We start from the raw sequence: 72,089 nt of genomic DNA, 5'->3' as shown, positions 1-72,089 counted from the left end.
ATTCTTTACTGAAGAAAATGTCACCGAAATACTTCTTACTACCACTCTCTTGAAAAGTTTAACATACTTTACCATCACTCTGAGCTTGTCCACAAAATCGTGCAGCATCACATATAAAAAAAGGGCAAAAATACACAAAACATTAAAGTAAGAAAAAAATTGAGAAAGTAAATTATAATGCAAGTATTTTAGTTGAGCATGAAGAGGGCTAAACTGATATAACTATATAAAGGAAGGAGTGAGGCTCTCCAAATCTCAATGTCAGTGTTTTTACACCTTGACCTACAAATGCTGTCATCTCTGGAGGAACAATATCTTCATTGTGCTGAAGCATGTCTTGGAGTATGGCTAGAATCAATGGATGTTAGTTGGTTGTGAACAAAACACTTGACATTTGCAAAATGTGTCCTGTGGGTGAAAAGCAACAACTCCTTATTTTATGTATCTTACATGAGCGTAAGATATGTTTGGGGTTTCTTATCTAAGAGGTATTTTCATATTTCTGCAACTAAACTTCAGCAGTGAGAAATTCACAAATGGGGATAAGAGACCTGCAATTATAATTTACAGTGACATTATAGAAACTTTCCCATAAGACATAGGTAACTGAGAAAAAAGAAAGTTTTTTTTAAAAAAATGAATCTTCAAATTGAGTTTATTACATTCAATACATTGTTGTTCAAGATTTCCGTAGCCATTAAACTTGTTTTCTGGAAATTTGATAATGCAAAGGTGTTCATCTTTACATTTTAAAATAGAAACACTTCTAACCAAACAAAGATATTGTTTATTTAAATTTGAGGAAAACTGAGGTATTGTCTTTTTCAATACTTCAGCATATTTTCTGAGATTATTCCAATAGAAATCCCCAAAAGGGAATAATCATTTATTTGTTTAATGATATGAGAAACAGAAACTCTGAAGACCAGTGCGCCTATGTACATGTATTGGCTCATTGATTGCCTTGCAAGGCTTATCTTCAACTTCTCCATTAGCCACAAGCACAACAGATAAAATAATTTCTATTGTCAAGGATATTTTTTCTGTCAGTGATCTGTATCACAGCTGCTATATGAAATATGAATGTTACCCCTCATACTCTCTACAATTTAATTAATTTCTTAGTGGTATATTAATTAGGCAACAAAAGTAGCCTAGAACTCTGATATTTATAAATGAGATCAGAAATCGGTACAGCTTCCCTAACTCAGCAAAACAAAGTCATGTATGAGGATGTTGCCTGTTTGTTATAAGAAACATCTATTGTTTATCAGGACTGCAAAAGGTAGCTCAGCAAATGACCAGCACTTGCAAAGTAGGCGTGCAAGGAACATTGGCTTCTGTTTCCTCTAATGACCAGCTCACATACTATGCATTAGTGGATCTGCAAACTGTTGCTAAATGAGGATAGCCACAGACGTGTTGAGAAGGAAGAGTCTAGTGACTTCAGCACCGTCATCCCTGGGAAAGAACAAAATTCAAAAGGAGAGAAATATTCCATGAAATACAAATTCAACCCAGTCCAAGCCCCTCTGATGAGCAGAAAGACTAAAAGCTTTCACTGTCATTATCAGGGGCAATTCTTTCAAACAAATCAGTCCAGTTTTATTTTTAGAAGAGAGGCACAAAAAACAACAGGCTGAAAGAGGATTGCCATGGCCATACACCATCTGGCAACACCTACTGCATCAGGAAGAGAGCTGCTGCAAGTAGGATCTTGAAAATCAGAATACAGCTCAGAAAGGGACTTGAACTTGCCTTGGGCAGGGAGCAATGGTGAAAGTGAGGTGTGTTAATGTGGTCGCATAAAGCCAAAAAACTTTCTAGGATTAAAGTTCTTCAATACATGGAATAGACTGTTGTCACAAATTGCCAACAGTATGGGGCTCTGTAAAGGGCGAATGCTTACATATGCTTCTTGCTTACATAGCTGGATTAATACAGAGTCTGCAGTGATATAGCAAGACAGCTCCTCTCTTTGCTCAAGACAGTCACCCCTTCAGGAAAAAATAAAAAATAAAAATAAAAAAACCTTCCTTCATGGAAGGGCTCATTTGGTACATTTATTCAGGAGCTGTTTCCTTGAATTTGGCTACCAGGGCTTAATGTGAGTGTCCCAATTCTTTTCTTTACTGAAGAATCTCATAGCACAAAGCAAATGTGGCTTTGTGTCTGATGTTGCAATGGTTCTTTTTAGTGTTGCATGGTAGACCAACTATAAAGCTAACAGAGAAAGATTTTAAGAGTTGTTTTCATTGCTTTAAAAAGGCTGTAAATATACATGAAGTGCTTAGACAATGGCTTCTTAAGGTCTAAGGGAAATAAGAAAGGTTACCCTCAAGTCAGAGTTTCCTCTCATCAAAGACTCTTACATGCTCCCAGTGTGTCCTGCTAAAACAACAAACAGCCCAGGGAGAAGTGGCTGAAGAGGTACCTGTTGTTCAGCTATTATCACAGAGCTGCAGAATGGCTTATGTTGGAAGGGACCAGTGACAGAGCTTGCAGGACCTGGAAAGCAAAGCTAGTCAAACAGGAAAGCGCAATAATCACAGCTGCAAGATGAAACAGGAATAATTAGGAAATCATTCTGGTGTAGAATGATTTCCTAATTACTCCTGCTGGTTTTGTCAGATTCCCTGGAGTGCTGGAAGTCTCAAGACTGCAAAAAAAGTGAAGGAAAAGGTAGTAGTGCTCTTTCTGTTGGTGTATGTACAGTTGATGCACAGGTTGTTGCCACCTGTTTTCAGCTAACAAGAAACTACTTCAGGGCTCTACTTGCCTTTAAAAGAAGCCAATGAGAATATCTGAGAACGATACATGAAGCCAAATTTTGATATCTGGGAACTACCTGAATTAGCAGAATTAGCAGAACTAGAACTAGTGATGTTAAGTGCTTTAAATGTACTAATAACGCATCAGCACTTCAGTCAGGACTTTGTTTGGCTAAGTGATATATTTTTTCAAAAAATAACAGATAAGTCAGTCCCTGTGCCCAAAATCTTGCCATTTAAGAAAAAGCATAGGTTACCATAAGGGCAAAACCATGTGGAAGAATTAGAATCCTCTATTCTCTTAGGATTTTTTGAGAATAGCAAGAAATAATGGATAAAATTAGTCAAAGTAATTTATTTGGATTTTCAAAAACCTTTGGTCAATTTCTCTAGAGAACATTAGGCTCAGCAGTCTTGCAAGAAGAGGTAAAATAGCAGAAACGAGTGATTTACTTTAATCACTGAAAAAAAACAACGCTTGGGAGCTGCAAGATTTCCATACTCAGACAGAAATATAGAGACTTTTTTTTTTTTTTTTTTTTTTTTTTACTAGGGGAGGAGCAGTAAAATAGCAAAGTTTGCCAATTATTTGGGTAAGTTTAGATGAAAGGCAACACATTAAAGCAATTCAAAGGAATCCAACAAAGCCAGGTGAATGGGAGGGATACTGGCTCATTGGCAGGTACCAATATCAGAATATAGAGTTTGAGCTATTCAGACACATTCCTGATCTCTCTTCTACAAACACCACACAAAAAGAACCATGGTTTGGGTGAAGGAAGGTTAAGGGATCTTTTTTTTTTCTTAAAAAAGCTGAATATTGAGACAGAAAAGAAGAATCAACAGAAAAAAATCTTAACAGAATTAGAATTATCACTTAAACTGAGCTGCCTCACAAACCTAACCACATCTCAGAGTTTTGCTTTCAAAACATTTATAAATGCGGGGTAGTGGTCAGAACCCTTACAAAAGGAGAAGTTCATACGCAAAATTCAGGTCTGAATCTAGGAGACCTACATGGCTAATTCTCAGCACCGAGTCACACTTGCCCTTGGTATTAAAAAGCGCCTTTTTACCCTGCCAGGGGGGGTTATATCTGCATTTCCTTCAGGGATGACAAACCACTGTTGTTTTCACTGTGGTGGAAAGCTGCTCTCAGTGGGTTATCCAGGTGTCTTTTTTGTTCATCTTGCTTGCTTGTCCATTTAACTGAGGTGTCATGCTACACACTATACATTAATGGTCAATATTTTAAAACATAATTGCAGCTATTACCTGCCTTTAAATATATCATGATAACCTTTCCACTGAAGACTCTTAATGAATAATTTGTCACATCTTCAATACTCTTGGATCTATCCCAGGGATGCATCTGTTACTAATCATATCCTTTCAAGGTTAGTGAAAGAGCAATATAAAAAGTGTCTTTTCTGCAGTGAGGGGTCAGTAATTTATCTGCACTGACCGTTGAAGGGTGTAGCCTGAGCTCATAGCAGCACAAAATCGATGGCTGCATTAGGGGGAGCACAAAAATGATCACAGTCGTGTTTACAACTGGATTGATACTACACTTTGTTAAATAAAATACATTGCACCAATTACCTTAAGTTAGCAAAGCTGAGACTGATAGACAGTATCCAAACACATAACACATACAGCACTATTAAGCCACAGCCTCCTAATATTTCTGAACAATCAAATTCCAGTACTTATCAAGGTTCAGATCTTTGTACTTTTCCATCAAAGTAGCCAGCCTTTGGCAGATGGAGATGTTTCTACATCAGATACTCGAAAAAAATGTGTTTGCCATTCCTCTGCTGCCATCTGCCCTCAAAAATGTATATGTGCAGCAAGATTTGTCCTACCTTTAGAAAGTTTGAAAGGCATTAAGATTAAGCCAAAGACTAAAACCAATAAACAAAAGGTCCTACCAACAGCTAGCTGTTTTCGCTCCCATTTTCTTAGTCATTTCTGAAAAAAAGATATAATAATAATGAACTAGAAAATAAAAGGATTACTTGGATCATTACACATTACACAAGCAAACTCCCTAAATAAAAAATTATGGCAGACATTTAACTTGTATAATGGTATCTTTTTAAAAGCAGACACAGCATGTTTGATTCGGTGGGTATGCAGAGAAATTTTCATCTGATGAGTGTTGGCAGTAACAAACAGGAGATAAAAGGTATGTTAATTTTCTCCATTAATTCATTGCCTTCTTCAGTTTGTAGCCTGTTTGGGTTGTGCTGAGGCTCCATGAGAAGCATTTATAAAAAATCCCGTCTCTTTTTATTTTTTTTTTCAAAAGAAGCATATTGAGTTGGATCCTCTCTTGCAACGTATTTCTTTCTGTGTTTTCTACCAGGAACAAAAACTCTAGAAACTCACCACCTGCCCCCAGCATGGAAGCATGCTCTGCTCAAGCATGGAACATCTTCATTTCTGTACAGCTCTGCATCCCTACGCTGCAGCTGATGGTGGGGAAGGAAAGGCAACCGTTACTCTGATACAATGGTCCTGACCAGGTCTTTAGTATACCTCACTCATTCTCATTTAAGGCATAACATCTTCCTCTTCCCTCCCCCGACACCCCCCAGCAAAAAAAAAGGAGGGTGCAGGGATGAAAAGGAGGTATCTTTTCTTCCTATTTCTGCTTTCAGATTTTTTCAAAGTATCAATATACTTTTTCAGTGAGATGTGACCTTTGGCTTTTCGTTTGTCCAAGTAGCAGCCATCTGATGGGGGCAAATAAACTGTTACGGTCTTGAGATAACTCTGAGATGTGCTCCGCTCTACTCCTTTCATAGATAACCACAAAGAGGCAAGAGCAAGGTTTGCCGCTTACCCTGTCTAAGAAGCTCTTTTCTTCAACTGGAAAGACAGCACTAAGATCTTAAAATCAGACATTGCTGATTTACGTTTTCCGGTGGCAGGTTGCACTTTGTGTGATGGGGTTGGTTTATGTTCAGTTATCAGTTTTAATCCTCTCCTTATCATGAGACTTTTTGGAGCCATGTTCTAAGCCAAGATCAATGATAGAAATAAAATCAATAAAAATTCCAAAGCATTGAAAACCCAATATACGGTTAATCTTAACAGATAACTTTGTTTAGGAACAGAAAGCATCCAAGCCTTTTGAAGGGCTGTGGCACTGCCTGATGTAAAGCACAAGGTGCCACATCTGTCTTTAACATCACAAAAAAACCAGACCAAATGTTTTCTTTGGGATAGTTTTTCTTCTTTCTTGCATTCAGTTGCACTGAAATTGAAAAGGAATAATTAACAATATGTGTTTAATGCCACTTTCCCAAAGCACACAAAACCCTGAAGCAGGAAGAAGGTGTTGAGGGAAGTCAGGACTAAAGCCAAAAACCAAACATTTTTATTGCACATTTTTAACATTCCTCCTTGGTATAATTCAGTGTCAGTTTTATTTAAGTATTTGTGGCCTACACTCTTTCCATTTCTTAAATGGAGGAGTCCATCCATTGCAGATAACAAGCCTTCCAGAAAGCCTTGAACATACTTGAGATGTGCGTACTCTGCAGGACACCCAGGACATGCGGGACTGAAGAGGTCCATGCAGCTCCTCCTCCCCAGGCAGGATACCCACAGGCAGCGCGGGCTGTACGCCGAGCATTTGGAGGGAGGACAAACAAATGCTTACAGATGCTCCTTCCCCCAGACAGAGCAGACCCAGCTACTGTTGAGGCAGGTTAGAAGTGAACGTACTTCCTATACCAATGACAACATTTCTTTGCCCTTTGTGTGAGTGCAAGGTGCTGTTCACCAGTGTCTCTTACTCCATACTGTTTCCTCAGTCTGACCAAGAAAACACCTTACAATTTTAGAAGACAAACAGATCCTACTAGTCAATGTCCAGTGGAAAAAACACTAGTCTACAGATGACCTCATCGGTTTATTTCTTTAATGTTTATTTCCTTTTTTCCATATTCCACAGAATAAGAAACACACAATATTGTTATATTGGATTAACTGAGACATCAGAAAGCAAATGTACCTTTTTTCTGGTTATATCTCTCCTCAATGAGCTCCTAACATTGCAGCATGTTGCCAAAGAAATAAGAAAGAAGATTAGATATAATTCAGTTCAAAGCTACTCTGATAAAAATCCAACAAAGGAATCTAACTTATTTCAGATATTCTGTCACTCCTTATCCACCTATTACTGCCAAGAGCTACATTGCCAACAGATTGATGGAAGATTTAAAAAAAAAAAAAAAAAAAAAAAACAACCACCTTCTGATCCAGAAAATCCATGTCAGTGTGTTTGCACCATCTGTCATGCAGATTCAGAGATGCCCAACTGAAGACGGGCTGCTGTTGATCCATCTGTAAAACATAACCTAGACCAATTGCATAACTTATGGTAAATTTGGAAGGCTGTTCAACAGAAGATATCTGAAACACAGCTTAGCATTTTCCACATCCCATCCAGTGTTTGCCTTTTTCTCCATTTTTTCAGAGATCCTCCACACAAATGATTTGTGACATGCTCCCACTCAGTGCATCCTAGTGTCTTGCTTACCCTTGATGGAGAAATGGGTGAAATAACTAACTGGACTGGTTTGTTTCAACTAGTCTTTCGTATTTTCCTCCTGCAATTTATTTTCCACAGAAATTTGTTTTGACTTCCTTCTGATTAGGCAATTTTGTCTAATGTAATTTTACTTTATCTCGGTGGTGGGAGTGGGGAAGGAAACAGGAAGAAAAATTTAAAATCTTCGGTGTTTAGGCTTATTAGAGAGACTTTTCAAACACCCCACTAATGAATTGCTTGAGATCACATAAGTTAAAAAAGCAATTACATGTAATGATAAATTACTTCTTCAGATGTGTTGCAGGTGTCACATCTGATGCATAGTAGAGATGTACAGTATGTGTCAGCTGTTTCACTTATATTTGGATTACTTTCAGACAAAGCAATCAGAAATATCTTTGCTTTCCTTGCTCTCCTCTCTACAGTGCTAGTTAAGGGATATAATATGTGAACATTTCCATTACTAGCAAGAATACATTGATTAAACAACAAAAAAAACCCCAAACCCTTACATTTTTAGATGTCATTAAGTCACACATTTTCACAGACATCCACAAGCCTCAAGGGATTCCATTAGGAGGAAACACGAGGGGCTCAAGTAGTAATCTAAGAACAAATTAAACTAAAAATACAAGCTGTGATCCTATTAGAAGGCTGCTCCATCAGCTGACTGACCTTACTGACTAATAACAACTTCCTTTTTTTTCTTTTTTTTTCTTTTTTCTTTTTTTTTAATCAGAATAACATACCAGATGGGGAACCCAACCAATATTCATCATCATGTGCAAACCCAGAAATGGCGTATCTATAATATGAAAAGATAACGTACCATATGTGCTCCAAAAATTAACCAAAATAAAATGCAGCTAATTCACTTCATTTTCATTTAACTGGTCTCATCCTCTGAGCTTTAATTTGCAGGCACTGAAGGTGAAACTCAAACTGCTAATCTTAATCATTGTTATGTACAAAGATTTATGATTATACAAGTTTTCACAGAAACAAAGATGATAATTTACAAAAATATAATGAACATAGCATTAAGTATTATGCATAGGGAAATATTTCAGTTAGAACAAGGAACTGGATAGCTGAAGTCCTTGCTTCTGCCATTCATAATCTATTTGAAATGGGGTTTGGGGACAAGTACAAACACATCTTTTGAAGATCTGACAGGTGTTTAATCCTGTAGCAAAGTTGTGGTTTGCAAAGGTGTAGATACCGGAGTGAAAGTAATTAATAGGGAAGTAGCCATGACTACAGTTAGAGTGAAATTTACAGCAACGGGAGGTATTAGGTTTCTGAAGACTGTTATTGTAAAGTACGGGAGTGCAACCAGAGCTGAGCTGGGGGAATGAAGGCATGCTGGCACCCCCGCTTGCCCGAGCACCACCATAATTGACAATTTAAGGTAGGAGACCTTGGTTTTGCACTGAGACTTGTTCACATGCTCTCATCTTCCTACTCTGGCCCAGCAGAAGAGCAATGGTGATTAAACATCCCAGCCGTTCGCTAGTGAACAGATTTCCCCTATGGTAGTTGCTTTAGATCACACACTGAACCCACAACTGCCTCGGAGACAGAGTGGGTTTGTTAGAGGAACTTAATGGGAGAAACCTGGCCCTCCTCTACTTGCCAGCTATTTCATAAAGGATTTCAATCATGCCTGCATGTTAGCAGGCTTCTTGGGGATTATATAAAGAGGCTATCAAGCTGACCATCTCAGACAGGCAGGGCGAGGGACTAACTGTTCTCCAATTCCAATGAGCTGTGGTTAATGCAGCATCTGCCTTGTCTGTCTTCTGCCTGCCCATGTATTAACGCACAGCTTTCTGCCATTTCGTGAGTCTCTCAAGCATATAATAAATAGAGTTCCAACTCGCTGGAACCTCCTGCAGCAGCTGATATTATAAGTTGTTTTTCTGTGACTGCTCATTTGGAAGTTCCTGGTTTTGGCAGGACAGCAGAAATAACTATGGTTGAAAACACACACTTGGAAAGTCAGTGGCGTTCAAACAAGCTCCCACTAAAGCTGATAGCAAAGCAAACTGGCTCAGGAGCGGTGTGGCATGAGCTGCACATGCATGAGTGCCTGCACACTCCTGGGGCAGGGAGGGATGCTGGGAAAGAAGCTCCAGCCTGGGTAAAAAGGATGGAGGATATACAAGCATGCAAAGGTTGAGGGTTATTTTTCTAGTGTTCTGTAATTTTCTGCCACTTGATAAAGTAAGACAACAAGGGAAAGCTCTTTTCTCCTCTCTTCACTGTAATCAGAGGTTGGCTTTCATTTGTCTCACGTGAAGTCATAAAGCTTATGGTGGTAATTTTTCCTTGAAATAAGAAAGTTTGTGCTGTTCTTTATCTGTAATCTTGAAAGAAACTGCTCTCGTCTGAGCCAGGTGGAAGCTGTAAATGACACCTTTCTGACAGCCAGGCCATTTCTAAAGCTACTCCCACAAGTTTCTTGCTCCATTATCCAAAAAAGACTGATCTTATTCCGCATCTTCTGCTTGGCAGACAGACTAATGCATCTCATGGCTTTATTTAGCCATGTATTTCAATGAGACCTATAGGAAGGTGACTGTTTTAGTGAACTCTTATCCACAGTTTATTGTGGTTGAAATTGGCCATTGGATTCAAAAAATATAGGGGGAGGAGGAGGAGGGTGAGGCAGAAGGTCTGGCAGACACACAGAACATTCTCCCATCAGCTGTTTTGCTTAGGGCAACCAAAGCTACAAAACCAAGAAACATATCCACTGTTACGGGGGGGGGGGGGGGGGGGGGGGAAGTGCTAGCCTGTTTTTTTTAAAACTCATTTAAAATTAGAGTACAGACATCACAATGTATGGATGTGAGATGAAACCTACAGTGTCTACCAAGTGCAAAATCAGACAAAAGTGCAAATGTGTCAGCTCCTGGATAAGAACGGGTAGTGTCACCACCTCCTCCCTGACTCTATCTTTTAAGATAAAAAGAGCAAGCCTCACCAAGTTCTTGTGGGGAAACAACATGCATGGACCCTATGCCCCATGGCCAGTTCAGGGGTTTCTTCCCAGTGCACTGGTGTCTGCTGTGAGGCTGCTTCAGACTCCTGCTGCTAATTCTATGGAAAGCTCAGTCCTAGCAATCAGGACCCTAAAACCATCTCCTGCCACTCCTGACTTTTTAGTATCAAATCCTATATGGGCTTCAGAGCCCAGAGTTCCAGCTAAAAAGGCTGCCCCATCCAATAAGCTGTCACCATGTAGCTTAGAGGGAAAAGAGATGGATATCTTCTCATATTGCTCCCAAAGCTATTAAATACAGGGAAGATCAGTTTAGCACATATCCATTTTGGAAAGTCGTCACGGACCTGCTTGTGGGGTTATTACTCTCTGTAAAACTAACTCCTGCAATCACTGCTGGTGCTGCTTCTCTTCCTCTATAGTAAGTTAAACAAATCTGCTCTCTAGGCAGTTAAACAAATACAAATGGCAATACTATTCCCCCCACACTATAATCTACCATGTTGTTTCCAGCAGCCTATGAGAGTTAAAGTAAAAATCCATAAGAGTAAATTCAGCGCAAATAAACCAAAGCTAAAAATCCATAAAAGTAAGTGTGACACCCAGAAGCCAAATGCAGTTGGCAGGCAGGAGCAGCCCTACTCTGTCATCTTAACAACCCAAGTCATTCACTCCAAATCCCTGCTCTGACAGGTAATCGCCTCTTTCACTTGCTCCTCCTCTCCTCCAGAAACAGCTACCAAGCAAAGCAGCAGAGAGTTGCTGGCAATCTTCAACATTTTTCATAATGCAATTAATGGAAATGTTCCTTCTGCAGAGTAATGCTGTCAAAAATATACTGTTCTGATTTAAAATGACATATAGGACTATGTGTTTATTCAAGTGTTTCCTGCTGACTTTACCTCTGGCTCAGTACTGGGTGACTGAGGTACAGTTTCCAGAGCCATTTATTTGGCGACCTAGCACCCACAATAAACTTGTGCATGGGAAGAGCTGCCGCTTCCCTGAGGAGTGAGCAAACCTCCCTGTGGCTGTGGATTCTTGCCTGTGACCATATCAAAATTCACCTGGGATCCAACGTTAGCATTTGACAAATATCCTCATATCAACAATCTTTGCATTGCAAATACAATATACATATAGGCATATCAAAGATCAAAGCTTCTAAAGCAGCTGTATGAATTTGAGAGCTGCTGTATTTCCTTACTTCAGGCCTTCTACAGAGGGCTTCTTGTTAAAGAATATGGTTGGGGGCTTCTTGTGCACAGTTTAAAGGAAGGTGAACATCACTGAAGCCATTGCACAGTCTGTTATCTCCTCCCCAACCAGCACTATCATCACCTAAAAGCTTTTCAAGCTGAAATAAAAGTGGCTTGGAAGGAGTTGTGAGATTGCTGTGAAAAGGCAGCTTGAAAATAGATTCTAGCTGAAAGGAAAATCTGTCCTGGGAAACTTTCATCTACTGATCTCAAACAAATCCAGAGGGTTTGCTTTCAATGCCTGCTGAGATCTTAAAGGCATTGTAGTTGTTAATGATCCCTGTATCACATGAGCACACTGACATTGCAAAATGAGCCTGGACCAGTCTCTGACTACCATCTTTTCAACAGGAAAAAAGATGACAGGTGGGGTCAGTTCATCACTACAAATAAACCCCAGTTGCAGCTACCCAAGTGGCAAGGTGTCTTTTAATACCCTTCCCTCCTCCTCCCACCAGTCCCACAGCACAGCCAAATTTTCTGGACTTCCCAGCCCAGAATTCTTATTTACTACCCCAAAACTCCACCAAGTCCAATGTTCTTCCCTAATCTTTCCACCTTGGAGCTCCTTTTTGGGAGCTGCATTTCTTCCTTCTCACTCATTCACTCAGTACTTCATTTGTTCTTTCAGTATTGTTCTTCCCATCCTGGTCCGCTTTTCCCTTGGCTCATGTCCCTTCCCACCCAAGTCAACTACATCATCCTCCAAGCTTCATCTTAAAAGCTCATTTGCTTGCTGCAATCTCAACCGCCCTAAATCAGGTGCTGCTCCATAATGTCCCCAGTGCTGCTGCTGGCCACCAGCTGCCATCACCACTGGCCAATGCAGGGATCAGACCTGCGCTGTGTCAGCTGCCTGGATCTCTTCTTAAAAGCTTCAGGTGTGTCTGGAAGGCTGAAAAAGAGGTGCCATCTGCATTTTTAAAAGCTTGCAATAGCACTGATATGAGCTGCACTGACAGCAGGAGCTTTTTGGGGTGCTCATGTCAGGGCAAAAGCCACCAAACTCTGGAATAGCACAGAAGTTTGAGAAAACTACTTACTTCTCAAGAAATTTATTTCCCAATCCCTTCAAAATTATCTTGTTTCATGTGTATTTGGCACCTCCTTTTCCTCTGCAGAAGGTGCAAAGGGTGTCAGGGGAGATAAAAGAAAAGAAACTGTTTGTTCTAACTTCAGCCCTTTAAGTGTCACTTACTGCATGGAATATAATTGAAAAAGGACTGTGCCAGAAACGTAGGCATGTGATTCACTGCTCGGCTGCAGGTTTACATGTCATTGCTGCCATGCGTACAGTGCTCTTCTGCTGCTTCAGGTCATTTTGCACACTGATTCATGCTGTGAGATTTTTTAGCGCTCTCTTTACAAACAAGGCTCTGGGAAATACGAATGCAAAACAAGTGGCATTCAGGGCTTGCTACTCATATATATTTTGCTAGGGAAAAAAAAATTGTGCGTGGCTTAATTACTATTCAAGCACACAAAAAAAATCTGCTTACCCACACAGGTGATTGTTTTATATCATTAGTAGTTGATCTGTGGAAATACATTGATATTTTGGTTTCCTATACAAATCCACATGGAAAAGTTAATGATTCTCTATTGGTCCAAAAGGGATGTTTTGCATTTTTCCACTCTGTGGAAAGGCTGCAATAAAACTCAATCACAATCTGGTTTGGGCTGAACAAAACCTTTTATTCCCACCATTTTTAAACTTGTGACGGCCTGTGAGAATAAACCCAACAGCATTATAGTTTCTGTTCAATACATATGAAATCGATAACACAACTATATAGCTTCACCAGGCACAATACCATCAGCTTTACAACAGACATGCCAAGTTCAGCCTCCAAATAAGCTGAGATTCATTAGTTAGCCCCACACTCAATGTAAGGTCATATCCAGAAATTACAGAATGAAGAGAAAAATCCCTTGAGAAAGGGTCAAGCATAACAACTGTAGCAGCTGTTGCCTGGGCAGAAAGCTGCAGGCATGCAGGCATATGAACGAGAAAAAAAAAAAAAAAAGTTATAAAGAGCAGTATAGGGCTGGCACAGGTGGTTTGGGAGGACTAATGTGTCCAGCAGAAATTTATCCAGCACGATGTCAGTAGCAATATGCAGCCTTCCATTAGGCAGGGTCTCTGGTGTGATCAGCGTTCCTGTCTAGAAAGGCTTAACTAGGAAAGCTATTTAGAAAATGTTTTCCATTTAACTCCCCAAATTCTTAACTTTTTAACATGAAAAGGAGAAGGTGTATCTTAACTAAAGTCAAAATTTCTTGCAGGAAAAAGATTGTTCCCATAGGACATACCTGTTAATTAAAAAACATTTTTCCCTCTGAGAAAAACCAACTGATTGGACCTTAAATTTCTTATCAGCCTTTAAAGATCTCTGCCTGTCAAGTAGCTGCTGTGAGATGCCTGCAAAAGGAGAGGGATGGGAATTTGAAACTAGATAGAAGGGAAGAATTGATAGCAGGAATTATTGTATTGTCCCTTTTCTTCCCCTCATCAGTTTGCTTTCCTTGCATGTACATGTAAACCGAACTCTGATGAAAGGGCCTCACAAGTCTTTGGATAGCGAGTGAAGATCATAGCGGCCCACAAGCTTTTTAATGAGCTCAGGAGGTCAAAACTCGCTGTGCCAGCACCTCATTGCCCATCTGTCCCTGACGGCAATGGGCAGAAGATCAGTATTGGTGCGTGGGGAGCAGCAGGGCCCCAAGTCGCAGGAGCCCTGGTTGTGCAGCGCGGCCAGCCAAGGCGCTGGGTCCGCTCCCAAAGCCACCATGACCCTCTGTGGCCTGTGAGGTCTTCAGTGGAGCAGGAGGAACCATCATGCAGGCTTTTCTCCCTTTTATTTATCTTTTTTTTCTTTATTGTTTGTTTTAGTTTATAAAGAAAACATATCTTTCTGTAGTGATTTTAAAGTATTTATAATAACCTCACAAAGTTGGGGACCACATTTCATTTAGCTTTGAGATATAAAAAAAGGTTGTTTACTCTTTTTCATTTGAATCAAATATGCACTGTTTCTATAGCAACTCCAACACTTCATAGCCCTAACTGTTGCACAGGCAGAAAGTGTTTAACCCTTTGAAGTGTAGGGATCTGAAGCCTTCAGAATCAATACCAAAATAATTACCCTTCTTCATACTGTCAGACTACATCTGACAAAGGATGGTGCAGGCTTTTTGTTTTATTTTGTGAAAAATATCCTGCCCAAGTATGTGGCTTATTAACTCATGTGAACAAGAGAAGCAAGGAGTCATTACTACACTTGAATTTATGACCAAGGTGATGCCTCAGTGGAAAAAAGTGTTTCAGCATTGAGAGCTTGCAGTGCTAAACCCCCAAATCTAAGAATTTAACTTAAAATGTGTGGAATCCTTAACAATAGGTACAGAGCCGATCAGGACAACTTTATTTTTAGAATAACTTGATATAACAGAAATCCCAGGTTGGAAGCTGCAATACATGGCAGTCCTGACCTCACACTTCATTCATCGCTCTGCCAAGCATTCATATTCTGGTAACATCTTCACAAAACAACTTTCTTTTCTTATTTCTCCTACCTCTAACCACACAGCCCCTTTTTTTCAAAGCTGGACCTCAAACAGCTCATGGCACGTTACACTTCCCTCTAGTTAAACCTCTTATATCCCCAGCTGGGTAATACAAGTGTAGATAGCATTGAAAAAGATACCTAAATGTTCTTAGCTTTTAGGGTGGTTGTGTTCTGGATTTAAATGGTGTGACTAAACAAATGACTCAAATATGCAATATCATAACATATCTGGTGATGAAAAATTCAAGGACAATCAATCTGAGACTTATGATGCTGTCTTCACCGCCAGAATTACCTGCTAGAAATCAGCCTCATTACTATCCTTGATTTAAAACTGAGGGTCTGATGAGGTGGGAAATTTATAATGTTTCTGTATTTATTGCTTTATGACTTCAAGAGCAAGGGCTCCCATCTTTTCAGACTTCATTACATTGAATGAATTGTGTAATGCTTTTATGAAGCATCACTAGAAAAATAATGTTTTAGTAAGAAGAACACAAAGCGGAAATACAATGAAGAAAATAATTTTAAAATAACAAAAGCAATTAATAAGTTAAACCATGCTATTTTTAAATATAGTAGCAAAAGTGAGTCATGAAGAACCCTTTTCTTTTTGAGCTAAGATAAACGTGTGTGTGGATAGACTTGCAAATATTTTTTCCCATAAGAGGTGTGTTTTGCAGGATACTTTTTACAAATTAGATTTTTTTAAAATCTATATGATTTAATAGATTGATAGATGATTTAATAGAATAGATGCTGTCCACGTCTATTGTATCCAAATCTAGAACTCAGAAGAGCTGATGTTACCAACAATCTAATTCAATGCATGACTACAATGTCAGACACCAGAAAAGAAAATGTCAGTTAAAGCTTATGTGGATTACAAACATTGTGTCTGCATTTTCTGCTGTGTTCATAATACAGCTAGCATTGCAAGTTGCAGACCTACGTAGCTGGCATTTAGGTAGGTCCTTAGCAGTACAAACTCCTCATCATCTTCAGCACAGATTTACCAGGGACTGTTGTCACAGGCTAAAGCCCATGTTATATTGTCAACCCTGTTGATGATGCTGTCCTCTTGACAATAAAATCCTGTTGACCAGTCCCCAGGATTTGTTGGTTTAAAGCTAAACTGCATTTGGTCCATCCGGGATGCCCCAATTATCTGTTCGTCCATGTTGCTGCCTTCACCCATCAACAGATAATTTCAGGAGACTGGTCAAATCACAACCTGAATACGAAGAACAGGACAATGTATTTTCCTTGAAGAAAACAACACTGTGACTAAAGAGTGTTAATTTTGCTTTAGCCTCTCCCATCTTTTACTCCCTGCTTGCAGCTTCTAGGGTAAGCTGTTGTGTGTGAGAAAAAGATTCAGAAACCAGAAAGGAAACTGTCCTTCTATACTGCCTTATAACAGGTTATGAAAGGACTAAAGCAGATTATGGATCTTTTCTATGAGGTTTGCAGAGGTTTCCATGAGACTATTTTTTTTCTATATGTCTACCAGAAGCCATAATAAAGTTTTTCCTTGTATGAGACAAACCATATGCTATTCCTAAATAATTTCAGACAAATTTCAGTGACACACTACTAAGGAAAATATCTTTCTCAAAGCAGGATAGTTTCAAACACTGGTTTGGTGAAATTATTTGCCTTCTTCAAAATCACTGTAAAAACTTCATTGCTGGGTCCAAGGAAGAAAAAAATCTGACAGTATGCACAATGGGAGCTTTGTAGTCTATCCTTTCAGCTAAATTGCTCCATTTCTTGCTCTTCAAGCTCCAAATTGGACAACTTGCAGTGTATATATTCTATATGGCAGCTGTGTGTTTTTAAATACCTTATATTTCAGATCTAAAGGAATAAAAAGGATGAGAACTGACATGCAATATTACCAAAAGGAAAAGAAAACCCTCCATGTCATAACAGCTTGAATACCTATACACCATGAATATACCAGCAGAGCATACTTTAGCTGATTAATTGGTGGACAAATCTCTCACTGGGAATCACAGCGCCAGTTGCCAGATTTGCCTGAGACTTTGTTTTCTAGCGTTCAGGCTGAGAAAGTGTTGAAACATATAAATTACTCTTAGCAGTCCTAGCAGAAGGACTCAGCACATCAGTGACTGACCCTGCAGATTGTGATGCCAAGTTCGTGGCCAGGCACTGCCACAAATGTGAGGATTCAATCAAAGTGCAGAACAGAATGATTCTGGAGTTTGATTGCAGCAGGCAGGGGTCATGATGAGAAACAGTGGTTGTTCACCCAGGAGAAATTTGAGAAGAGCATCCTGTCCATGCAATGTACCTGAAGCCATTGTATTAGCATTCACAGGAAAAGCTTGCAAGGAAAAGGGAAGAAAATGAAAGTAAAATGAATGCATAAATGGCTGCAAGGCCCACCAATGTATGCATTTTTATGGAGTAAAGATGAAGCTACATGTGGATGTGCATATGCAGAGGTATTTGTGAAGCATTCTTCACTTTCGTTGCCAGTAAAAAATCAGTGCAAGACAAATAAAGTGTCAGAGCTATAAATAAAGAGGATATTACTACAAGGGATCCTTAAAAAAAAAAAAAAAAAAAAAAAAAAAAGAGCAACACCCATACAGGCAATAAAGTCACAAATTTAACACAGCTGACAAGGTAAAATTGGTTGCTTCACTCAAAATATTCTTTAACATTGTGATCCATAAGGATGATAACAGAAATATAAAATGAAGCTGGCAAGTTGTAGTCATATTAAAGACAAAGTGGCTTAATAGGGAGACTGTCCTTAAATGTTTTTCTGGAGTGGAAGTTTGACTGAATCAAAGTATATGCAAAACAATAGACATGGTGGTTCTCTAATGTGATTCTTTTAAGGTAGACTTGATTGTAAGATTTATTTCCATAAATTTCAAAGTATAGATGGTCCTGAACAATAAACAAAGGTTTTACGTTCTACCTGTGAGTCCATAAGAAAATGACATTACATCTTTTAAAAGTTGATTTTAAGAGTCAAGCCATACCAAATTTTAGCGAGGAGGGTTTTTTTTTAAAAAAAGGTAGACAATTCAAATGAGCATTACTGCACTACAGCAACCTTTTCATTGAAACCAGACTTACTGAGCTTAACTGCCTATACACTAATTAAAGCATCTGTCATCCTGTTAGTCCTATTCAGCTTTACACTGGAAGCGTTGAATGGGGTTCACAAAGCTAAGGCAGTGATAAGTGTTAATAGTATTTTATTAGTTCTCAGGTGTAATGAAGATATTTCTTTGGCTGCAGCCAAGAGCCTCCGGGGAGAAAAAGAAATTATTAAGAATGGTGGAAACACAACATCATAGCATTGCTGCTTCACCATTTATGTTCTGAAGTGTGACCATAAAGCTTTTGACTACTCCTCATGCAATGGAAGGATGTCGACACATTCATCTAGAAGCTGCCTTTATGCATTGTGTTATCTAGAGTGGTGTACTTTGAGGGAGATGCAAGCAGCTCAGTGAATTATTGGAAGGCCACGTAAAAGAATGGGCAATGAAGTTGATTCAATGACTGGCACTGGGGAAAAAAATGTCAGGATCACTTGGGGCAAGAATAGCATTTATGGAATGCTGTTTTCTGTAAATAAAGAGCCTTCAAAAAGAGGTGATGGTGACTTACCAGTTCTATATGAATGGCTCTGCCACTGTCAATGGAAAGGCGGCTGCCGGTGGAAACCTTCGTAACAAGGATACTCAAAGGCAGGACAGAGAAACTCAGAAGTGCAGAGCTTGGAAACATTCCTTCTACCACCTGTGAGTTTGTACTTTCAGCAGATCTGCAATGAGACAATCGCCTCTGCCCTGCGCAGGATCTGAGCTGCTGGAGGAGCCAAATGCCAGAGGACGTCACTCCCTGCTCAGCTGCTGACCTGCTGCCATCTGCGGAGAGGTTGCTTCATTTTCTCCTTCTCTACTCCTCCTCTCTGTACAATGGGACAACAAGATTCAGTCTCTATGATCTGCTGACAACAGCATTATATAAACACTAGACATTGACTATTAATTAGGGAACTATGAAGAAGAGTTACTTTTTAAAAAAAAAATGCTATCTCTTAGCAACTCAGCTTCTCCAGCTCCAAGAACTAGAATATGACAATGTCATATCATTTTCCACAATACATTTGAAATTTGGCTTAATTAAAGCTTATGCTCTAGCTGGGTTACCAAATCAGTAACGGGCAGTTACAGTGATAAATAATTTCTGTCCATCTATGTAACTGGGTTAAAAGTCCTGCATTAATATTTCAGTAGTGCTGTGTATGAGACACAATTGGGCTCAGGCAATTGTTACCAGGTTCTGAGCACTTTCACTGCCAGGCCATTAGTGTAGTCCAGATCAGCTCCCCGGTGACTGCAAGTGAGCTGCCTGGAAGGACAGCCATGCAGAGACCAGAGCTTTATGCTGTAGAGAGATTCAAGACTGGATGCATCTGAAGAAACAACTCTTAAACGCTGCAAACCCAAACTCCTTTCAGGGCCTAATGGCATTCCTGGGATCCCCCTGGTTTTTCACTCTTCACAGTTGCCATGTTACAATAACTTCTTGCTTGCAAACATACACAAAGACGTATGTACACGATACACATGGAGCTGCCGCATATTCTGCAAAATCCATCAGAAGCAGTGCTCCAATATAGTTACCCAACCACAACACAGCTCAGTGCCTTCAAAATAAAATAGCTCAGTTCAGCTGCATGAAGACCACCCTCAGGTCCCACTGCCATCATTTTTACATAAGGTGTCCATCGAGTTGCAATAGGTGGGCTTTGAAGAGGAATGAGCCAAGGCGGCTGGCAAAAATGTTCTCTGAAACTCCCCAAAATTGGACTGTCAATAGAATCCTCATCTTGGTGATATAAACAGGGGTAACTTCAAAGCCAGCACATTTCTACCCATTCACACCAGCAAAGTTGGGTACAGTTCAGTGATGCTCAGCTTCAGCGGATCCCTGAGCCTGCCACGCTCCAGTCACACAGTTTGTTTGCTGACACGAGCCATGAATCAGAGGACTTTGCCTACCCCAGCAGTGTTACCAGCAGTTTGATGAAACCAAAAAGCCCACCATGAGCCCTCCGAGCATGCACCTGTGGTGCACAGCGATGGTCTACACCCACCCATGCTCTACCAGCCTTCAGTGCCACGGTGCACCACAGTGATTCACGTGAGATCCACGGCTGCTAGCACAGGCTCAGTACAGGCTCAATGTATACGCAGGTATATGTTAGAAGTCTGGTGCAGCGTAAAACCCACAGCTTTGTAACATGGCCAGAAACAGACCATGGCTCTCCCAAGCCCCAGCTGAGCACTTTACCTATCTAGTCACTATCCCACCACGTCATGGGAATAAAAACCCGGCATTCATCTCCAGATAAATATATGATTTTATTCCCATAAAAGAAAATGAGGCAAAGGAATAACCACAGTTCTGTTGCCTATAGCATATGAAATACATTTTTAAATCCTCCCAGTTCATGGTAAAGGCTCATCATCTTTTTACATGGTAGAAGATATAGTTTTTGAAACCTTAAAATATTTAATTTGCATCTTTTTAAATTCAAGGCAAAGTTTGGATTGCAAGGTGCAATGAGGAAGGGGAATATTTTTGTTCTGGTAAACGCTAGTGTAGCCTGTTTCTAATGAGTAGCAATCAAGAGACACTGCAGGGACACAGAACATAAAATAAAATAGCGAGAGAAACCAATATGCTGCTATTCCTGGCAGTTCTAAAAATTAATTCAAAACTGCATCCATTACAGGAGTAATGGAAAAGTAGAGCTCCATGTCTGTAAATATTAGGACCGTGGCTGATAGCTTCATTTCCTCCCCTACCTCAATTAAATATGGCAGCTTACAGCTAAATTACACAATGTGGCCACAGTTTGTAAACAAAACAATCGATGTTACAAATGTTTGTGCCTAATAGATATACTGCTGTATCAAAATTATGCCTTATGCAATAGCTGTACACTTCCAAATAGGTATATCTCTTATTAAGCATTTGATTATTAATTTCTCCATTCCCTGTGCAAAATGATACAACAGAAAGAAGCCTTCTACTGTAACATCTTTTGCAAATGACACCCAAATTCTTAATAAAGTAGCTCTCAATCTGTTTCAGATCTAATTATCCCAGACAGTTGTATGTTGTCAGCCTGACCCAGATGCTTAAAATGCATTAATGTTTATGCTTTAAACTGGAAAAAACAATCATTGAGTATGATAATCCAAGAATCAGCCTGTGCCCCATTGCACCTCGGTGGATTTGACTGCCTGATCTTTTCTCATCCTTGTGTAACCCCAGCATCCCTGGTTCATTTAATTCCTTAAGCTTTAATTAAAAAACAGCAAAGAAAGCCAGGAAGACAAAGCAGCTGAAAATTCCTTTATAGCTAGCAGAACCGCTAATATCACTTTGAGAAGAGACAACAAACACCACGTTCGAATACAAAGGTGGCCCACTGAAACTTAATCTCTCTTCTGTTGTATCCTTCTGAGGAATTCTCTACAGAGCTGGTCTTTTATTTATGTCCTTGTGTCAGGGGAAGAGGAAGCCCTAAAACTTGTGCAGGAGTTTGTGCATCACAGTCACTACTTTTTTATCTGGTTTCCTCCTCCTGTCTTCAAATGGTGAGACTGGAGCCTGCTTAACTTATGCCAGGAGAATAACAACAGGATATTATTAAGGATGCACATTTTTTAAAACACAAATTCCTCACCTCAGTGGGGGGCTACAGGGAGACTTTGCCTTAAACCAGGAGTCGCTAGTTTGGTTTGATGCTGCAAGAGGTGGAAATGGAAGAACAATATCAGAACCGAGTTTCACTGGCCGAGTGTGGTCGGTGCCAGGAGAGCCCAGCTGGCTATCACCATATGGGTGAACAAAAAGTAATGTGGCTTCTGACCCAGTCTCAAAATGCTCTCCCACCACAGGGGTAAACAGGGGAGTCCCCAGGGGCCCAGACTGTCTCAAGAATAAGTTTTCCTGCCACCACATCAGCTTTCCAAAGTGATGTAGACTTGATGCACACATAAGCTCTGTCAGCACCAGAGACCACGTGTAGGTCACTATGTTGTCTGGAGCACACAGGATCAGCCAACATACACCACCAGCAAACCCACTGATACAGACTAAGACACGGCAGTCTGGACAATCTAGGCTGCTGAGGGCCTCAGTGCAGTGGGCTGCTTTGTCAGCCACCTCCTGACTTGCTGTGGCGACCACGAGCTATCACCAACACAAGCTGGCCACAGAGCTACAATGCTGAAAGGGAGGTTTTCATGAGAAAGAACCAACTCTCCTGTCCCTCGGCAGCTTATTGTGCTCATACTTCCCTGCCTGGACAAAGCCTTCAGCACCTGGTGGGACCAAAGCACAGCACTGGCTCTTTCAGTAACTGTCAGACTAAGGAATCTCACATGCCCATCACAAAACATCTGCCTATTCAGTGCCAGCAACCCTGCCTGGTAGAAAGAGGAGCGTCAGCACTCAACACTGTACGCTCCAGCTCATGCACAGCTTTAGCTACAGCTCCAGGAGCTGGAGGAGAAGCTTTGCTCATGTTCTGAGTGGTTTTCATTGTTTCAGATGAAGCTGTGGTCTCTGAAGGTGGCCAAGGAATGCTTTTCCCCATTTCAGGATTCTTTGGATTATTTTAGATTTTGTCTTTTCACCTAATCAGACAAATTTTTTATCATCTATAAAGTCATTTCCCGACTAACTTTAGGCCAAGGGAAAGGTTTTGTCTGAGTATGAACCTCCTTTCCTTTATTTTTTGCACATGTACTACAATTAGCTTGCATTTCAGAATGAAGTCATAAGTAAATCAATAAAATCTACAGGAATCTTTTCAGGTGTTTTCAGGTAATCCTGAAATAGAAATGAAAAAATCTATTAAGATGCTCAACAAAAACAGACTTTCTCACAAAATTTTTATTTTAACAAACTGGCATATTTAGATAATGGATAATAAAAATAATCCTAACCAAGTTCGGTAATTTTTATAAAACAGTATTTAACATTACTCAGTGTGATTCTGCATTTCCAAAAGAAAGCTGTACTTGCTAAATCCTTTTGGCAGCCACAATCTCCTTACCCACTAGGACTGTTAGAACCAGTCCTGTCTAATACATATATTTTGCACAATTGCGTTAAAGGCCACTGAAGCCAGAAACAAACAGGTGCAGCCATTACTGAACAGCGAATGATATTTTATGTCGCAATAACAGCCAAACAGAGCAGAAGGGCCCAATGTTTTAAACCATCTAATGCAAGCAAAATTATGGAGCACATCAGTGAGACCCCGCTTGGAGCACTGCATCCAGCACTAGGGTCTCCAGTACAAGGAAGACACGGACTTTTTAGAGCAGGACCAGAGGAGGGCCATGAAAATGATCCAGGGGCTGGAGCACCTCTCTTATGGAGAGGGGCTGAGGAACTTGGGGTTGTTCAGCCGGGAGAAGAAAAGTCTGCAGGGAGATCTTATTGCAGCCTTTCAATATATAAAAAGAGCTTATAAGAAAAACAAAGACAGACTTTTTAATAAGCCCTGTAGTGCCAGAATAAGGGGCAACAGTTTTAAATGGAAAGAGGTTAGGTTTAAATTAGATATAAGGAAGAAATTGTTTCCAAATAGGGTGGTGAGACACTGGAGCAGGTTGCCCAGAGAAGCTGTGGATGCCCCATCCCTGGAAGTGTCAAAGCTCAGTTTGGACAGGACTTGGAGCCACCTGATCTAGTTGGTTGTTTAGGAAGCTGATCTAGGAAGATGTCCCTTCCCATGGCACAGGAGTGGATGGGATATCTTTGAAGGTTCCTTTCAAGCCAAAACAGTCCTTGAGTCTGTGATTCTGACCTTTGACCTTCATTCAATGTAAATGTTAGTCTTTCCCAAGAATTGGCGACTATGCCTTAAATTCTCTATTTTCTGACTGGATTTTAGCTGTAATGTGCTGACATTGACGTAAAGTATACTTTTGCATTTCATTTTTATATAGTTGACTTCTTTAGTTCAGTAGTTTTATGGCTTTCAATTTGACTTTTTAAATACGAGTTTATAGCGTTTCACCTTTCTCTCAAATGGATAAGCCTGTAAGAACTTTGCTGTTTGATTAAGTTATCATGCATGAAGAACCAGAAAAATTTAAGACAATTGTTCATTTAAATGGCTGTTAATTACATCCTCCTGACATAGTTATTGTACTATAAGCACACTTTGGATAAAACTGCTGTATTATCTAATTGAACTCAAAAATATTTCTGACATTTTAATGAACACACCAATTAGTTTTATTTTACAAGACTTTCAAATGAACCACAGAGGATTAGAAAATGACATTCAAGGACTGCATATAATTAAATTGCGTATCACAGAAGGGGGGAAACTTAGTATCATGTTGTAAAAAAAAAAAGTAGGGACACATTTGCATTCAAGATGTGTTAGAGTAAATAAGGTCTTTGTAAAACCGAAGTCATTCTTTTTTTACCACCAAGGTTCACAGCAGTCAATGGAATGACAGCATCATTGTCACCAGCCACAGACTGTAAGCCTGGGGATTCCAGAGCAGTTACACTATTCCTTGTTAAAGAACCCATTTTGATTTCGCTTTTATGGAAATTTTGCATATTTATTTGTAGAAGTCAAGTGGAACTTCACAGAGCTGGTGGAGCTACACTGCAACGAACTAAATGTGAGAAGATAAATAGTTGTCTGGACTTCAAAACAATCACAGTACATATGAGGTTTTCTATGTGAGAGATCAACCAGGTAGGAACACAACTGCAGGCATTTAATTCAGCTAAATTAAACTTACAGATTTCACAGTTATCCAGTCATCTGGATGCGTTTGAATAAGACACTGAAGCAGAGGGCCAGATCACATGTATTTTCCAAGGAAATAAAGGGTTCGATGTCATTGACCTCTCTACAGCAGTAAAGTCATGTCAGAGGAAGTAGATGGTCAGAGCAGCCCATTTTTCCATGATCAATATCTCTGTAAAACAATCCTAAGAGTGAAGAAAGTATAAATAAAATAGGCACACTGAGGTCTATGTACACACTTTAGTATGCAACAAATTGTGCACTCGTTAAGCTTTGGACTCTTTAGTCATCGGTTCTTCAAACTCTTTAAGCTTTCTGATAAGCTTCCCATCTCTCTAGGTACTTTCCGTGCTCCAGACACTAACGGCAAATGCAGCATCCCAGCTGCACTGAGTGTCGCGGTTTAACCCCGGCCGACAGCTACGCCCCACACAAGCTGCTGGCTCACTCCCCCCAGGTGGGATGGGGGAGAGAATCAGAAGGGTAAAAGTGAGAAAACTCGTGGGTTGAGAGTTTAATATGTAAAGGAAAAGCCACACATGTGAGCAAATCAAAACAAGGAATTCATTCACCGCTTCCCATCAGCAGGCAGGTGTTCAGCCACCTCTGGGAAAGCAGGGCTCCATCACAGCTAATGGCTACTTGGAAAGACAAATGCCATCACTCTGAACATCCCCCCTTCCTCCTTCTTACCCAGCTTTATGTGCTGAGCGTGATGCCATGTGGTAGGGGATATCCCGTGGGGCAGCTGGGGGCGGCTGTCCCGGCTGTGTCCCCTCCCAGCTCCTTGTGTGCCCCCAGCCTCCTCGCTGGTGGGGTGGGGTGAGGGGCAGAGAAGACCTTGGCACTCCGTGAGCCCTGCTCAGCAATAACGAAAACATCCCTGTGGTATCAACACTTGTTTTCAGCACAGAACCAAAACACAGGCTCGTACTAGCTACCATGAAGAAAGTTAACTCTACCCCAGCCAAAACCAGCATAGTAAGACAGAGACAGAAAAAAAATCATTGCTTTCCTGGTCACAGAAGCCATCCTTTGAATTTATAACAGATCAGCATTTGCTTCCTTTATACGAGGAAAACCTGGTGTGCTAATATTGAAATCCCTCACTGTATTGGTCTTGCTTTCACCTTGATGGGTAGTGACAAAATAAGCATAGTAAAGTGAAAAAGGGGAGGGAGGAAAAAGGAAATATCAGTAAACTTAGAATAACATTCAGTTATAAAAGTGGATACAAAATGCTAATAATTCAGTGCTCAATAGCATCCATCTGAATTTCATTATACTCTAAGTAGAATTTGGTATTTGTTAAAAAGGATGAATGTGCTTAAAAGATACGTTGCTCACAACCATCTCACGAAAAAAAAGATGAATAAAATTAACGAGCTGGTCTCTGTATCAAAACAAAGATGAAAAGGAAAAGAGGAAAAGCAAAACTCAAGGATGAATATTTCAAACCACTCTGGAGGGGGTTGCTGCTTAGACAAATAAAGCCGCAGGATCTCGGTTTTTCTATGTAAATCAACTTACGTCAATGGAGTTACTCAATATGTACCACGATGTATGAGCAAGTTTGGACAACACTACATCCTGGCTGATGAGATGTAGAGAGAGAGAGTGGTAACCCTTGCTAAAGGATAGGAAACCAAATGAAATATTAAAAGAAAACACTGTTCCTAGGAGAATGTGAATCAGAGAACAGGCTTTTGCTCTATTTTTTTCTGTCAACACAGATGATATAAAACTGTTTCCAGCAGCTTTTGTTTTATTATATTATAGCAAAAGATGTGAAGGGGGTTAAAGGAACTATTGAAACTTATTATCTCTTTGGAAATTGTGGGATTAGAAAACTGAAAACTCAAACAGGAAAATATCGCTAACTTAAAAATACCTCTCTTTACTAAGACACAGATTTTCCAACTTTTTTCCAGTGAAAAACAGAAAGTTTTATTCTGGGAGATATTGTTTGCTTGCTTTGGACAGTGCATCTTCATTTCCATCCTCCAAAATGCAGAAGAAAGAGGGGAAAGCCATTGTTATAGTTTTAGTTAAATGTATCTGGATAGTTAGTAATGCCTCCGCAGTTTTTCAGGTTCTAGGACGGTGTCATACCCCTAGAAAAACCTTAAAATTCTCACACTCATCTGTCTTAACAAGAATTTAGACATTAATAGAAATTTCTTATTGAAGCAGTAGAGAGAATTCCGCATAAGCCAGATAAGTAAAATAAATCAATAGCTGAGTAATCTCAGAGAAACACAACTGATCCAATTTGTCCTGAAATTAGGTATCTGCTATCATCTTCAATTTGCCAGATCCCATACAAACATAAAATAAAAAAGTCCCTAAAGCAATTTCACATCCTAATCTTGATAATTTTGTAACACTAGAACTATTGAGTATTGTAGCATTGTTCCCAATCTCCTCCAAGGAGTGAAGAACTAGATCCTCTATTTTAAGTTACCTGTATTTACTTTCCTAAGTCATTTGTTCGTTCCCTATATGTAGAGGCAACTGTGCAAATTTAAAGCCTGATATTTACTCATTATCAATCCAAACAGTGATCAGGGCAGAAAAAATAATAGTATAAGACCCCTTAATGAGTCAGGCACTCTCACTAAATGTATCTTAACATCAAAGATTGCGAAAAAATATTTATCAACATCTAAACCAATTCAGAACCTACTTAATAGGTATGGCTGAAGCATGGAAAACTGCATATAACATTCAAGATTCAGTAAATCAAATAAAAGGTTTTCACATCGGAAAGCTGTAGCTGCAGCCAGAAACAACAGTATTCCCAAAAGTGTTTCCTAGAATGTGTATTTTCATATTGCTTAAAAGCAGTTCTTTAAAAGACTCATTCCTCGTGCAGGATGGAGAGATCAATAGAGATTTTAAAGATAATTTGGAATTCACTGTACAGAACAAAGAGGCACTAAAGTTAGATAACGTCTTACCTGTGTCAGCATATGTATATTCCGCTTTATTTAGCTGTGCTTTGGCATATTTTGTCACTATGTATGCAACGCAAGGTTGGTTGACTAAAACGTAATGTCCCAAATATAGTTCTTCTTATTTCTCATGCCTATTTTAACATCTTCAGTGAAGACACACTGCTTCTCCACAGCAGAACATTCAGTCCGTTACCAACATACCTAAACAATATATATTCACTACATATAGTGTGAAGTCTAAAAAATAGTAAAATTTCTAATCCCTTGTTATTCACCGACTAAAACATGCTTATAGCTTCAAAGAAAAAGCTGTCTACAATTATATTAGTTATCTTCTAACTTTATATTTGCATTGCCGGAGATCTATGAATGTGATCTCTCCACTGTCAGTGTCATTCTCTTTACACCAAAGACAGTCTCTAAGAGCAATTCCACCCCACAAGGCTGAAGACTGCTGTCTCCATCTTTAACCGGAGAGGAAAACCATGGAAGTGCTTGTGCCATTTCACTGCTGTGGACCCCTCCCCTGCGTCTGTGGCTACCTGGGCTTGGTACTTGGCAGACCTCCCTTCCCAGGTGCAGACCCTGATGGCTCATCAGAGCTCCTCTGGTCATGCACAACCAGAGCGAGAGTAAAGCTGAGGTTTCGATAGAGCTCAAATGAATGTGGAGGATCCCAGTGAAACCGGACATTCCAAAAACATCCAGGAAAATATTTAAAGTGCTTCAGCTCATGTCTGCAAGCAAAGAGGCAGGAACGATAGCTGGAAGGGAGCCATATCTCTGATAACTGCTGATTCAAGAGCACTTCGTGTGTTTAACAGCACATGCTGGGAAGGCTGACTACACTCCTCACAGTAATAAATCTGAGACTGACAGATTTTCATCAGGTTCTGTAGGGAAACAAGGCCAATTGCAAATTGCCAGAGGCTGCACAAGTATCCTGGGAAAGTGTCACTAAATGCTGTTTCTATTCTTACCTCCTTCCCCAATCACCTGCTGTTGGCACCAGTTGGAGGCAGGACACTGGGTTAATTGGATGGCTGGTTTGATTGAAGTCAGCTGTTCTTGTGAGATGATCATGTCGTGCCTTGTACCCCGATTAGTGTGTGAACTCATTGGCTGACTTGCTCAGGTTTTGATGGAGGGGTGTCAAGATGAAGTTTCCAGCCGTGTTTCATTCAGAATTAAAATAGGGATTCTGAGAGTAAGGAGGGTTGTACGATCAAAAGCCAACCAGCCTCACACAGGGCACTGGCACACACCAAGCAGACGTTTGCACAATGCTGTCAGGCTGCCACGAACAGTCGAAGGCCCTCAGCCATCACCAGCATCCTGCTCTGCGTTTTGCCGATGCCAGAGGTCAGAACTCACCAAGTCAAAATTGCCACTTGATGCCTGCACCCGACCTCCTGCCCGGGGAGCCGGGGCACCCCTGCCCCGAGCACCTTCCCTCCTTCTTGCAGGCTGGAGGGGACATGGTTGTGGATGCAAACTGCTGCCCCTGCAGCCATCACCGTCAGCAAGAGTAAAAGCAGTAGATCTGATTCATGCCTCCTCCAGGCACTCTGCCATGGGCCTGGTTTTCATCTTGCATGGCAACAGCCCAATGTTTTTGGGAAAGTGAGGAGAAGCTGGGGTGAGGAGAGGCAGTAGGAACACCACAGAGGAGAAGGCATCTATCTCATGCAGGGGCAGTGTAGGGAGGGAGATTCTGATAAAGCGACTCTGGAGAGATGGGGATTAGTAAGGTTGGGGAATGGACATCAACCATTTTCCTTCACCATAAGTGGACCTTGGACACCCCAAGCCTCACCACTTCCACTCCAGACTTTCCGTCCCAGCATTTCCCCAAGCACCATTGGCCTGTCCCAGCCCCTTTCCTCTGCTCTGATGTGACAGGACCAAAGTGATACCCCCTTCCCCAAGACCTTCTCTCCTTCTCTGCTGTGCTGCAAAAATAAATTTCAACTATACTGCCAAGCAGCCTTAAACTGCTGCTGCTAACAAGGCACAAACACATCAGAAAGAAGACTTGTCTTCTGCTGCTCATAAAGCCAAATATTTAGCAGACAGCAGGAACATAAGATGAACAACAGACAGCAGGAACACAAGCCATGAAAAACTTTTGGATTTATTCAGTCCTCCTGGGTCAGTCTTGGAATTGTGAAGGGTTATGTACATGTGAAGGTACCCAACTCCAAATGCAACATAAAATCCAGAGGCAGACTGCTGTAAAACTTCAATAAGGAAATGAAAATTTGACATAAAAGTAAGGCACTGAATGCACACTACTGAGTACCAAGATAGAAAATACTCTAGCAGCTCCGGTGCTAAGAAAGGTTCAAAATACCCAAAAGACAATTTATGTACTCAGGCTGTCCTGGAGGGGGGTTCTAAGAGATGCAGTATCACCTGTGTGGGAGTAATTTCCCATTCCACTCCTATCCTGTGAGACAGTAAGGTACCTGACTAGCTGCTGGATGAACCTGAGTTGTGGAAGACAGCACTCATAGTGGTGAACAGAAAAGCTGGGTTTAAATAAACGATGACCAGTATCTCTGTGCTAATCCACAAAAGAAAATAATTTAGTTTTAATTTCAGGCAAAGACAATGATGGATATTAGTACCTGCACTGAGCCCACGAATGATGGGTAAAAATACAAAAATACATATAAAGAGCCACAGATGTATACCTGTCAAATACTCAAATGACTAATAGAGGAAGAATCACAAAAAGAAATTAAGCATGCAGTAGACAGTGGCATGGGGTGGGAGGATGTCTAATTCTTGTCAAACAATCACAAAAGAGAATTAAGAGCCAAAAAACTGGAGCAGGGGACTGTGATTCAATTGCAAAGGCAGTGAAGACAGCGGTTTTTGAATACAGCCTCAGAGTTTAAGAATTTGAAGTTACTGGGTTATTAAAATGCCTTAAACAGCAGGTAAACTAGCAATTCCTTCCTTTACAGGCACCTGGTGTTCCTCACACAATAACACTCTGTTTTGACATCCCCGTTCCTTGGCACAGGCTGTCTGTCAAGAGGAGGAGCTGACAACAGAGGGATCCTGGTGTGTCTTTCACAGCTGTTGCTGTATCGACCTTAAAAAAAAAAAAAAAAAGGCAAGCGATAGATAAGCTTTATCTTCATGGAAGTGGCGCCTTTGCTGTGGCATCTATGCGGGCTGTGGTTAGCACCACCCTCCAGCTCTGCTCTGAGGAGGCGGCTGTCATTCCAAGGCACACATAGCCCCAGCTAGGTAGCTCTGAGAAACATCCACACCTGCTCCATGAGTATCCTGGGCCTAAAATGGAAAAGCTGTCAGGGCTGTATCTTTTCACAGGGGTCAAAGAGGAGGACAGGACTTTAAGCCCTTTATCTGTGTGTGCGTGCCTTGCAGAGGATGAAACCGAGGAGTAGTGCATGGAGCAGGGACCACCTATCCTAACTGCTTCCCCACACCAAAAGAGTATTTTAAATACTAGCATGCAGAGATGCACCAATTTTTCACCTCCTCCAACAAAGTGGTATGTCAAGAGACCTGGGCTTTACAAGAATGGTCTGATAGTCTCCAGCAAGTTGAACCTGCTTGTTCAGACCCTCCCTAGGATCAGGTCCTTCAAGTCAGATGCTCACATCACTACCTGAGCACTTAAAGCACAGCAAAGAGATTGTCCTGTCTGTGAGTGTCTCTGTGAGTCCTTCCCAGCTCTTCAAAAGCAAAATTATCTCTCAGGAATAAACTCATTAAGCCATGTGAAATAAATCGGCATAGTAGTCTTTTGCAAAAAACATTATTTACTTGTTTGGTTGTTTATTTAAAATCAATTTGTGGAAAGTGATAGGTTTCTCTAGAAACCTCTGAGCTGGATGAAACTGGATTCTCTATGAAAAGACTGTTCCATCTGAAGATGTTAATCTTACCTTTATTGTAAAGACACATAAAGGCATCTTCAGATACTATCATATCTTACCTTTTCTAAGCATCTACCTGTGCTTTGAAATGATCACCATACTTCAAAAGAAAAAACACCCCAAAAGTCCAACATCTAGATGCAGTTATTTTCCTTTATAGAGAAGCCTTTCACAAATGGCTTCAGGTGTACATGTCAGCTTACTCTGTGACAGCAAGTCGGGCAAAATAACCTACCCTTAACGTCAGTATAGTTACGTAAGTAACGTAAGTTTTCTTTTCTTCCTTCGTGCTGACAAATGCTATTATAAAATTAACAGAAGTTTTAGCAAGGGTATTTTTCAAACAGACCTCTATTTAATTCTATTAGTCCATTACAAAAGCATGGTCAGACTGAACCGGTAAGGAATTCTGCACAGAATTGCTAACTCTCCTCTGGCACAGAAGTACCTACCTTGATAAGATAGTTCAGAAGAATTTTTGTCTGGAGACACAAACTAATAATTGCTGTAGTTAGTGGCAATACACTTTTTAAGATTTATTCTTCAAGAGGCACCTTTCAATTTAACAAATGTACTACTACGTGAGAAGTATGTTATGATGCTTGAACCTCGTCAGCATGTTCTGATCCCTGCAATGGCTGAAGGGCTGTGCAAATTGTATGATTCGAAGCCTTGAAGTATGTTATTCTTCCTTTTGTTACTCAGTTGGATTCGAGTGCTAAGAAACCCCACAGCCCTAAGAAATCTGTCTGGTGAAGTGTCTGCCTTACCTTCGAATGGAGTGTTTAGGGAGGAAAAATAGAAGACGCAGTAACCCGAAAAGTTAGCTGAAAAAGTCTTTTCCAGAAAGGTTTTGTAATTTCTGCTCCAACAGTAGGATCCGGAGAGAGGTGGGGAGGGCCACCAGGAGTATTTTGTTAAAAACTGGAGCCTAGAAGTGTCAATAGATCCCCTTTTACTATTTACTTAGATTACACTACTTGTTCCTGAAAGTCAATGATTCCCTTTTCAGTTCCTCACATCTAAGTTACACTCCAAACAAGTGGTTCCTTCTTCCCTTTTCACTCATCTCTTCAGCCTCTGTTCTATCCATATTACTTCAGTTGAAAACATTCATTTTCATTTATTTTTTTTTGTGCAGGATAAGCATTTTGTGTTTAATGGTGATGGGGCACCCCCTGATAAAGCCTGTAGAGTGAAAAACCACAATGCCTAAAACAAGGTTCTGCACTCTGAACTGCTTTTTAGTCACTCATCACCTAGAAATCTGGAACTGCAGAAGTGTGGGACGTGTGATGAAGATAGATCAATGAATTTTTAATGAGCAGTCCTTCAATATTTACTTGGTGAAAAGACAGTGGATACTTTATCTTGCCTGTCATAACAAATATGTTCCTCCTGGCAACTCCGTGTCTTGTGTTCAACACTACATTGACAAATGTACCTCTTCCCCTTTTTTGGAGAATGCAGGCATAATTTTAAAGGGAATAGGCCTGGGGTTTTTTCTCTGTTCTTCTTTTAGTTTTATAAATGCAGTGCTTGTCCTAGAGCTAAAGACAACTCCTGCAGTTTAAGTCTAAAACTCCTATTCAAAGTCACGTCAGTACTCTCCCTGTAAATTCTTAGCTTCATGCACTGCTCAATAGCATAAGTCAATTGAAATAGAAAGGTTAATGCGAAAGTCCTGAAGTCAGATAATAAGGACCAGCTTCTCAGCCAGCCTTGCGCCAAAATTGCGTTTGTCACTCTAAATATGATGACAAAGTGATACCTCCTTATACATGGAGTTTATTAAAATGATTCTTCTGTCCCTTGCCCCAGCAGCATCTTCCTTGCAGACCCCCAAAAAGAACCTGAGTGGGCTCAAAAAAAAAAAAAAAAAAAAAAGAAGTCAGGATGGTAAAGAAAATAGACAACTGTCCTTCCTGCCTTCCCTACTGTTCTTCCAGCAACTTTCCCCTTGTCAGTAGTGTTTTAGATGACCTGGAGTAGCTTGGTCATACAGATGTGACTGCAGGAAATGACAGTAGAAACTGATGGTTCCCAGCTTTCTGAGACACCTCAACAGTGATGGAAGCACATCACATTTCCTGACATTATTTCCCACTATTTCATGTGGAATTGCCAACCAAGAGGAGAGTTAAGAGTAGATTCATTGGGCAGCGTTTCCTCCTTTCACAATCCATCTTGAGATGAAAATCCAATTTTCAGGTCAAGAAAAACTTCTTAAGCTACGGATGAGTCACGGGTGACAAGAATAATGAATACGGGAGATGGCAGAAGGAATGGATCTGGTATGGTTTGTATGGATGAGACACATAAGATATGACGGGGAAGGAGCACGGTGTGGGAGTCACAATGAAGCAGTGCAATAGTACGTTTGCTCGGGCACAGCCAGCTCTGTTTTACTCGCAGATCACACAAAAATGCATAGATGTTTGCTCCTCCATTCTTCTGACAGAAGCAATAATATAAAAATATATCTATGGGTATTCTCTTTTCCCCTGGTCAAAGTCCAGCCAGATTCACTATTTATCATCATTTATTCCAGTAGATAGAAGCCACACCCAGGCCAATTATCTTCCTGTCACAGCTTGTAAATGGTGTTTTGGTATCATGGGATTCCTGTTCAGGAGCTTTGTTTTGATTATGAGGCCTCTAATCTTTATCAGATATTACACACCACTCATCACTGTCAGTATCCAGAGCAACATCAGCATCTGTGGCATTACTAACAAACAGGACCGTCTTCAGCATGTGAATCATCCTGCAGCTTATCCTCCAGATTCATACTTGCCTGAAAAAAATTAACTCTGGATAATTCTTTGGATGACAGCTGTTCACCACCCTCCACAGAATATGGGGGCAGGGAACGGTTTTATGAGTAATAAAATTAACTACTTGGATGGCTTTAAAAGGCTTTCATAGCAACAACACTTGAGGGTGGCCCAGCAAGACTTTTGCCAGAGTTGATACAAAGAATGCAATTCCTGATTATTCACAAAAGAAGCAGGAGACAACACTTTCAGAAATCCTCCGTAATGAAAACTCCTACCACATATCACAGACTTAGTAGTAGGGTGGGAAGTAACTGCCATGCCTGGCAAACTGTCACTTGCAAAGTTATGTTCTCCCACACAACGCAAATGCACCAAAGGCATGGTTCTCCCTGCAGGTCTGATTGCAATGTGCGAGTCCAAAAAAACCTTCAGACACCCCACCTGAGTGAAATAACAATGTAAATGACTTCTTATCACATTTGATGCAAATACATGCCAATTTCCACACCACCTTTCTTTGCTTCTGGTCATCTGTTAGGCTTTAGTTCTGCGTCAAAATAAAACTGCTTTATTGAACAAGAGGAGGTAATTACAGCAGTGCCAAAACCTGTTGAAGCACAAAACCTGTGAGATTAAGGTGACTGGTGAAGTTGAAGGTATTATGTGTATAAAAAAAAAATATTCTTCTGATTATAGAGAAGAATTTATAATCATTTTTCATCTTAATAATTTTATAACAGAGATATTAATGGTGTGGAAAAAAAGGCACAGCTTATTAGTGGAAAGTGTGATTTTTCTGCTTTGCTCATATTTGTAAATGAATTTCATGATAAAAGTTCCTTTTCTCCACCTCTACATTTCCCTATGAAGACCAAAAAGACAAAAAGGGAGGGATAAAAATACAAACTAATCTGGACATATCTAACTCAGCATTCTTTGGTTTTGATTTTTATAATCCAACAACCAAACAAAAAGGACATTTTGAAATTGAATGAAAGGTTTTTATAAGCAGAAAAATGAATGAAAAATGCCCTAGCTTTAAAAAAATTATAAACCCCTATTTTCAGCTTGAAAAATATTATGAATATTATAAACCCTTGTCCTTGGTTTCTAATACCAGCTATGCCAATAGAGGTGGAAGTAGAGCCTTGAAAATTTTGCCAATAATTTTACCTGGTTTTTCAACTAGACTTTTGCTGGCGGTTGACTAAAATAATGAGAGCAGTAGTATCAAAACAGTCCTGTAAACTTCCCTGGACATCTCATTTCCCTCCCTTTTTATGACTCTCACTTATGAACCTTCCTCTACAGCTCAGACATCTATCAGAATACAGAATCTGGAAATATACTTATTACAGCAGATATTATTGAATATTAGTCACTTCTGCCCACCTCTTTTCTTACTACAAGAAATACCAATGGCCAGCTAAAGTCTCCAGGATGACAAATAGGCTTTAAAGCATCATCTTAAATTGACAGTGTCTTCTCTTGTTATAGGACATTAGCAACTGCAAAAGTAGCTATGAAACAGCTATGAAACAGAAGAGAAACAGTACAGCACAGACCCCTTGGGCTTTTATTTTTCCTCTTGCTAGTGCATTGTGATTGCTTATTTTGATCCTATTATCACATGTAGAGGAGATGTGAATGCAAATTAGTGGCAATTTCATGTGACTGAAACCATATAGTGACTCGAAACGCCAGCGAGCAAAACCAAGTCTGAGATGTCTGCTATAATCAGATCAGATTGGAGATGATATGGAGCTATATGGATCCGTATAGTGGATCCCTTTAGCTACCGCTCAGCATGGTGTGACGTTGAGGCCAGCTGCACGAGCCTGCTCTGTTGTGTGGCTCACACGACCATCCTGATCTCAGAAGCATTGTTCCTCCTGCAGCACAGGCTGTTTTACAGGGAGCAGCTCACACTCTTTCAGCACAAAGCAGAAGGCACTGCAAAAAATTGTCAAGGTAACATTCTTAAAAAAAAAAAAAAAAAAAATTAAAGTGAGCCATCTTCCACAAGTAGGAACTCACAACCACAGGGGATTTTGGTAGGCAAAAATTTAGGTCACTCCAGAAAAAGTTTAGATAAAATGGTTAACTTAAAAGGCCTCGTGTATAACACCTACACAAGAAGCCACTGCTTGCAGGAAGGCAACAAGGTTTGCCTAGGGAAGAACGGTGCTAAGCTGGCACTGGCCACGGACAGAAAATAGCCAGGATGCTTTGGTTCCTCCCTCACTTGTCTTTTAATTTAATTCTTCTAAACATTCCTGGCTGCGAGGACCCAGGAGAGCTTGATGTAACCAATGCTGGAGCCATCAGTCTCTCAGGATAGAAACAGTCATCTTCTGCTCCTGTCAGCTTGGCCAAGGAGGATCCCTTCATCCTCCCTGCAAGAGAAAAGATCTCAAGGCACACAGCTGCGATTTATATTTCAGTCACACCAAGCTGTACATTTTCACATTAGAAATATGAACTATGGAAGAGATTTTTAGTGCTATTATTTATTAGACAAGTTCTCTGGATTTTTATCATCCATAACTCATGGCTTTGAATGGATTTGCTGCTGATTCCCCTAAGTCATGTACAGAAGGTCTTGAAGTACAGTATTTCTAAAATACCAATTTTAAAATTTCACATTTACATGCATTCCATCTGCACACCGAGAACATTAAATATCATAAACGTAGAGTTAATGTCTCATTTTTAAAAATTATGTAGATTTGTAATTACATTAAATGAGGGAGTTCTGACTTTTAGAAACTATATTACAAGTCTCTTTCTATTGCCAAAGCAGTCAGGAATATCCTTAAATAAGTTTATGCTATAGGGACCCTTTAATGATACATCTGCCGAAACTGGGAGGAAGAGGAAAAAGTAGTAGAATCATAAGAAATGAAACTTCAGTTCACTATACATTAATAAAAATCTCAGCTATTGATTATCAGCAAGACTTTAATGAAGTTTTTGAAAGTTATCTCCATTTACACTTAAGAACAGGCTTCCATTAGTTCTCTCCAATACAGAAAGAAAATTAAATACATGAACTAAAAATTTCTTACACAAGTCTATCTTTCATGACTCTTGGCTTGAAAACCATTGTAAGTATCTGAAAATGTAGTATTATTTCTATGTGAATCATTTACTTTTTCAATGTTTACCTAATCATGTTCATTTTCACGAACAGCAAGACTGCATGGATACCTGTATCTGACTAATTTTACTTCGTTTCATTTTTTATATTGATAAATGTATCTACAGACTTTACAGTAAACCGGTTGTGAATTGATCATCTCTTGAAGTCTTAGGGAAAGGTCTGGGAACAGTGCAGGTGTGTATGATTTAGCTAACATCTGGTTATTGGGGTTAGCGCAGGAGTAATTGGTGGAAGTCTGTGGATGACCTTACAGTCATTTAAGGGCTGGCACATATAGTCCACTTTAATGCTGCAGCATAACTCTTATGCAGAGTTTATTCTCCAGGTTAAATATAATTCAAGTTAGATAGCAACTATAGGGACTCTGTTCCTTTTAATTCTGCAGAATAACGCTTCATTCCAAGGTAAGCGATATCTCAAATTTATGGGAAGACTTACAAAGCAGTAGATTTTCCCCTGATTGCTTTTCGACTGAAATATGCTCGCAGACCAAAAAGGGTTCGTGCCATTTAGCAGTGCTGCCATGACAAAAAAAACTTCTTTGAGTAAAACAAAAATGGACACACGAAGCAATGTTGGCTCGTGCCTTAGACTGCCTTACAATGTCCTGGTTTGATTTTGAGACCAAGTCTTTACATGCTTAGAAGAATGCAAGTTGAATCCTTTCAGGGATGGAGAAGATGGAAGGATAATGCAGAAGGTTAATGGCCACTAGCAGCTGTCAAGCAGCCTTACTTAATTAAGCCTTACTTAATTAGGAGCAGCATGTTTCTTACATATGTGTGTACCTGTTTGTGCCTGGGTGCATGTGTGTATGTGGCACAGTGTCTGTTATCCTAAACAGACATTGCAGCTGAGCTGTATTTATTTACCAGCTATGGATGTTACATCCCTAGACATTCCCTGCTCTACCAAAGGGCTGTGTTGCAGTCGGTCTGTAGGTAGATCCCTAAAATGACCAACAAAACCGGTAACAGCCTAATCCAAATACTACCAGTGTGTTGAGCAAAATTATGGAGTTAACACTGAAAGTATTTGAACTGCATTTGGACAAAAGGCCTGGATTTCATATACCTGAGCTAAGGAACGTCCAGTATTTAACGTGCTGTAGTTAAGAACCAGGCCACAATGACTAAACTGTACATCAAAACCCAAGACAAGCTGGGAGGGGTTTGTTGTGTATAGCTTTTCCCCATCTCCACGCCACCAGCCTCACTTTTCCAACTTCTCCTTTCCCTCTTCCCTGTTTCTTAGGGCTGCTGAACAATTTCAACAGTAATGTTGCATACACAGCCAAAGAGAGAAAATATCCAAACAGGAAGATGTTGCTGTGAAAATAATGCTTCTCAGATAACAGTAGTTAAGGTAACATTGCTTGGTACCACAGTCATATGTAAAAAGCCCAATTAGAAGGCACAGAAAAAGTTTATTTTGCTGCAGAGCAAAAGAAGTGCATAAGAGCAAGAGAGGACTGGGCTTTTACGGTAAAAAAAAGCAGATTCTTTTTTTTTTTTTATGAAGACATTCTTGTTTAAGCTTTACAACCTCAAAAATTTTTTACATGGTGCACAAAATGGCGCACACTGAAGGTATCATTTTGCCAGGACCGTACCTGCCAATGCACTGTGCCATAATGATTGCTTTTAAAAGAGTAAAGAATTTAAAAAAAAAAAAAAAAAAAAAAAAACACACCAACCAGAGCTGGGGGGAGGAGGGAAATGACAGTTTTGGAGCCAATTTTCCAACATGTTTAGAGTCTGCAGCTCTCACTGAATTCAGAAGCAGCAGGTACCTGCCACCTAAGGACAGGAAGAACGGACTCAAAGCCCCCCACAACCAAAGGGGGCCTTTCCACCAGCTTCAATGGCCCTATATCGGGCAGGCTCCGTGAGTGCAAGCGGTTGATGATCTGTCATTGAAACTAAGGTTTGCCCCATTTTGAGATGCACTAAGTATAGTGTCAGCAGTGCACTGTAGTCTTTCCAAATGGCCCCAGAGCTCAAAGGTGGGTGCAGACAAAGGAAAGCATCTTTTCTTCTCCCTTCTCCTCTGGTTTGCTCTTAGGGACTGTTGCAAAAGCAGTGCCCCAGGATAGTTGGTTTGCATCTGTCTTCCCTTTTCGACCTGGCTCCCCAAAAAGTGAGGCACACACTTTCAGTGCTGCACAAAAGCCAGTGCAGGAGAGGCATTAAATCATTCATTTGCTTCATTTTTTCTGAACTGACAGAAATAAGTAGACAGCATGCTCAGGACCTGGCAGGATAAGACCTGTATTTCCCCCTAGAGCTATAGGGTGTTTTGCATATAGTTTCCAGCCACTGAGTAATAAAATAGGTCAGTTTAATCCTTTTGCTTAGTTTGCAATACATAATCACCCTAGCATCCTCTCATGATCTGATCCAGACTGACAGCAAATCAGCATATAATTATTATTCAGGTTATTTTATACTATTAATTTACCCCTTTGGTTTTGGGAGTTGGTTTGCTTCTAAGTTAAGTAGGGTTTTCTTCTAAGTTAGAAATTTTCTCTTTTTTTTTTTTTGAGAAAAGAGCCTTCTTTTCCATTCTACTTCACCTGTGCAAGACTCCTCTCACAACACTACCCTAGTCTTTTTAAAACATTTGTTGATTTTAGGGTCATAAAGAGCACAAGTCATAAAACTTCCCTGAATTCATTCCTTTCATCAAATATCATAGCTGTATACTTGTGTCTAGAAAAAAAGAGAAAATATATCCACTCTTGGTATAAATATTTCCTCTTCCGTCAAACATACTGATAGCAGTAAGCTATTCCGGTGGTTAATTACCCTGCCTGTTTAAAAAACAACAAAAAACAACAAAACAAAAAACAAGGGGGTGAAGGGTGGGGAGTCCCTCCAAAAGCAGAAAACATATATATCGATATTGTACATTTGTTTAGCTTCAACTTTGGGACATCAGGTCTTGTTATCGTCACCTGTGAAACAAAATTTCTCTTTAAAATTGCTCTTACCTGTGTTGCAGGTTACAGACTCTGTCCCCTCCACAAAGAAGTGGCTTTTGGTTTCATTTCTGGTTTATAACAATAACATCTTTTACATGCTGCATCTTACTATAGCAGCTCTTTTCTAAGGCTTTTGTCAATGTCATGGCTCTTCTTTCAACTCACTCTCAGTTTGCTGCACCGCCACCTCCTCACCCTTCCCTAATTATTCCCTCCCCCCACCCCCAGTGCTCAGCCTGCGCAAAGTCACTGCTTCCCAGAACAGGTGTCACTTACATTTTTTATTACTAAATGAAAACCTTTCTTTTGGATGTGTCAAAATGCATATTGTTTGCAATTGTTCAGCCAACTAAAAAATTAAGGTTAAGTTTTTATCAGCTATCAGTCAACTTAAGTACATAATGCCCTTTTCCTCTTACTCTTTCTCTTAATGTGCCTTTTTTTCCCCCCTTCTACCAATCCAGTCATCTCTTCCAAGTAAGAGATAGAGGTAATAAATTGCTGTCATAGGGTGAATGTTCCCTGAAAGCATCACTCAGATACCTGAGACCTTGGCTACATTTGCTCAGCTCAAACTCATTAGCTGATTCTGGCGTGTACAGTGAAACAAAAGCACAGATAATTTTTATGGGGGAAGCCAAACCAAAAGCTCTGGACTGTGTCTGCCTTGCTCAGACACAGGTTCAGGTAGACATCAGCAGTTTTACACCCTTCTAACACACATTGGGCAGGAGGCTGGGGGGTGATAGTGACCCAAATAACAGCCGTTAATTGGCTTTCAGTAGGGAGGAAATCAAAGAGCTTGGCTCGGGTCTATGTGACTAGTAGGGCCATTGCCTGCTTATGCCAACCAGCTGAGTTCTGAGTGACAGAGCACTAAACAGGGAGGGCAACAAGCCCCTTGTATTATTTATACACACCCACCCAATATCATGTAGGAGTCCAAGCCCACAGTGGGACCATTACACGCAAGGTTCAGGCTGCATCCCAGGGCTGGACACATCGAGCAGTGGGATGTGCGTGTCCTGAGCCCATGGGGGGGGGGGCAGGGCCAGGAATGGGGAGTGTGAAATCTGTGACTGTCAGAGGATAAAAATGATACCACCGAAACCTTATCATAGAAAACACAATCCACCTGCTATAACTATCATACTTAATTTATAAAGGTAACATCCCTGAGCGGTGTGGTTCTGTTCTCAGGGCTCCCTCCCCACTAAATTCCCCTGAAACACCGACAGAGAGCACAACACACTGCATTTCGTGCCCTGCTCAGATATGGCCATTCTCCAATAAAACTGCTTTGGTTTGCTGGAGGGTATGTTGTGGGTGTTCCGCTTTCTTTTTCTTGCATGCAGCTTCTTTTTTCCAGCTGAGACTGAACGAGTAAAAAGCGAGGCAAAAAATAATCCCATAAGTATTTTCTAAGTGATTCCAAGTAGAAAGAGCTAAGTTAAAGTATCTTTTAGGATTTTGAACTTTACTCAACTATGAATAACATGCACAATGCAAAGAAATTACCCAAGTGTAAAAGACATTTATCTGAGCAAGTAAATTACAATGGCACTGAGAGCAAATCCGCCTGTGACTTCAATTGTGAAAATCCTTCCCTACTTTTCCAGAGTTCCATCATGAAAGCAGGGAAGCCAGAGCCAGTTACTAATTCAGCTCAGCACGTCTTGTCTGCCCAAGCTTTTGCGGTAACTGTACACAGGATGAGATACTGGGTTGTCGATGGCCCAGAAAAGAAGAAAAAACCCCAATATATCTAAAGAAGCCATTTGCATCCTCTGTTCTCCAATGATAGGGATGATTCTGTCTCTGTTGGCATTTGTAAATCACTTCACTGGTTTCAGTGAGATAATTCAGATGTTTAGAGGCAAAAATGTGTCTAGATGTGTGACAGAGGGGCCTTCAGATTTTAGTGAAACATTTTATGCTACAAGAGCCACCTACATATATTAACTATAACAAGGCTGTAATTTTACGGTGTCTTTTGTCCTTGTCTTCCAGTGTAAGGATAAAAAAATAGGTGTGATATCAAATACAGAGACGTGCTACCTTTTCTTTAGATAAATGTCCATGCGTTGGCAGTGTGACCTCGCTTCCCTATATTACTCCAAGAGGAACACTTAGGAGTACTGCAAATCGAGTGCTGAGTTATCCAAGGTGTTACCTGCAGCAATTACCAAGACTTTAAGGGCAAATGCTACATAATTCTTCGAGCTGAAAAAGGTGTTTCCATGAGATAAAACGGCATGGCTCAAAATACCAGAGGTTATCGTGTAACTAGGTGTTAAACTGCTGGAATTGTTTTTAACACCTTACACTAGCAGTACCTGGAGTCTGCGATCCAGCATTTATTGATTTAAAGCAGTGTTGTGGGGGACTAGAGAGCCTTCTAATCCTTATTTTGCCAATAACCCACTCCTGGTCCTTAAACCAGCCACTTGACCTTTGTGTTTCTATTTCTTCTCAAGCATTTGGTGGAGTCATCAACTTAAAATTCATTAAGGCAAGAACTACCCACCTGTTATGTTTGTGAAGCATCTTGAACACGGTGGCCTCGGTGTCTAGGGCCTGTAGTTCCTGCGGCTATATAAATAAAGGCACAACAAGTACCAAATAGAAGCTTCTCTTCATACTAGGGCTGTTGGTTCTTTTGCTGTTGTGTTTTTTTGTTTGTTTGTCTGTTTGTTTTTTCCAGAGAAACCGTGAGGAGAGCTGCTGCAGGTACAGCTCAATCATTCTGGTCATCACAAATCCCAGTCTGAACTGGAATATTCATTTTAGCGATATTTTAACCTGCTGGTAGAGTCAATTACTGTGAGTGGATAGCATCTTAAAAACATTTATTTCCTTTGAATTGAAATAACTTTTTAAGGCAGGAAAGCCATGTGAATAGCTGCCATCTGGAGGCAGCTAACCTCCTGGAGGATACATTGAGCCATGGGTGTATGCATATAGATTATATTTGTTCATTTTAGTCAGTGATCCTATTTTTTTGTCATTTCCCATTTGACCTGTCTTGAATGGCAGCTAAAAATTTCAATTTAAACAACTGGTTGAGATTCATTTGCTAGAACTTATAAGCAGAAATAGTGTTCTGATTAGCAATGAGGCTCTCACCCTCCAAAGAACAAAGATAAATCAGTTTTGAAAAAGCATATGAATTTGTATCCAATACCAAGGCTGTTACACAAAAACCAGATTATTGATTTAAATTACCTTTGGTTATTTACTGCACTTTTAAAAAGGCCTACAGTTTATAAGAAGAGTCAAAGCTACACAAAGCGCTGGTGCCACGCAGGCAGCAGCATGACACGTACTGGGTCATGCGCTCTAGTCCCAGTTCACAGCCTTGCTGTTATATTGTTCATTTTCCCCTTCACCAGTCACGCTGCTTATGTCAAATACCAGCATTTCTGTGATGGAGATCTCGCCAGTACACCTTGGTTTTATCGCCGTGGGGTCTGCAACATAAGTGATTGAGCAGGAAAGAGGCAACCCCAGACTTCAGGGGTTCCCTCTTTGTTAGGAACTCACAGCTTTTGCCCATTGATATGTGATTTTGTTCCGAGCTCAAGATCCAATTTATAGTCATCGGTGATCTTCTAATTTACCAGGCATAAAAAAATATTAAAAAAAAAAACCAACCCAACTTTAAAAAGACAACTCAGGAGAGAAATCAAACCCAAAGCCGGGGCAGGCTGTAATGCAGTTGTTTCTTCAAGCTGAACAATTTCTCCTTCCCTTTCCCTGCAGTGACCTGTTGTTACAAATGTGCTATTCATGGCCCTACATTCCTAGCAAGTTGCTTCAATGGAAACCATTCCTCTAGCACCAAGCACTGCGCTCCCTGCCTGGGTGCCTCAAACTTGTCACATTTTTTCTTGGGAATTTCCGACTTGGTTTTGCCGTTAAACAACATGAAACAACTGAACTGAGTGATGTGGCTGAGCAAGGTAAATTATGGAAGGTGGAGGGAACTGAAGCCAATTGCAGCATTTTCATTATGTTCAGACTACCCAAACATACATTTTGGTTTGGAAAAAATTGTTATTCATGTTGAATTCGTATCACATGAATGTATATATTCATAGAAAAATGGTGCTGTGGTATTATATCTAAATGGTAGTACGGAATACATTTTCCCATCTGAATTTAATTTTGCACAACCAAATAACATTTATTAACGTAGACATTAAAAGGATCTAATTGAAACAGCTGACAAATGCAATCCTGTAAGATTAAGACTGACGTTGACTAAATGTTATTATGAAAACTGGTTGCATTCCCGTTTGAATTGGCAAACCTCCAACTGATTTCCAGAGTAAAGTGACCATGCATTGACCTATATGAATAAAAGAGTGCCGACTCAAGCTGTCCCAAGAACAACATTTGCATTACTCAAATCCACAATACCTAATTCAGCAGTTTTCATGCCCCTTGTCCCAGCTATAAGTGTTCGTGCAAACAGCCTGTTTGCACAACTCCTTGGCCACAGACATTTACACAAATATCCGTATCCGCATGCAGACACGACTACACTTGAACAGACAATGGTTCGATACTCGTTATTTGCTATTCACTGTTTGCCATTTGTTATTTTAATTATCTTTGGCTATAATCATTTCAGCTGGCTGATCAGGGAGTAGTCAAGTCACTCATGGAGAAGATCACACGTCCTGAATGTCAAAGAGTTCAGGAAGCCAGAGACTGATGTGACCATTGTGGTGAATACTGCAAATAAATACATCCATAAAAAACCCCAAAAGCAACATTGAGAATGTGTGAGAGCTAGGCAATAAATACATTTGACTAACTAGCACGCAATAGTTAAAGCATCTAATGGTTATTCTGGGCCTAATTTAGCGGAAAAAAAAAAAAAAAGTTCAGTACTTTTTCTTTCTTTTTATTTGTGAAAGTCAGACAAAAGATTAACAAGCATTTTGAAAAAATGACAGAGCCAGCTTTCCAGCTATCAGCACCATAGAAATATCTTTGATTTAACTACTTTTCCTCCCTCCCCGTTTCCTACTGCTTTGAATATCTGTAAATTCTCTGTATACAAAGCAAAGAACTTTTTCTGGGTTTTTTTGCTTCTTTGGTTGGTTGGTTTTGGTTTGGTTTTTTTTGCACTGGTTCATTTCTTCTTTTTAAAAAAATATAAAAACAACAACAAAGAAACAAAACCCCATCATTTTTCACAGCACTGCTGGACTGTTGCTCCCTGGGACATACAGAGCTAGACTAATGGCTCAAACACAGCAGCTATTTTTAGTTCAGCCATAGAAGTCCAAATGACCTGAATGATTAAATCATGAAACAGGTGTCCTGAAAGAAGTTGTGACACTGTGTAAAAAACCCCAGCATTGTCACAGCCAAACAAGCCAGCACAGATCATTTTGTCTAATCTAGAAATGCAGCTTTGCCCTTGCTTTCTCCTGCAGCCTTGAGTACCACCAGCAGCAAAAGGATGGAGTAGAGCTGCCTGAAGTTCATCCTTTTCCATGCTTACAGTAAATGGCTTTCCAGTAGCTAGAAGCGCAATGTTAGGTATTGTCAGACAATTGTCTTCAATTGATTCTGTAGGTATCTCATTGTTATTAAATCATTATTTTATTTTTTTTACTTTTGGGAGATTAATACTAGGATTGAAGCCCGTTTGGTGCTCACACACATGTACTACCATGTAAACATCATAAATTAGACCTCCTTCTTTGAGAAACTGAAAGATAAGGGCTCACAGGTGTTTGCATATGTAATTACAGGAAAACATGAATTTATTTAAACTTAATGTCTTACAGGTAAAACTGAAAGTAAATAGCTAGATGACTTGCCTGATAAATGCATTTGTCTTCTTAATGAGCCTCTTTTTCTGAGGTATTCTGAACAACTCGTGTCTGAGCACATCATCAGTAACCTTGAAAACTAGAAGTCAATATTAGGGAAAAATCCTTGCACCGAGATGCAGGAAAACTCAAAGCTGAAAATCTCAGTGGGGACACCTGGTAGCTGATGGCTAGGCATGTTTGACATGTTGTTATTTAGATAAGATTAAGCATACAGAGCAAATGATGGGAGGGTGTTTAAAATATCCCCTAAGCAGGAAAATTCCTCACAATGTTCACATACATTTGATCATCCCGGTGCCTTGGCTGACTGCTGCAGATCAGCTCCTGCAGCCCAAATATGCTTTAACAAGACAACTCAGAGGGACAAGGGTATAGAGTTGAGTTTCATGTCACTTGGCAAAGCAACTGCAAATTGCATTCGTAGGACCATCTGCTGAGATAGCAATTCCTCTCCGTCAAAGAAAGAGAACATGGGTGGAATCACTGTTAAAACATAGTGCCTTTTAAATAAATCACTTTATGCATACACAGATCATGTTGTGATATTTTTCATTTAGGATGATGTTTCTCCGAGGGCAGCAAAGTAATATAATGTTTACATCCATATGGATTTTAGGGTTGTTTGCCCCATTAATCAGCAGACGGTGCAAAGTGTATATGCTAATAAAGCCTCCACATTGCACAGGCGAGTGTAACATTCCTGCATCTTACCTGTGCAAAAAGCAAACTGTCCTGATGATGGGGAAAAAAACCCACCAGAATGGATCTAGGGGGGAAGAAGCTGAGGCTGTAACTTGGCCTGACAGTGATGTGCTGCATGACCTCCTGAGGTTCTGCCAGCCAAGAAATTTTCCAGCTGAACAACCTTCCCTTGAAAAACAGCAATTCAGTGGAAGTACAGCATTTTGAGCATTTTGTAGGAGTGTGTCAAGTATATCAAGACATTTGACAGGATGAGGCAGAGATGGTTTTGTCTGAATCTTTTACTTCACCCGTGAAGAAAAGTCTCTCCACTCAGGGCTGAGAAGAAGGAGCTCCAGTTCCTGTGTATCTGCAGATCCGCATGCAGGGCTGCAATGTTTTTAGCATTATCCCTAGTTATTTATTTGTGGGTTGCCAGGGAAGTGGTACGGCAAATTCTGGGATCTGTTGTCCTTCAGGCACTTTAGGCCAAATTCTTCAATGGGCTCTGATTGCCCCCCTGCCTTCACAGCATGCCTGTGATAAGTCTGGAGCTGGTGAAGTACCTCCCGTGCCCCTGTGCCTATAAAGCCAAGGGTCTGAGTCACAGGGGCTCCAGCTGTGCATGAATCAGAGACATTCTAATGTCCCAGCAAAAAAAGTCTAGCACGACTCCCTGCTCTTAGAACTGCATGCTGAAGGCACTTCCAGGTGGAAGCACCTGAGACCCCAGGGGAAACAAGGAAGTGACAAACTCCCCTTCCTTTACAGATAGTGAGGTAAATTTTCATACTCGAAAAGAACAGTAATAAGTAGCAATGATTATTTTTTTTTTATTTATAATTATACTAGTCAGATAACAAACGCCAAAATCAAATACTTGACAGACTTTACTCATCATTGGTATATTAGAGAAAGAATTAATACCATGGACAGATTGGTGCTGCTACTATAGGTATTTTTCTTTAAATAAATTTTAATTAGTGCCTTTAGTATGTTCACAGCCTAGATGCAGGTAGAGATTTTACTCTTCTCCTTCATTGTCCCTTGCTGATATTTGACAGCTTTTGTTTATCAGCTAGTTGTATTATTACCAGCCCTAACATGCTCCAGTAGCCTCAGCGATCTGAGAGCACTGAAAAAATAAACCCTGAAAATGACAATGCTGGCAGCTTAGAGGAACAAAGAAGCCAACAAGCTATGCTTTAAAATGGCAATCAATATTAACTTGCATCAGGCTTTAGAAACAAGATAGATTTGACAAATGGTATCAAAAACTTACCTCCAATTGACTTTTGTAAAGGAATGTTTCTCATATTATCCATTTACGTTTTTAGGGGTTATTGAAGCTGTTTAATAACGTTTTCATGTCATCAAAGAATTTGTTATTGCAACTGAGTATTTTATTTTTTGTGCTCAGAGAAAGAAACCTTTAATCAGTGAAAAAAGACAAAGATACAGAAAAGATATTCCAAATAGCTCAGTAACCTATAAGTAACCAAGAGACATTAACATATTGTTTGCTGTCATCATAAGATAGCTTCTTACTGTCAGATGAAATTCACTTTATTATTTAGTCAAAACTCTTTTTCATAAAGATAGCAACATAGAAACTTACACATGATTGATTGTTCACTAAATCTGCATGTAATTATTTTATCACAGTAGTACCAATGATATAGAGTCAATACAGACAAGGCAAGAGCCCTGCTCAAAAAAATCTGAAATACAGTTTTTCCATTTTTCATAAATAGCTGGACAGATCAACTCCTATGCACAGAAAAAGCCTTTCTGACAAGACCGCTGGGAATGTTATTTAAGTTAAATGATCTCTGAGCAGTTTACAAAGCACAAAGAAAAGCTACATGTCAGAATTGGGGAGAAAAAAATGGAAAAACATGATTTTGGAAAGTACAAAGAGGTACATATGAGTTGCAGAATAAGATGCATGGAAACACTGAAGGAGGGCTACAAAATCATTTCCCTGTGCCAGGGAGGACCACCTGTACCTCTGCTGTATTCCTCTTGGATATAGATACCTCGGTCTTAAAAATACCCAGTGACAGAGATTACATAACCTCCTCAAACAATCTATTCCAACACCTATTTAAAACTATTAGAAATCTTATGATAAGCCTAATTTAGCCTTATGATTAGCCTAAATCTCCCTTGCTACCATCCAAGCCAATTAACTTTTTGCCCTGGCACACAGAAGGAGCTAAGCAGCAGTAGTAGAGGTACTGGACTACCATGCTACCATGCCTCCCTTATGCCTTTTCTCCTCAAAAGTTAACCAACACAATTAACTAAATCTTTTCTTGTGGGTCATGCTTTCTAAACCTGCACTTTTGTCCTGCCCCTCTGGACTCCCTCTGATCAGCTCTCATCTTACTTGAAATGTGGTGTTCAGCTGGCACGAAATGGACCAAAGTCTTGTTCCACTTATCTGATGAACAATTCTCCTATTTCAACATCTACATACAATGTTTGCTTTTTTTAAAAAAGCACAATCCCACTGGAATTCAGCTTTTTTCTGAAGAACTGTTGCTAGTTAGCTAGTTCACTCCTAGCAAAGGATAGACCTTTTTCCTTACTGAAATGTTCTCAGAGACTGGCTTGACTGGAAATTTATTCCCATTAAAACAGGGCAAAATTTCACAAGGAAATTCAAGTGTGCCCATTTTAAGAAGAACATTACATTGATTCCACTCTGCAATAATCATCTCAGTTATGCAGAAAATGATCTATGATACACTGAAAAACACTATCAATAAACAAAGAAAATACATGTACTTCATTAATGGACTTGCATAAAAATTCATATTGTTTGATAATATTGGTCTAATGGACCTACTGAGCCCATCATACAGCTCAGGTTGAATCCTTCATTGCCATGCATGGCATGTAGCCATCTACATCAATGGGGAAAAAAAGATAGCCAACAGAATACTATCAAATCGAAATGGCCTATAAGTCATATTGAACCAATAGAGCAGATTCCACAAGGCAGGCATCAAGGAAAAATCAGCCCTGTTCAACACTTCAAATCCAAACAGTCGACCTTGACTTTTAACAATTAGCAAAGGTAGATGCCAAAACATAAAAGTATGAAGTAGCAATGTTAATCCAGCTACCAGAGCAAAGCCACAAGAAATGTTACAGCAAAAAATTGGGTTTACAGATACTCAGTCAGCCTCGAGCTAACTAAATGCAAACCAGCTTCCAAAGAGTAGCATATTCAGACAGTGCTGTTCACAAGTCCCACACTCACTGAGGGTTTTTTTTCCTAAGGTCAGGATCTGATCTTTAAAAATGGGCACTCAGGAGCAAATCTTGCTGAGAAAGAGGCAGGAGGCATGCAGGGGCGGTGCAGTACAGGCTGCTGGCACTGGGACCAGGTGGGTAGGTGGGAATCAGAAATGGCAATGAACTTGTACAAATTGCAATGGTCAGAAATTGGCTGGCCTTTGCATATTTTTTGAACTCCCCCAGTGAAAGCTAACCAAATTCGCTCCTTTTGATCACAGTGCACATCAGCACAAGCCATGGTTGCCTGCTGCTCAACACAGGGACAACATGTGCATGGGCTCTGCTCGCTCCTTGGCTGGGAATGGCTTTTGCATCATGCAGACAGGCTCCAAGTGTCCTTATTTACAGACCTCCACCTGTCCCCCTCCATTTCTTGGCTCCAGCTTCAGCACGCACCTCCAACAATTTTGTCACCTGCCAGGCAGGAGCCGTGCTGCCCTAAAGTTACAGTATTAATGAGCAATCAGGCACGGCAGGCCTTAATGCTGCATACCCTATGGAGTCGAGCGCGAGTACCTCCCGTTCTGCCTGCTGCTTTCATGAGGCGCAGCCATCGTGCCAGCAAAGAGACAGGCACCAGTGGAAGGGCTTAGTTATGCAAAGAGGTGAATAGCTGGCAGACAGTCACAATATGGAGATTATTTTTTTCCTTCGGGAGACAGAGAGAAAGCTGCAGAAATAACTAGCGTGCAGTCTTTTTGTTTCTGAGCCCTACCCATCTCTCTTCTCAACATAAGCAAAAATCCTACAAAAACTGAATACAACATATACTGTCATTGTTGTTAATATTTTATTATTATTATTATTGTTGTTGTTGTTGTTGTTGTACTGTAAAAGGTGGAACATGCTTTGTTCACCATGGGTGTCTATTCCATTTACTTCACTTACTTTGCTCCCCTTTTCCAGTTAAATCCTCTCTTCATCTGCAGTTCTCAGAACAGCACCTGGATTGCTTTTATCACTATTATTTTAGTCCCGAATCTTGGTTTTTTTCTTGTTAATTAAAATGTGATTTTGCTGAATTAGAATAAAATAACACTGGTGGCAACCATTACAGACAAATGTCCCTTGGGATAACTTAGCAACATTTTTCTTATGTTCTGGAGTTGTTTTTTCACTGTTCTGCTTCATCCAGGGTTGCAAAATGCACTCTAAACCCTTTAGAGAGCCATGTATGCTGAACACTGGCATAAACTTTTAAGAGTTTGATACTGACTCTTCAGACAAACCAGCCACAGCTCTGGAGCCCCATTCTGCTTCCTCTAAGGCTGCTGCAGACCTGGAGGGGAGCTGAGCTGAGCAGGGGTGTAACTGCTGGGTGAAGCTGGCAGAGACTCAGGGTTAAACAGCTGATCTAGCTTATGCATGTGAAGATCTGAATCAGGAGATAAAAGCAGGTGCAGAGACCTGCCCTTGCAAGGGATTATCCTATTTCTAACAGCAAGTATCGGGGGGATAGTGAACATCCATATGGGGTGGGAAGCGGGGGAAGATGTTTCAGCATCACCTCTAGATCACCAGTTAGCACTGAGATCTTTAGCCACCCCTTGCCTGCCCCAAAGTCCCTGGCTCATCTCATTTCGTTTGTTCTTGTACCAAATCCCACCAGACACCCTATCCCCAAAAACCTCTAACCTGTCCCAGAATGCTCTGAGTTGTCCCAGAATGTCTCCCAAATGCTTCCTGACTCTCATCTTGCTCCAGATTTCCCCTGTGGAAATGTGGCCCTCCAAGCCCCAAGTCCTGACCCTTCCCATCTCTCCTGGCCCTGCTCTCCTCACCCAGACCCCCGCATCTGTAAGAATATCACTACACAGGGCAGGGAGAACCACCAAAGCTTTACCGTAAGACTTTGGCCAGAAAGTCCCTCACTGCACTTGCGTGGACTTTCATGGACAATGAACTGGTAGAAGGTTTGACATAAGCTGACATCTAATGGGTCCTTGTTAAAAATTGCATGAAATAAATTTTTATTTATGGCCATTTATCAGAAGCACAAAGCTAAAGGAATTCAGAGTCTTTTGTACAAATCAGAAAACTAGAATTCTTAGCCAACCTGATGTCAATTTTCAACTGAAGCTTTTGCCATTTTCAGCTGCATGTGAAACACAAACCCCTGTGCTTCACGGATGGCACCAATGTGGGTGAATTAGCACATCTGGCTGACCGTCGTCATTCTGGGCCCACCATGTGTTCAGGGTGGGGAACCATGCATCTTATTTGCAAGTTCTTATTTCTATAAAAAGAATATTCATGCTGGGTTGTTGGCTTTTTTCCCTCCAAAAAAACCTTTTTATTTGAGTCTTTCACAGTTTCCCAGTCTGACAAACGTGCCGCTCAAGGAATTGAGATAGGGGCATAGATCAATGCTTGGTGTTGAACTAACGCAAATGTAAAAAGGTGCTACCTGGATCATTCCGTAGCGATGAGGACTCATCAGTGCTATTTAAGAGCAATGAAACACATATAAACAGTGTTAGGTTACACCTAACCCCAGCAGTTTATATTCATCTCTTCCAAAGATGGATGACCAAGAGGGACCTTCCCTATACGTCCCATGTTCGTTATATAAATAGCTTCATATTCATCTTAATTATAATCTAAAAAAAAAAAAAAAAAAGAAGAAGAGGACTTTCCCTCCTAAGGAGTCACCTTAGTGCCACCACTGGCAGTGACACTTCTTCCTACAGAACCTAGCCCAGGGCCCGTGGCTGTCCCCAGGGAGTTACCCTATACATATGATGTGTTATCTGCCTGACATGCTATCATATTTGAGCCTCTACATCATAACTGGAGAGCCAAACTGCAACAGAGCACCACTATTAATGTATAGTCACAACCAAATTGGATCACAGGTCCTCTGGCTACATGAAGTTTTATCATTTTTTGTCCCCGCAGCCCCATCTCCTCTGCAGCAGTCTGCCCTGCAGACTGAAAGCGCTTACTGCCTGCGGGTAAAAGCTTATGCCGGAATCTTTAGCTCCTGCTCAGGGATTACTTGGCCCTTCTCTTTTGTTCACCTACCACCACAGGTGAGACTGGGATCCTGATTTAGAAGATGTGCTTCAACAGTGGGGTTTTGCTGTTTTTCTCACATTTAGGGGCATTTCCTTAAAGCCTAACAAGGGTTGTAAGCATGAAGGGGTTTATTTCACTGCCTGGAGCAAGCTGTTGTCCTAGTGTAGCCCTGAAGTTTTTTTAAAACAAGTTTCAGAACATGCTCAGACACTTGGGAGACTTGCTTGGGGGGATGAAGTTCAGGTCAAGGCAGTATTAGGGCCTCAAGTTGTAAGTTTCTAGGTCTCAGCCAAGAGCGGTTACTTGGTGAAACACAGAAGCAATGAAACTATTTAATTAACCTGAAATCTCCCACTGGCACAAAATTAAAGTTCTTTTGCCAGAATCATTAGTAATTTGCAAGCTCTGTTCAGCAGGAGAGTAACAGATATTTGATCAAATGTGCCCTTTCCAGGAAAAGACAGCCGTTAGGATGTGGGGGGAGGCACTCCAAAATTCATCTGATCAAGTAGAGCCATTTGGAATGTGTTGGTGCTCAAAAGTCTGTTAACCCTTGCTGTCATTTCACAGAACATGGTAGATGATGACAATACTGCACTGCCTCCCCACGCCCCCACACCTGACATATAGCCTGATTTTAAATGTTTTTAAATACACACATTTCGACCCTACACACAGGCAGTTGCAGGGAAGAAAAAGGAAGCAGAGCCCTTGCCACCTTCCTTGACTTGGTCACGCCCTAAACTAGGAAAAGGCAACTGTGTATTGCATGTATAATTTAAGTTGGGTTTGGGCAGTTTTCAGGAGGTACACTTCGATTTATTGATATGTACTATTAACAAATTTACGTATCAGATAATTGCACACTTCATCCATTTGAATAATCCTCATTTTAACACATTGCTGGGTAAAGGAAGGGATGCTGGTATACCCCCGTGAATGCCTGTGGGAGCCAGTGCTTTTCATCAGGCTGAGTCAAGGTTCTATATAGGAATGAGAGCAACGCTCAAAACGCAGCTGATGTGTCCTAGGGAATCTCTGCCGAGAACTATACAACAAAAGCAACAGACCATGGAGCACATGGTGTGCAGGCAGCACAGGCTGCGGGGAAGGAGCTCAGCATCTACAGACACAGCAGAGGCAGCCCTGGAAACATGACCCCAAGGAAAAAGCAAAACAAAGCAGGGCTTATCTACACGGCACTGGCTGCAGGAGACAGTCTGGTGAGCAAGAAGTAGTCTCCTGCTATTTTATTCTACCCATGTTCAAAGGCAGAACATTTTGTACCATCCTCATAAAAAAAAAAAAACCCTGGGATTACATCATAGGATCAGTTATCCAAACAGCTCTTCTGCTGCTGCAGACTGGGTAACCACCCCAGTCAACAGCAGCAACGACACTCTTCTCGTTTCACTTAAATAAATAAACGTTTGGAGGTTACCAAAGAGGAAACTTTGATAAATTCAGGCTGCATTTCTCAAGCCTTTTTATGGGAAAACGTAACATTTCCTTTTGTCTCCCTTTAAAATTGAAAACCCATTCAAAGTGCTGGCATCCTCTGCAGAATGATTTTTTTTTTTTTTTTTTTTTTTTGGGGGGTGGGGGGGTGGGCAGGGGCAAGATTTTTGAATTTAGGGAGCAGAAAGATTTCTGGGGAAACAAGCCACAGTAGTCAGAAGACCCCTGTGATATCTCTTGCCATCTGCACTGGTACCACAGTTTGTTGTGCAGGGCAGCTACTTTTACAGAGGAAAAGTGAATGATGGAAAGTACATAAAGCTTTCCTCTTCTGACTGTTCAGTGTTGTGTGCCACAGCACAGCTTAAGAATAAGCACACACTGATAAAAGAAACGAATACATAAATTCATGACTGCGTGCTCCTGCAGTGGTGAGCACAGCTAGGACAGGGAAGGGAGAGAAAGATCAAAAAAGTGGCAAATCTGGAAATTATTTTGATGAACTTGCCTAGAGTATCTTGAAGTAATATACAAGATAAATGAGCCTGTTTGAAACCTGTAGTTTCTTTAAGCACTTTGTCAAGACAAGGAGAGATGAGGCTGAGCTGCCAAAAGACAATATTTGTCCTGTACTTTTACACGGACCAGGAGTTTCCAGTTAACTGGAGCTAAAGATAATTGAATTAAAAACCTATATAGATGACAGATCTGTGATTTGAAGAGGAAAAAATGGGCTGAGCTAAAGATAATTCACGCAGTTATTTTTTCTATAATTTCACTTCGGTCATATGGACAATTTTAAGCATAAAGCCAACCATTTTCCTGTTTCTGACAACTCACTACTAGGTTGGGTATTTTCACATGCATCTTTCAGCAGACTAGAGCACGTATCCCAGTGTGACTGCAACAGCTCCTGACTTCAGGACGCTCTCCCTGTCAGATCGGATAGTCACAGCAATGTGTTGATGGCTATTGGATTCACAGGTGGACCAGAACTGGGGATAGCTAATGTCTACCCATCTGTAATACCTAGGTGACACAGATAGCTGTCTGTTAGGAAGTGATTTCGTAGTATTGGGCTTTTAGTCTGAAATAAATTTACACTTGATTTGCTTTTATTCTTAATTTCTTTCACCTCAAGAAATTGATGTAAATAAAAATCAGCTTCTGTCTCAGTATTCAGCCCATTTTCCTTAAGTATCACAGGATAACTCAGGCTGGAAGGGATCTCAGGAGGTTTCTGGTCCAACCTCCTGCTCAAGGCAGCAGCAGCTCTGGCGTCAGACCAGGTTGCTCAGGGCTTGATCCAGTCAGGGTATGAAAATCTTGGAGGATGGAGATGGCAAAATCTTCCTGGCCAGCCTGTGACACTGCTTGAGCATCCTCATGGGGAAAAAATTTCTCCTTACATCCAGTCTGACCGTCTCCTCTCTCAGTTCTTGCCCACTGCCTCCCACCGCCCAAGGCCCGCCACTGGCCTCGCTCCAGTTTGTTGATGCTGACGTCCAAACCTGGACAGTTTCTAGATGCGATGTAAGGAGTGCTGAGCAGAGGGGGCTAATCCCTGCCTCGACCTCCTGGCTGCACCCCTGTTCGTGCCACCCAGGACTCTGCTGCCCCTGGCGCTGTGGGCTCCCCTCCCCTCGCTGCCCCCAGGGTCTCTCCCGCGGAGCTGCCCCTGCCCGGGCAGGCACAGCCGGGATGGCTGCTGGGGCTCTGCTTGCCCGGGGCAGCGCTTTGCACCCGTGCAGGCTTCTGCTGTTCCCAGTGTGTACATGGCTTCTAATGGCTCGTGAGGTTCCCTCTTCACGGAACGAGTGGCTGAAGCCCAAGTTCCTTCAGGCACAGCCTCTAACTCCTACGAGTTTCATGTGGCTGGTGTAAAGATATTTACGCTTTGCCCCACTGCACCCAGCTGGGTACAGCAAAACACTCAAGGAGCTCATCTATACTAGATTCACTCTAAAACAAAGCCTTAGCTCAGTCTTAACGTTCTCCATAAGCAAAGAACTTAAAAACTTGACATTTGACAAACGCTTCCATGCCGGTCCATCCCTGTTATACAGAGCTTTCCTCTTCCAAAGCTGCACTGCAGGTGTTTTGGTCCTGAGCAACAGCTAGAGAGGGAACCAGCAGTGCGGCAGGAGCCCGCGCAGATCCACGCGTTTGACTCCATCAAGCCCATCTTCACTTCGCAGAGCAGATACAGCTTAAGTCTGGAACAGAGGAAGGTCCTGAACCAGTTTTCCCAGGGCCCTATTAATACTGTAATTATCCAATTACCTGTCCGCTCAGCTTTGCTTCCTTAATATGCACCGGTGCAATGTTTCAGTTGTGAAGCAGAACGTTTACCTTCCAAACCACCATTCAAAACAAGTAATGCCAATTCAATTTTTATATTGACGCTGCTTTCAGACAAAAACTTGGACTTTAATTTGATAAAAGTTTCCTCAGAAAATATCTTTTAACTCTAGCATAGCTATCAGAAAATCTATTTAGCTTCAGACAGAACAAAAGAGGCAAATCTGGTTTTATGTATTTTGATCAGAAATTACATTTTCAGGTATTTTTATACATGATTTTTTTCTTTAGATTTCCTCCTTCTTACTGCACGCCCTCCGTCTGGAGGCAGTCTGATAGCAATTCCACGTCACCAATTTTAACCCTGCCACTTCTCGCAACGTGCTGTCCGATGTATGTGTTGGATGGACCGAGATGACAGTCTCACGGATACACTTCCAGAAGAAAACCTCTCTTCAGCTTCTGCCCCCACCCACCCCCTCTTTCTCTCTACCCTTTGCACTTTGCAATTTCCTTGCGCTTGCAAACTGTTCGAGGCCAGGTCGGATGGGGCTTTGAGCAACCTGGTCTGGGGAAAGATGTCCCTGCTTACAGCAGGGGGCTTGAAATAGATGATCTTTAAAGGTCCCTTCCAACCCAGACCATCCTATGATTGTTTTCCTGTATACCAGGCAAGACACAAGGTGAGCCTCCTGAGAAAAAAAAAAAAATCCTATACCACAGGGCTATTCTCTATAGCTTGCCCTTCACTCAAAATGTTGCTTGTTTCTGTAAAGTAGCATTAAAACTGTATTAAAAAAAATGGAAAGTTATAAACTCTCTGTGACTTTGTAGCAGAAGGAGATAGAGATGCAGATACAGCCTCGAGGCGTGTACTGTCCTTTATCTATCCCGGAGCTGCACGTCTAGGACAGTTCCACCCTGTTATCCATTTTATTCTTAAATCATAAAAATTAAGAAGAAAAAAAAACAACAAACAAAAAAATACTTTTCAAGTCAACTGTACAATCTACCTTTTCTCAATTGTTATTTTCTTCTTACCATGCTTTCTTCTAACACAAATATAACTTAGCACCTCCTCTTTTATCTAACTTTGTAATACCTTACAGTCTTTATTATAAAGAAGGGATCTAAGAAAACAAAAAATACCATGCTGCTTTCTGTTTTAATGGGAAAAGATTAATATTATGTCTTATGAGAATGCTATATATGGCAATAGGAGTTATATTTATTCATTCCAATGACTTAACATGGGGACATGAAATTAGTACAAGAGATAAAAATGGATGCTTTTATGCATATGTTATGAAATTTATGTATGTACCTTTGCTCGCATTATTCCAAAGGGAAAATTTTTCACAGTAAGCATCAGTTGCTTAATTAGCACAGAATAATTAAAACTCACTGCAGGGAAAATTCCATAGCCCCACAGCAATTATATAGGGAGAGTTCTTGGCTATTGCATGTACAATTCAAAAATAACTTTTAAGTAAGTTACCAAAAAAACACCAGCTATTCAAAATTGCCTTGTTACAGAAAAATTCCTCAAGCAACTAAGAAAATTAAACCAGGGAAAAAAAAGAAGAATCTAATAGCCATCAGTAAGGTCCAATCAAGCAGTGTATTAACTATTTTCACTTCATTTTTCAGGGTCAGTTCTTTTTATTGATTTATGTAGATTCCTGAACCTTTAAGAAATACATTTAGTATAATTAGACAGCAAGAGCAACTTCAGAGTTCATTAATAATCATGAAATAGTTCATTCATTAGCAATAAGAACTCGTTTACAGTATGCTTTTTTTTAGTATTCATAAACATGTAGCTATCCAATTTCAATAGATCTTAGACTTTCAAAAAATATTTTAATACTCTTGTTTGATCTAGAAAAATTCAAAATAATCTGTATGAAAATGTTTTTACCAGCAGAATGGTACATGGCTCTTAACAGAAAGTACCTGTCAACATCAATGGCAAATTTTAATTAGACCATTTTTGGTGAAATTTAAAAATGAGAGCCATTCATCTATTTTATTTTATGTTTCCCATTTTATTTTGGTACCAACGCTGTGATACACGCTTTCTCTTCCATTTTGTTTTAGCCTCAGTTTTTCATTCCCTCTCCCTTGTAGTGCATCAGCCCAACACTTCCCTGTAAGTCCTTTCCTTCACATGATGCCCATTAACTCCAGTTGCTTTAGCGTGGCAAATTCTTTCACACTTGAAAAGTGTTCCCTTCTTATGACTGGAAATCTGGTAGATGCAGTGCCAACTGCCTCATTACTGACAAAAATGCAGTACACAATTACATTGCTTGCGCAGAAGTCTGAACTGATATATCCACGTGGCTTATGCAGCTGCATGTGCCACGTGCTCCTGCATCCAGATAGGTCCTTCTCAGCAAGGTATTATCCAAGTGGGGTTTAATTCTGCATCAGGCTTAGATTCAGCTTGAAGGATGATACAGAGGTACCTGCAATTATCTAAACGACATGGACTAGCAAGTGGATTTAGCACCAGAGCTGCTATCTTGTCCATGTTACTAATACTGCTATGTCCTGTATCATGTTTAATCTGGTGGGACTCGGAAGAGGTAATTTTGTGGGGTGGGCAGAAAACCTTTTCTTCTCACTTTAGCTTTAGAAAAAATTAAGCAATCTCCCAATGTGTTTGGCCTTGATGTTCTACATGGGTCACAATGACACAATTTTTTTACAGAGTTTTTTCCAGTGAAGAAGCTACCACACATAACTGAAATTACTCTGGGCAAGCCCTCTGGAAAATGATGGGAACCTGTTTAGATATCCTGTACTGGATGTGCCCACCTAGTTCACATCTAAGTAGTGGAAGTGGCACAGAACATTTCACACTTCTTGTTTTGAGAACAAATAAATGTTTGATGAAGATAAAGGAAACACTGATTCCACAGCTGAGTTGGTTCTAGATGCATGGGACAGGAGGGGAAAACCAAAACAGAAGGAAGAGGAGGAATTAAGCAACAATCACCCGTGTGTGCTCTCCTTATGACAACCATATACAACATGTATATGTTTACCCTGTCCAACTATACCAGCAGAAGGTGGGAAAAGATGGAGGGGAGGTTTATATAAAGCAACTAATAGATCATTCAACTCATCATCTCCCCAAAGTTGGCCCCCAAAGAACCCCAGCCCCTGCGGCCAACCCCAAACATGAACTGTGGGGTTTGTCCACCTTTCAAGAAGATGCCCCTCTGCATCTCAAAAAAGGCCAAAAAGGCCTCACTCCACCCTCCTGTCCTTATTAAATCGTAATATTAATAAATATTAACTTAAGCCAAACCTTAGTCATCTGCCTTTGAAACACCCCCTTAACTGTAAGTCCTTTAAGCTAGCTGTATTTTCATGAATGGGTCTTAGTTGAAAAAACACAGGAAGAAGCCCTATTTATCTCATTATTATTGACCACGACATTATAATCCCTTTGTACTGGAGTAAATTAATAACTAAAGAAGGCACAATGCAGTGGAGATTCTGCCTACTGCAAAAATAACATGGAGAATTTGCTTTATTAACTTCTGCAAAGCTTTCAGTGAATTGAAAGGGGAAACAAATCCCCTTTTCAGGTCATTTAAGTCAGTTTATAATGGACAAAATTACATCAAGACACCATAAACAGATTTGTACAGGTGTAAGCGAAGTAGAGCCTGAATTACTGTGACATTTTAAAATTCAATTAAACAACTGAAAAATTTCTTTAATATGAACCACTGTGGTTGGGTATATTACACGGTGGACCGTATTTGTTGCTGTATGTAGAAGATTGCTGTGATACATAATCCATACACAGTGTGATGGATTATAGGAAGAGCCTTTTTTTCCACGGGTCTGGTTTCATTAGCTGACACGGCACTACTCCTGCTTATGGCACCGTTATTGACACTCAGGTAACACTTGAATTCTGAATATGTTCTCTTTGGGCAACTGAAGATCCTTAAGATGACTTTACTGTACCTTTTATTAAGTAGTATAGTAATGACTTGGGAGACATAGCAAAGGTAGTGACAGAGAGATTTGCAGGCACACTAAAAAGAGAAGCGAGAGCAGAGTTCAGTCAAGGAAAATGCCAAGGTGATATACAGTGAAGATAAAGAGAAGTTCTGATAGGGTAAGAAAGTTAAAGCCATCGGAATAAATCTTCCACTGTGGAGTAATGTCCCAAAGCAGGAGCTTACCTGATGAGTGAGTATGATCTCTATCCCTGAATATGTCATCAACTTCATGCCCCACAACACACCTATCTGTGTGTTATTTAGTACCACACTCATCATTTTTAAGTGGGGAAAGCCATGTTCATTTTGTCAGCTTCCCTTACCTGGCATTCCTGAACCTATACCCAAATCCTTTTTTGCAGACCAGTCTATAAGCACATGGGAAGCCATTGTTAGTCACTGGCAAAATTTAATTTGCTACTCTTTGCATTACTGCAGCCACTAAAGTGTTCCAAAGAAAGCCAGACCTACCAACTCCTGCAAAACAGTCAGCTCCGGTCTTGCTCTGGTAAGTCACCCATCAGATTAAATTTGCTAAGCTCATACGAGTGTGGTGATGCACATATAATTTGTCTGTAAAAGCTCTGGGAAGTTGTTCAAAGGTAAATCTCTACAAAGCACACAAATTCCCAATCTCTGTCAATGGAATGTGCCTAACTAGCATTTCTGCCTTGAAAAATCAAGTTGGTTTTGGCTCTGAAAGTATGAGATAGCAACTATAAATGAAGGTCCTATGTTTCCTATTTTTAGGAAATAAATCTGTCTAAAAGGCCAGAATAAATCTGTCCTGAAAGGATAGATTGCAAGACCTGAACCTCAACACTCTTCTGGAAAAGAAGCTCTTAAGCATCTCATGTCACAGCAACACACTCCAGGCCATCTCCATCCCACGTGTCCTGGGCTTCACTTGCCACCTGCTACAGCAGTACCATGGAGTCCCATTCACCTGGGCTGAACCAGGCTGCTCAAGCACACGGTTTGATTTGCCTAAGACAGAGCAACTATTTACAAAAGTGCTTCCCAACACATTGTCTCTATTTTTTGACCATTCTGGTTTTTCCATCATATTCATATAAAGAAACAGGTATCAGTTTCAAGAGATGATTATCGGCCATGGAAAAGGAAGTAGGCTTCCCTCTTCCCCATGGCTTGCTGTGACTTTACGCTGGAAGATGTCCCACAGCGGTGCCTGTGAGAGATGCACAACTGTTAGGCTCTACCAGAAACACCTGGATAGTGGTGAGCAAATGGAACAGCACCAAACAATCAAGATTGCTACAAGAGTGACTAATTTTAATAATTCAATGACTTTTCACAAGAAGTGACCCATGTCCCTGTCAGGCTGAACTGTGCTCACCCATCCCAAAAGAGGGATCTTGAGCCCCCACATCAAGTGCTGAATGAGATCTGGTTAAGCCACGTATAGTCCCCTAGATCCTACCCCAACAGGATCCCATAAACCAATGCAGCTCAGTGAAGTTGACTAAGCTCCCAGTATTAGGTCTTTAAGTGTACGTAATTTCAGTGATACCAGCAGCTCAATTAACTTCAACAGATATTATCCATATGCTTAAGGGTGTTACTAGATTGCAGTCCAAGCTATTAGTAGCAGTATCATTTACTGACTGAAATAGACTTTCACATTATAAATATTGTAAGATGGAAGGAGCTTGGTTTCAAGCAGGAGAAACATGTACAAGGAGCACAAGATAAATATTCCACGGTAAGTATTCTATATGGCATTATTCATAAGAAAAAACTGCCATATGATACAACAACAAATGCCTAGCTGTCCCATACTGAAGCAGCTGGGTGGTTAATTAAGTTTCTATCAAATACATAAGCATACCATAAGCAATATGTAGTGGTAGGTAAACACATCATCGCTCCTTCCAGCCAAATTTGCATCCCAGATCTTATTGGGGAAAATTATCACTTAACTAGTTGTACATTTTAAACTGTGAGAAAAATGCAATTTTTTTTTTTTTACTTGTTTGCAATAAAGAGGAGCTTCAACAAAAATTGTCAAGCAGTAAGGCGGGGAAGGGTGGACTTTGGTGTTTATTTTTTAAAATAAGTGTCTATTTCATTCTGAAATATGAAACAGTAAACTGTGGTTATTAGTTCTTAAATACCACTTCATCTAAAAATATGTCTGAATTGAAAGACAGCTGGTTAAAGGGATAAATAACGGGAGGAAAAAAACATTTCAAAGCATTTGGACTGACTAAAAATGAAACATTGTTTACTTCATTTCACTGGGAACAAAAAAAAAAATACTTAGATTTTATCTACTGAATTTCAGTGTTGTAGAAGAATCACAAATTTTGGCTCCAGGAGTGATCCTAGTTATCTTATGTGCTTAACAGAAGTAAAGTGCCAAGTTCCCTACTAGCAGGAAATAAATCCATTTAAACACCATCCAGGCCAGAAAGAACAATTGCAATTAACTAGCAGGACTTTCTGTACAACACAGGTTTTCTGTTTTTTCTCTAGAGGATATTTTTCAGGACTTTCCTCCAACACAAAACCTGAAAGAATACCCAGTCCTCATTCAAGCCCTGACAGCAACAGGGAAAATGGCAGAACCCTTGACATGTGACTCCCCTGATATTAAATATACATACATGTATGCCTGGTTTGCAGTCTGAATTTATTTGGTTTAGACTGAGAAGAATTAAATGCTTTTGGTTTTGGTGCCTTTCTTAATTTCCTGTTCAACAAGAAACTGTAGTAAACACTGCTATAAAAAACAAGCGAAACATTTCCCATCAGATCTGACCTCTAAAAACTGCACTTGCACCTTAACGGAACTCAGGCATAAAGAGAACATCTTTTAAACATCCCTGTTATCTAGCAAAGGTTGTTGGAAATGTCCCCATAAAACATATGTTCAAGACTATTAATTGTATTGCAAGAAATGAAATCTCAGCAACACGACTCCATTACGCAGAAACCCCAGATGTTGTATCAGCAATACCAGTTTCACCCGTTGCTGGTTGGTATAACTCCCCAAAATTGGTGAAGGCGCCTTTCTATTAAGCAGTCACTGAGGCAGGAGAGTTCACCAACTCAGCGACAGGTTAGTTTGAAGACCAGTGCAATAAGGAAGAAGGCTGCTGCAGAGCAAAGGTTTTGGTATTACAGAACAGAAAGGCACAACATCCTAAAAGGCTTCCCAAAAACCTGCAAAAGGAGGGTGCACAGTCAGCGCACACTTAAGCTTCCTTGACATGCCAAGGAATGTAAGCAGGAGTTTGAAATGAAGCTGCCCCATAAATATTTTTTTCTGAATCAGGACATACAACCAGAGTGTATACGATTAATAACGTATATTCAGTTAGAACACATTTAAAATGAGGAAGTTATGGAGGATGCAAAGTCTTTTGATCGTCTGAACTGAATTCCCTACTTGTCAATGACAACCGGTAGAGGAGACAGATGTGTAAACCGTAAGTTTAAGATTATGGGTGTACAAATGAAAGTAACTAACTGTTGGGTTGTAAGGTGATTTCTATAGTAAAAATGGAAAGTAACTACTGACCTTGAGGGTGGCTAGTGAAAAGGAACAGCAGAAAGTCAGGGTCTTCCAGAGACTGATGATGGTTGGATGAAATAAAGACAAGAGGAATGAGGAAACATCTGATTAGGTGATCGATGGGATCGGATCAGAGATCCCCAACATAAGCACAAGTTTTGTCAGATCAGTTTGGGGAAGGTTCTTCTGAAGATGCTGAGGAGACCAATCAGTGAACCCAACTGCCAATCAAGAGAGAAACAAGGACACTAATCTCACTATGTGACCAAAGCTATGTGGGTGAACTGTGGCCTAGATCCGTAAAAGAGCACCCTAGGCTCCCCCCACCATCACTGTGGGTATCTTCCATCAGTGCCTTAAGCACTCCATGAGAACACGACTTCCATGGTCTTGCCACCTTGAATTGCTGATGGTTAGAAAGGTGGTTGTTCCTTCCCAACGGGATAACTAGTCTGTGAATGAAATGGCATGGTTTGTGCTTGTATGGCTGCATATTGTCCTTCTAGGCGCAAGGTTAGAAATTGTTTTGGTTATAACTACTTAACAGTTGTCAATAATAACAACTGGAATATTTTTTTTTCTGTAAGAAAAAATAGCATAACTCAACCACCCAATTCAACCATTTGTGTCTGTGCAAATCTGTCTTTAGCTCCAGAGCTTTAGCGCCCCTACAACACAACCAGCATGTCTTTTAAAGACCGAGATAGTAAAACCAGTACTAGAAACATGTTGTCACTACTAGCCAGACCTGACTTGAATAAAGGAGATGTAGAAGAGCCTCACAGAGGACTAAGCAGGATGAGCTGGTTTAGGCACTAAATGTGTCCATACCGCCACCTCGCTAGAGTGTAAGTGTCACCAGATATTATCACCTTTTTCTGCCAGACTAGGCTTGCACCCAGGGCAGATGCAGATGAATTTGACAAGAAAGCTGTGGAGCCACTTCTGCAGCACACAGGAGCAGGTGACCAACCCTTCCAGAAATAATGAAAAGTTAGTGTTGTTTCATCCACATTAGTGTCCCCTAAATCCACACCAGACACTGCTCAGCTTAGAGCTTTGTTAAGTTTAAAGATCATTGAATCTTAAACCCATGGCACACTCAGGTTTGGCACTGCAAGCAAGCCCATACGTATTTGAAAGTGGGAAGAGACAGAAGAACTGGGAAGCACAAGTACTAGAAAGGCTTGTGTAGGAAAACACGCAAGGCACAGTGATCCACCACAAACAAGTACACAACGTGCTGGGAAAAGGCCACTTTTAATAACAGTGTAGGGGCAGATTAATGACTCATTGTCTGAGAAACACATTACCTGGAGAACCAGTGGGCTGTGACCAGGATCGAGAAGTGTTTCAGATAGCTGTGCCAGCCCTGTTGCTGTACTTGGTGAAAAGCTTTAAGAGGGACAGCTCAGCACCAGAGGTCGGGCGGCTGTTTTTGGCATATATACACAGTGTGTTCCACCACACAGCTAGAGGGAAGAGGAGTCACCAGCAAAGACAACAAGGGGCAAGGCACAGGCCAGCATGTCCCAGAGCCTGAAGGCAACAAGTGTCTAGACCAAGAAGGGTTTTGTCTTTAAAAATATGGAGTAATCTCATTACATTAGTCACACTGCAAACAAGAAGTGCAAGAAAAGGGAAAGAGAAAGAGGGCAAGACCCCTCTGTAGCTAAAGATTAGTCAAGTGCTTAGATTATTTCATTTAACACCTAAATCCACATGTTGGATTCTTTGCAGCTTACAGATCAACTTACATATCAGTTGAATTAGCATTTATTTATCGTATAAAATAAAACCATATTTATTTTGCCTCTTCCTTGGAATTTCTGATAAATAGAGCATGAAGTTCTAAAGTGCAGAAGTGACAGAGAATAAGTGCACTGACTTTCTGTGAACATGTGGCGTTCTAATGGCAGATTTTTCCTTCTCAAATCAGAGCAAAAAAGGGCAACTGATGACTACAGCTGGACGCATATTGCAATCATTACCCTTGTTATAATGATATATTTCAATAACAACCACAATACTTGATCCCCATGGATAGGTTTATAATGACCACGGATTATGCTGAGAAAATGCTATTCTTAATTTTATTCTTAATGGAGTGTGAAAGTCTTGCTATGTGGTGGAGACTAATTGTCACTTCAATGCAATTTACATCACTCAAAGAACATGTATGCTTCATGATATTAATTAAAGGATATCACAAAAGGTTTGGTTGACAAGAAATGGTGGATTTCTTACTTCAAGCCAAATGAAGCGGTTATCTCACTAGAAAAACTCATATTATCATTTAGCACAAAACCCACATTTTACCATAGATAGCATGTGGCCATGTGAAAGAGCATGCATGGCCCTCAGAACATTTGGTGTCTGCATAATTAAACTAACTAATCAAATGCAGAGCAGTAGTCAAAAGTCAAATCTTAATGAACTGGAAAAATGATACTTCAATTTTCTGTCTCAAATCCCCAAATTAGCATAATAACCACAACATACTTCTAATCAGTGACAAAAACAATATTTTTTTTCCTTATTCTTAGATGTTTACTGTGTATTAAAGACATTATTTGCAGCAGCTTTGTAAACCATCAGCTAGTCTAATTTAATAAAAAGAATGTATATGAATTATGCAAAACTCACAAGTTCTTGTTCCTTTCTGCAGCATTTTTTGTTGAAAATGCCGTTTTTGTCAAAATATTTTTTTTTGTTATAAAAATTCCGTTCCCTTTATGCTGAACTACAGGCATTACATATGCAGTGCATATTTCCCAGTGGGTGGGTACCTGCTAGGAGTGGATGAGTATTTTCAGGAAATTGTTACCCCTAGAGAAGCGGCTGCAGAGCTGACTGGTGGAGGTCAGAAGTGACTTTTCATTCACTTTGCCTCCACTCTTAATGCATGGAGAGGGATTTGATGGAGATCAGCAGTGATAAACCTAACAGTGATCGATGTTATTCTCCGTGCTACAGTCATGTGTATCACTAGTCAAGATCCAGGTCCAATCCTGCATGGCTCTACTGGCATGCAAGTCCCAACCTCCGAAAGGCTGAGTGCAGCAAATGATGGAAATTGATTTTTCACCCTTATTTTACTTATCAGAAAATTAGACATATCCATTAAACATCATTCAATAAGATATAACAGAGGTCAGGGATCTAACGAGAACCTGATAGGCTTCCTGAGTCCCGCTGCCTTGTCTGAAGTTGTGAAAACATGGAAAGCAAAGCTTGAGCCAAAGCAGAATTGTTACTCCAAATCAAGGTACTTCAGCTAAGACACTGGTAGATCCTCAATTCATGTGACATTTACAGCAGATGCCTGTTTTTTTCTGAATTCATTCAGCCAGCTCACCAGCATGGTCTATCACCTGTATGAAATGTGCTTTAACTCAGTCACGAGAAGGTATTACCTAACGGAAGGGGTGAGGGGAAGGATCCTAAGCCAGTTTGTTGGGACAGATCAATAATGAATGGATCATCCTCCCGTCCACAAACATGTGACACGGTGAATATTACCATCAGTCCTCAACAATAAACCTAATCTGTATTGCACCGGTGCCCTGCCTCATTTTAGCACTGCAAAATAGCCAAAGCTTTAGAGAATAGATCAGCCATCTGCGCCTGCAGGTGTTTACAATACAGAATAAATTAAGAAGTGACAAGGCATTGAGAAGGTTACAGTTGAATAATTACCACAGAAAACTCAAAATCTTATGCACCATTTCAACTACGGAAGATGGAGTATCTTTCTCTGTCCCTTTAAAATCAGTTTCCACTCTTGTTTAGTTTGCCCTTCTGTCTGAAGGACATCTCCCTTCTTCAAATACGGAACGCTTGCAGAAATTAAGCTATGTCAATACTTGTGCTAACAAGGGTGAGGTTTTTTCATCTTGATTTAATTGATGCAGGAAATTCAGTTACCAGTGTTGAGCACAAAGACCTGTGCTTGCCTATTTCCACCTACAACAGCCTGTTATGTAAGAACTTCTGGTTCTAGTTGTCTTTTCTCTCTGAAAATCTCTAGAAATGTTCAGTTCAGACATTGTGAAAAGAAATACATGGAAACATGTGGGATCAGGGACATTCCCAAGCTCTTCTCCCTGAATACGATCATGTTCCATGGAAGACATTTGCATTTGCATCGAATGCTGTGAGATGAAGGTCAGCCTTGAGTTTACTTATGCCTCATACATCTTCAACACGGGAGCTGTGGATGTATGGTAGTAACAGGAACACAAAGACCTTAAAGGTCATTAGAACTTGGCTGGCCTTTAAAAATTAGAAAACCATTTTTTAAAATCACCAAATTAATAAAACATCACTATTTTAGCACTGAAACACAAGAAATGATTCAATTGATGAAGTGCTTCTGATTTTGAAAATAAGCTTTTTGATATTTTGCTTCTAAGTACCATATATGATAAATCCTTTATATGTTCATATATATATGAACAATGAGAAATGTTCACAGCATTTTATCCCAGAAAATTTTGGAGTTTTTTAGGGCAACGGTGAGATTTCACTTTTCTAAAACTGTTCACAATTTTTAAAAAAGAATTTTTTTTTAAATAATTAGAACAGTTTAATAGGGAGATAACTATCAGAAGCTATGGCATAACATCTACTATATGGAGCCTTCTGTCTAGCCATAGCAGCAGTGGATTTAAGGATCCTTAGAGGCAAGCCATGCACAAGAATAAAGAAATTAGTAATTAAGCATTCTGTGTCTTCCTCATGTGGTGCAAGCTTTTTTGTTGGTTTTTTTTTTGGTTGGTTTTTTTTTTTTTTTGCTATTCACAGAAGACTGTGAACACACATGGTCACAAATAGCTCAGATGCAAATCCATCTTTCAGGAGTTTCAGTCTAAATAACAGTGCCTGCTCCCCAAAGTAATTTTCTCTCTGTAACTGTCTGGAGAGAGGCAGAGCACGCTCCTCGTGCTGCTCACCCTCGAAAGACACGACATGAGTGAACTGGCAATAGTGTGTGTTATTGGATAGGTTGAGCAGCACTCATGCACTAAGAAGAAGGATCTCCAGAAGTGCAGAAGAAGAGTTACATCCCCCACAGATGCAGTTTGGCCCAGGGCAGCAGACACATCTCCCCACAGCATTATACCAGTCTGGAAAATGAGACTACTCAGGGATAAAAATTCAGTCATTTTCCAAGGAGGTTGTTGCAGGAGTGACACACCTCACTTGCAAGAGAGAAGCAGCAATATGTTTATTGATATAAAATAGGGATTTAACAAAGTTTGATAGCAGATGTGACAGTAGTTTAACAAGATTTGATGGCAAGGTACACATGATTATCTACTGCACAGAGGACAGGCTCAGACACATCTGTCAGGGAGACCCTCCCGTTGAGTCCTGAGGTCCAGAAAGGACCCCCTTGTGTCCTGAACTCCTTCCCAGAGGGGATATTAGGTGCAGCTGCATCCAGCCTTAGTCTCAGACTTGGACAACAGTTTATATCTATAGGATTATATGTGCATGATCAATCCTTTTATACCACTTAGCTAAGATTTCCAAGTTTAGCATGCTATCAATCACTTACCAAGAACCTGTTACAGCATGGAATGTCTCAGTCTCCAGGAGTTACCTCAAGAGGCATCCGTGCCCCAGGGGAGATCATGTCCTGCAGCCCACTGCTGTGCAGGAGAGCTCAACTGGCTCTGGGCTGTCCATTGATGATGGAGTGAGATAATTGACTCACAGTTGTATTTACATACCAGCTACAGAAGCTGGTTTCTTTAAAACCTGACTGAGTCAGACCTTGCCCAGCACTGTTAGGTGGGCACATTGTTCAAATTAGCCTTTGACTATCTTGTTATTATCCATCTTCCCCAAACACACCAGAGGCATCCATCTCCACCACCACCAGTCATTGTCACCTGAGCATTGTCACAGAAACAAAGGTCAGGATGGTGGGACAGGAGGAACACACTATCACAGAGGTAAATAAAAGCCTTTGGGCTTTTAATTGCTTTTAAATTGGTAGTTCTGCAATGAGGAGAAGCCTCACATCTTTCACCTGCAGAAGAGAGAAAGGTCGGTAAAGTCAGATGTGCTTTTGCAGAGATACAGGCTCATCCCCTGGCTCTGAGGTGCTGATTTTGGAGCTACAGGGTCTCCCAGCTCCCTACTCCTTTATCCCAGACTCATTAAGTCCGTATGTTTGTCAAACTTAAAAAAGGAGACAGATTTCTGTAGCACTTAAAAATGAAGCAATTAGGAGGATTCTGACTAGGACAGGGATTGTGCCTAAAACGGAAGATTTGTCTGGATTTTAGTAACACAAGGTGCATAAGCAGCAGGCTGGGTTACCTTCCATTTCAGCTAGCAAACCAAGAAAAAAATATACTTAGAATTAAATATATAGCAGTATAAAAAGTAACAGCAAACCTGGACATGGGTTATCTCTGTAAAGCAGATGTTATTAATATGTCATATACTAGCTGGTGTGCAGAAGAACTAATAAAATGATTTACAGCTATAATTATTCTTATTTTATTATATGGAATGAACTATACTGAGATGCAAATCTAGTAAACCCTACTGGATTTTCCTAATAAAGGAATTTAATCTTGACCTTGAGCAAGACTGATGGGGAGGCTGGCATAAAAAAGGATACTTTTTAATATGATTTTGCATGCTCCTACCCAAAAGGGAAGCAGTCAGTTACAATAGGGGTTGCTGAACCCAGTAGCCCAGTAGACATGTGCCTTTGTGCCCCTAGGTTCATCCAGCAGCAAGGCTGAGTGTGTGTTCCCAATTGGCATGCATATATACGCTCAACATTTTTGTTTGTTTGTTTGGGGTTTTTGTTTTGCTTTTTTCCTCCTAATTAGCAACATTAATTTTTTTGGTTCAGTGTTGCACTTTGGAGGACAACTACCATGCAACAGAATCCAAAAACATGTATCGAACAGCAGACTTCATCAAATGTTGGTTTTGGTATTTTAACACAGAATTTAGCCAGTCTTACCAATAGGATATAAATCAGGTATCAGGCAGAAGTCCAAGAAAAGAAAAAATATTTCTAATATATGTATTCAGTTCTTAGGTT

The sequence above is a fragment of the Falco rusticolus genome, chromosome 11 (genome assembly GCF_015220075.1).
Source record: "Falco rusticolus isolate bFalRus1 chromosome 11, bFalRus1.pri, whole genome shotgun sequence".
Lineage (NCBI taxonomy): Eukaryota > Metazoa > Chordata > Aves > Falconiformes > Falconidae > Falco > Falco rusticolus.
The sequence above is the reverse complement of the archived record's forward strand: the minus strand, read 5'-3'. Positions refer to the sequence as shown.